The sequence below is a fragment of the Patella vulgata genome, chromosome 8 (genome assembly GCF_932274485.2).
Source record: "Patella vulgata chromosome 8, xgPatVulg1.2, whole genome shotgun sequence".
NCBI lineage: Eukaryota > Metazoa > Mollusca > Gastropoda > Patellidae > Patella > Patella vulgata.
The window spans coordinates 24,529,787-24,601,875 of NC_065886.2; the positions used below are offsets into that span (position 1 = coordinate 24,529,787).

General features: G+C 34.2%; 1 protein-coding gene and 1 long non-coding RNA gene across 3 annotated transcripts; both read left to right on the forward strand.

Moving 5' to 3' along the window:
* The first annotated feature begins 25,665 nt into the window (after positions 1-25,665).
* On the forward strand, positions 25,666-49,789 carry LOC126829664 (inhibitory POU protein-like). Of its 2 annotated transcripts, none has more exons than XM_050559680.2 (2): positions 25,666-25,784; positions 46,795-49,789. In XM_050559680.2, the coding sequence occupies exons 1-2, from the start codon at positions 25,740-25,742 to the stop codon at positions 47,689-47,691; spliced, it is 942 nt and encodes a 313-aa protein (XP_050415637.1). In that variant the 5' UTR covers positions 25,666-25,739; the 3' UTR covers positions 47,692-49,789. The 2 variants fall into 2 exon arrangements, 1 of the variants encoding a protein (XP_050415637.1); XR_007683487.1 differs by lacking the exon at positions 25,666-25,784 and adding an exon at positions 36,821-36,890 and having other exon boundaries at positions 46,795-46,922.
* Positions 49,790-52,752: 2,963 nt separating this feature from the next.
* LOC126830013 (uncharacterized) lies at positions 52,753-58,697 on the forward strand. Its single transcript, XR_007683657.2, has 3 exons — positions 52,753-54,102; positions 57,051-57,183; positions 57,884-58,697. It is a non-coding gene; the product is annotated as an uncharacterized LOC126830013 (long non-coding RNA).
* The last annotated feature ends 13,392 nt before the right edge of the window (positions 58,698-72,089 follow it).

Genomic DNA, 72,089 nt, shown 5'->3' on the forward strand with positions numbered 1-72,089 from the left:
AGAATTGTTTAACCAAATGGAATTGTAATGTTGAAAGTTTCGATAACATATAATATATAATTTGATCTGCAAGTATAAATTATATGATCTTCTAAGAACAATGAGGGGAACGTAGGACAAACGTTTCGTAAATGCAGGAAATAATGCTATAAAGTTGTGTGTTATCATTTCACGAAATTTTAATTTCTCAAACGAATTGGGAAGTAACGGCGGTTCAGTGAGTGAGACTCTGATTCGCTAACTTTCCGGAGATCTCCGGTTCGCTTCCGGTGTTGGCCGAGAAAGTTCCTCGGGGTTTTCCGGCGTGGCGCAGGACGAAGGGTTTGACAAGGAACATTGTCTAGTCGTTCAAATGGTGCGAAAAACCGAGGTCCCGTGTACACATTGGCGTGCACATAAAAGAACGTTTGAAAAAATTCGAAATAAAAGTAGGGCGTTAAACCCCATTTCATTTCATTTTTTCAAACGAATCAATGTCAAAGTTAATTAGAACAGCCTATATTAGTGTGATTACGGAAACATCTAGGAACATCCATTTGAAATAAAAAAAACATCAAATATTGATATTCATTAGTACTATTGTGATGACAGTTCGAATAGTTTATGTGGAATTGTACTTTGAAGAGAAAAGAGCATCACTGATTGGGTATAGCAAAGTACGCCATATTGACTACATTTTAAATACAGAATTATACATGAAACGTCGAGTTATGCAGCCATGGAGATTAAATCTCTAGAACTATACGTGAAATAGCTTGTCATCAGAAATTTAAATTCAATACTAAGACTGTCATACTTATATGTATATATAAAACGGTGGCAAAGCGTAAAATAATCATAACCCATATTATGTAAACTATCTACACCATTTCAAAAAAAAAATTTAAAAGAAAAAATATGTAACGCATATTTTAACTCGCAAAATATTTTACCGAAAAATATATAAAACAAAATTAACACAAAATATGGTAAAACCCCCCCAAAAACATTTTCTGAGGCAAAAAAAAAATTAAATAATTAGTAGCGAAAGACACGCAAAAACAAAACATTTAAAGCGGTAATAGGTCTATGCAATCCAGAATAACATAATATTGTCTTTAATAAGCCTCATACTAATTGTTAAATTTAGAATTTAAGCTCTGGTACTTGCAATAATATTCTGGAAATTACCGTTGTGGATCTCTCCATAACGTCACTTATTTAGCCACGGTTGTTCCCGAATGACCAGGAACACAAACCGATGTAAATTGTGTTGATTCTACAATTTCATTTTTGTTTAGTCTACTGTTATTGACAGTGTTTCTACGGTGGATTTACGAACATTTGCGGTATTTGTACGAATCGTTACGTATATGCGGCCGATTCATCTCGACTTACTACCACAGTATACTGCTTCACTAATGTACGTCCGTAACGGTTAGTGTCAATTGTGTACAGTGGTATAAGGAACGATTATTCCACGGTGGTAAGAGACGATTACTCTAAAGAAAGCCAAGAATACGTTTCCCTTTCGACTGTTCTAAGATTAACGAAGATAATCACGATGGACATAAGAACACCCAAATTCAACAAATTCTCTATGCCAAACCGTGTCTCCGATGTGATAAGGACTTCGACAAGATATGTCCATGCTCCATGTTACACAATAAATGCAATCTTTCTTTTTTTCACATTTTTTTTGTATAAGAAAGCTAAAGTTCCTCGACCGAAAAACACATATCCTATACTGCCACAAAGTTCAAAGAAATATATAATTGACAATTAATATTAAAGTTACGTCTAAAAACTCTTTTATGTGTGTAGAAGAAATATTGTGCGTATTTATAGAAATTTTTAGAGCGTGTATTATTTGGGAAGACGTTAATAAATAGCTATAAAATATTTATAAGCTAAAACAATGGCGTCGGTTTGATGAGCATGACTACATTGAGCGTTATTAGGCTCATTTTTCATATGTTTCGACGACACTGGAAGCAAATTTTGAAATGAATATTTTATGTGTAAAGGGTTGACTAAAAACAATTTTGTCATTTTAAGAACTTTTAGAAAGTTGGTATATTCCCATACTACTAATGAAAATGTTTTGTATCTATACATCGATTTAACACGAATAATAGTTTTATTGTATGGTTGATTAGCACCCACTAATGGGTTTGTTTGTGAAACATTTTCTTGTTTTTATTTGCCATACGAGATTGGTCTGCAAACACTGTCAGGGCACTCTGAGTTCACCAGAACCCTGTCGAGAACTTTGAAATATTAAAGATTTTCAAAATCAAGATATTCAATGATGTAACATAGAGTTGAAGACTACGCAGTATCAAAAATAGTTTTATTGAAAGACATGTTGGCCCAGAAACTATTGCAATCGACCAATTCCAACTTAAAGAACTAAATCTGCCTATGGCGGGTCTTTATGTGGGTTTCAAATGTTATATAAATTATTATTTAGACATTTATTAACATGACGTCCAGAATCAACACTCTGGGAGATTTAAATGGATTAGAACGCCATGTGATTTTAAAATATAATGATAAAATGAACCTTACGATACGTGCTAACCATTCGGCCATCCACCACCACCCCCACCCCTCCCCCGTCTGGTGTTGGGTAATAATCACGATCGCAACCAAAATCCAAATAAGAATGGGTGGTAGCGAATGGTTAACGCGTGTGCGTTGTAACAGAAGTTCTGTCATTGAGTAGAGTGGCGTGGTACGCGACAAGGAGTAGGGTCGTCTGTCCAACCTCGTGGGTTTTCTCCGGGTCCTCCGGTTTCCCCCGCAGCTAAAGACCTATAAAATTGAACCATATATTATTCCAGAAATGACCTAGTTTGTGTCAAGTTGACGTTAAACCCCCATCTCTCTCTCTCTCTCTCTCTCTCTCTCTCTCCACAAATAAGAATAAAGGCACAAATCGTGCAAATGGAGCTCTATTATTCAATATATTGCATTGTCGGTGACTGACCGCTTTGGTCTAAAAAAAAGTATTTGGTATCAGTAGAAAAAGGTTTGATGCGATTGAATTGGATCAGTTTTATTAAATTTTCACAACAATGATTAGGGTGTTTTATTTTAAAGACTCTCTTAAATAAATAAAGATCTAATTTCAAGGGGAGGGGGTATTTTGCAATAAAATTTAGACGACTGTTGACAAATCAGTAGAAAATATTAACTCGTTTGTGTTAGTTTGCTCACTGAAAAAGTGAACAGCCATTTAGCAATTATTGTTCATTTGCTTGATTCTTTGTACTATATTTACAAAGAAAAAGGTACAGTGATATTGAAGTAGTATTTGTAGCTGCTAATACTACAGACAATAGCCAGGAATCGATTCCAAGACAACTTCTGTCTCTGACATGATTTGCTGCCGATCGATGCAAGCTTCTGAAATCTACACTGTATCTTGGTGAACATTAATTATTTACACCTGTACGATTGATCTTTACCGAAAACGGGTCAAGACACCAAGGTAAATTGCTTTTCGGCAGGTGAAAATTTCCCCGGGGACTTGCTGATGGGTACCGAAGACCATTGAGGGTAATAACATGACTAAAATCCATCAAACTCCTCCAGAGCTCCCCTAATTGGAGAGAGAAATTAGAAAAATAGGAATTAAAAATCTCAAGATTAAGGCTATGCTCGCCACTCCGGTAATAACACGTACACGGTTTTAAGAAGGTTGTATTATAAAAAAAAATATTGGTAGATGATGCACGGAACGTTAACAACATGCTAGCTTTAATTAAAGAGAAGATAAAACACGTCAGTGTAGATTTCATCATGGATCAGATAGATTTCTTATATAATTACAGTTGACAAAGTAAATAAAGTTATATTTAGTTACTGATATATACGGGATTATATGGGTCTATACGCCAGGGAAATGGCTTCGGTGAACGTTCTATCGACTGGAGCATATTCCTTTTTTTAACATAGCCAGCTATTTGATTGAAAAAAGGAGAATTTTTGCAGGACAGCAGGCGTTATTCCTACTATTTTTCAAAGCGTAATTTGCATTCATTTATTATATGAGTTATCCTCTCTATCTTCAAGCTTAAAGCAGCAGTCTCAAATCTAATAAATTTTAATTTTCTTGGTGTTCCAAAAGCCCATAAAGAGTGCACTTGTACTGAATCTTTATTAACAATGTTATGTATATTCGAATCAATAAAGCCACAAGTAATATCTCAAAAACATTGGAGGTTTGTAAATCCAAAACCAAAACCAAAACAAAATTTTTAAGACATTTGCATAATGCGTTAATATTATTTTGTCAGTTGCAAGCATAAATTATAAAATAAATCTCCGAAGCGATAGTATGTTATAATTGACAATTAACTGCTCATTAAAACGAATAATTTTTAACCAAAATTTGGAAGCACATGGGCAGCCGTTAATCTTCCACCATTGTCGCATGTCTCACCATTAGGACCCAGCTTGCAAATCAGACGCTAATATGCTTTTTTATGCGGACCTATACAGAAACAATATCAACTAATATCATTATTCAAAAATATAAAGCTATATTTCAACAACAATTCCACAGTTCGCTGTTTATATTTTTCACTTTGAAACGTTCGCGTGTATAAGTTCCATTTGTAAAATGATTACTTCTAATTTTGCATATGTAGATTTGCACTGCATAAAAACAACACGAGAAGGAAAATTATAACACCATAATTATGTTAACATGATTTTCATCATGGACGTGATTCTTTCTGTTCAGTTGGAATAACAATGAAGAAAAAGATAGCATCTTTTCAATCATACATTTTTAGAATCCTAACGATGTCCTTATCTGATGTAATAGAATTTTATTGCGTGCGATTTGAACTCATTATCGCTGTTCATTAACTTTTATTGGCCACTAACTCTTAAAACATAATTAGTCCTTTTCTCCAATTTTTCCAAAAATAAAATGACACTGCGGAAATTGATGCTACATCCCAAAGACTGCTCAGCATCTGGAATTGTATACTGATAATTGAATCCAACCGTTAACTTCAAAACAAGAACATGAAATCTGTCAAAGACTTATATCAATAGAACCGATGTTAAGATAAGGCTATCAATTGGAAGCTGGGCACCTGATATTTGTCAATGAAATAAATAGTATTGTAATCTTTAATCTTCGTAACCTGTATGAATCTACATGAAAGAGTCATATCAAACTTTGTCTAGTATTCGTGTAAATATCTTTTTGAACAAATTGGTTCTCTTTTTTTATTAATACACGCTCATGTTTATTCATGTATTTTACGCTTAGGTTATTATGACTGCGATTTAGAATGATTAAATGAAATTGTGCTATGAGAGAAAAGAGAGAGTGAAATGGGGTTTAACGTCCACTCGACACAAACTAGGTCATTTCGGGACTAACAGATGGTTTAATTTTATTTCAATAATTGGCTTGCGTTTATGGGTCTTTAGCAGTGGAAGGAAATCGGAGGACCCGGAGAAAACCCACGAGGTTGGACAGGCGACCCTACTCCTTGTCACGTACAACCGGGGATTCGAAACCACGCCAGTTGACTCAATGACAGGCTTTATGATACAGCGCGCACGTGCTAACCATTCAGCCATCCACCCCCCCCACCCCCCACCCCCCACCCCCCCCCCCCCCCGCTATAAGAGAAATTTAGCCCGGACTGCCATGGTTATTTTACTTGCACGCCAAGATTTCCACGGGACCGAACGATTAGAAGCTGTTTCTTGCATGACCATCCGTCCTAAACAAATGATAATGGGAAACCACACCGGAAAATCCCGAGGAACTTTGTCGACCAACGCCGGGAACAAAATAATAAAAGTATTTATATTACCATAATGCCATGTGCCGATGGGCTCAAAGTTGAAGACAATTATCATACGGGTTCCTTCACAGCTAGAGAAACGAACGCGTGTGTGGTAAATTCTTTGGACTGACATGTTAAATAATCTAACTTATTTTGTATTTAAAATTCCAAGGGGTGCTTTTAATTATCTATGCCAGAACAAGTCTCCAACCCGTTTGGAACAATCATGTCCCTCCACGTTACCGAGTCAGCGTCTTATTCTCTGAGCCACCGAAGACAAGTACACCCCAGGGGCACAGTCAACCACTCCCTTTACAACGGTTTGTAATAGAACATACATTTCTCATATTCATGAGAATAACTGTAAAAATATTTGGGATTTGGATAACTTATTATATAGTAACGGTTCAGTTTATTTATTTATTTATATTATCATTTGTAGTGTAATGTTTTCAGGCTGTCGATATCGCCTAAATTATAGCAAAAAGTGACCGATATGATATCCAAAATATAAATAACTTCATTCAAAATATTAATAAAATTATGGAAAAGTGAAATTGACAAAGAAACTTTTTTAATCTTCTATGAAATCTGTTGAATATTGGCTATCTTTTCTTCTGGATCACGTGGCTAAGTGGGTAAGACGCTGGCTCGCTAGCCTGGAGGTCGGGTGTTCGATCCCTGCATTGGCCGAGAAAGTTCATTCAGATTTTCCGGCGTGGTTCTCCCTTGTCAGTGTTGCAGGGCGGAAGGCCTAACAAGGACAGCTGCCTAGTCGTTCGGATGGGACGAAAAACCGAGGTCCCGTGTACACATTGGCGTCTTCATTAGCCCAGTTTAGGAGCAGAACAGTAGGACGTTAAACCCCATTTCATTTCATTTGCAATACTTGACAAAAGAAACGCTCTTGTCAGTGATTAGCAAGACTGGATTTTTATTTAACCAATCTTACTACTACAAAGTCGTAACGATTAATGCACCAGAATCAGTCGAATTTAGCAGTAACACTCTTTTGAGTTCAACCGTCCAAGTGCATGTTTAGCTTTTATTTAAAAAGACAAACGTTCTAATTAACCTTCGTGCTTAAATAAAAGTGACGAGTTGTGATTTGAAATCAATGGACAGGAAGGTGATTATCATCTCTCAGTCGGGTTAAATTCATCGTCTGCCATTAAAACGTTCCACAGTGCGAGACGAATAAGTTCGCATGCGTCATTGACTTTACACTTTGATCACGGAATCTATTTTTTTTTTTTTTTTTTAAATAAGAAATAGAAATTCACCCTTAAATTATTTCATTTTAGAATAACAGTTCATGAGATTTTATTTAAAGCCTGTAACGTCAATGTGCATCGTTATTTTATCACAATTAAATATGATATTGTTGCACCAACACTGGGAAGACCAATACCTTTGTTGAAAAATCCCTTATAAAGGCTTGAACACCTTTAAAAATCCCCTTATATAGGCTTGAACACCTTTAAAAAATTTACAAAATAGTCTGGTTATTATTTCTGACTCAAATTTAAAGTTGAATGAAAGTGCAATTCCGTAATTTAATTGGGTTGCTGCAAAACGAAATAGAAATGTGTTCTTCGGTTTCATAACACTTTAATAATGTTACAAAAAGTAAATGTTTCAAAAACGCAAAAGAAAAGACTTACACCCAGTAACCTGTAATATTTCTCAATTGATTGTCTTATTTTTATAAATTAAAAATCATAATGTCATTCATTTATGCAAACACATAATTTCACCAGGCTTTGTAAATCAGCACTGATTACAGAACCCCAGAAAGCGTCTCACCGGGAGAACCACAAACTGTGGAAATATGAGAATGCGCAGAACAGGTTGTTTATGCGTATATATCTGTCAAATATAGGGTTATCATTTTAAATTATGTGTTCTTATCGGAAAACATAATACACCTTTAAGTCCTTGTATTTTCATAAAGCGTTTATCGTTTATTCTAACGGTACATTTAGAGTCATTTGAACAGTAGGATACCTGTTAATTAATATAAATCTCCCGCCCTCAACACTTAACGATCATGTGGCCTCTCCACCAGCTGTTTATTTACTACAATAGACTCTACCTGGACATAACAATAAGACACAGATCCATTTACATTATGTTAATTGTGTAAAGTGACTAAACAAGTATTTATGCAGATTGTTTTTGACTCAGAAAATAAAAGCAATGTAGACATTCTTTTTAATGGAGCCGAACCTCTCTCAATAAGGCCAGTAGGTTAAACTCATGTGTTATTTCCATTATAGTTTCGAAAGATTAAGCGGATTAAGTAATTAAATATTGGCTTACTGTGTCGACCGTTGAATATAAGATAGTTTTTTTTCTCAACAATTGATTTTTTTATAGACGTAAGATTTTCAATATAGACTGATGGTCACCCCACAAATCACATAAGATTCAATGAAATCGACATTATATTATGTCCAGCCATTTTAAACTTTATTTTACCTGTAAATAGATATATCCTATCCATAATTTTCACATTGATTGATTGATTGGTTTTATGAGCTAAAATGGAGGCGGGGTGAAGGGGCAGAGGGGGGGGGGGGCTATTCTTTATGACAACGGTAAAAAAACATTTTATCCATTTTGTAGACTTACTGTTTAATCTGATTTTAAAATTTTGAAATTAAAATAAACATTCAGATTTTAAAATAATATTGTTCTATGTGTAACGTATATATAGACATATAACGAGTAGTCAGAATTTAACTATGGGAAGAAATATTTTGAATAGAAGTATTTTTCATCATGTATGGTCTTACACTCTAATTTTTACATTTACTTTGACATGTTGAGGCTTAAATATACAAACAATATTCGAAGATAATTTTTTTTTAAATTACACGATGTAAAATAAACAGATATAGTGACATCTATTTATTATTCAGTCTTTCCATTATATTTTTTTATAGATGATCTTTATAGTCTGTCACGTTTTATGATTTTATAGCTATGCGCGATACAGAATATGTTCATTGTTTCTAGAACACCAGACTGTGCCTTTTAGTCAATGGCATAGATACTTTAAATTTAAGCCGCCGTTAATTAATTGTTTGTTTCTCATGACCCACCCGCATGTCCGTTTTCATCCGTAATAATTACACACTTCCATACTGATTTGGTCAAATTTAGTGTGGTTAAAACATTTTCCTGTAAAACTATATTTGTAAGCCTTTAAATATGAATAATGAATTGACGCATTAAAATCCATTATTTATCGATAAACATGACACCGTGTGTGATAAGTAAAGTAGGCTAGAATATGAAAAAATATACTGAGTCAATCAGTAAGCCGTATCATATCTGTCATTCAAACCAAGGAATGCTAGCTACAACATTCACCAAAGTCCATGCATACTTACATACTCTATCAGGCACTTGTCATTTGTAATAAAATTCACAGAAACATATAAATGTCCTTTTAATTCCTGCTAAATTATTTTATTTACTTGACCAATCTGTTTAAAATGCAGATCTATATTTCGTTTCGTTTTTTTATAGTTTCGATGACCTACACTACATGAAGATATGACCAGTTGTAGTGGAAGGTCGCGTCAGGTATCATACGAGCGGCTTTTGACCTTATGACGTCAGATATTGATTAATCAATCTGCGTTGGGGTTTCTAGTGGTTTACCCAAAGTTCCGTGCACCTCAACCCAAAAAAACCCTCGCCGTAACAGATCGTTAATTGGTTAATCCCCAACACCATCCAGATCGCGGGTAGTAAAGACAAGTAAAACGAGATTTTGAACTATAAAAAACGAAACGAAATGGGATCTGTGTTTTAATCAGATTGTTACGTGACTAGCACTCGGTGACCCACGGTCCCAAAACTGCGGCCATAAGATAGCCTCGATCATGATGTACCGACTGGTTGACACTGCTTCACAGTATTATATTAACAATGACACTATATAAAGGAGACAAAAGGACACAAAGATACAAATAAATGTAAACAGTTTGATGAAGATAGACAAAATAATAAAATCATTTATATTATCATGATGCCATGTGCCGATGGGTTCAACGACAATTAACATACGAGTTATTGGTACTATTGGTACTATCTTCCTTCATGGCTAGAGAAACCAACGTGTGTGTAGTAAATTCTTTGGTATGACATGTTAAATAATCTAACTTATTTTGTATTTAAAAATCCAAAGGTATGCTTTTAATTATCTATGTCAGAACAAATCATCAACCCGTTTGGAACAAGTCATTTCGTAACCTGTCAAAGTAGAGAAAGATGAAGAAATGAAATGCCAAGAATGAATGAATAATAATTAACATTTATTAACATGACAAGACCAAACCCAACTCTTGGTACCATCGGGTGGTTCTGGTGTTAAGTAGATTAGAACGTTTCACCCATTTAATGATTATTTAAATGTGGAGAAGCGAGGGAAAGACTCGGATAACCAGTATGGTGGTTACGATCAATGCAGACATCTTGTCAAAACTACAACTGATAACTTCGCTCAAAATAAAGTCATTTGAATGAAAATTTTAAATATATTCATTTTATATTATCTATTTTTGAAATATTATTACGAGAACGATCAGATCTTTATCCAAATCTTACATAATGACCCTTTAATTTTTATAAGTAATTATGTTTTAGGCTTCCATATACATTTCGAATTACCATTCGAGACAAAATGGTCTCTATAATCTAAAATAATATTTGTTATTGAAAACTGACTTGAAATGGACGTCGAAGTCCATAACTAAAACTTCAAAATATTTAAAGATTGTGTACATTTATTGCCTTTACAGAAATTTAAGAAATAATATCATTAATTTTATCATGTAATTTTCCCACGGTCAATTATGATCAGTTTTTAAGGCCCCTTATAAAATCTTTAGAATATTTCTTTAGAATATTTCTTAGAAATTAACAAAACGCATTAATATTTTTCTGTGTAAACCGTAAAAATAAAATGATACAAAAAGTGACATTCTTATCTTACAATAAGCTATTGTTTAAAATATACCATTTTTATGATAATATCATAAAGGCATTATAATAACCGTTGTTTATTCAGCCATGATAAACAGGTAGTCAATAGGCCTATCAAATTATAACAGACTTTCTTTTCTTTATTCGGTTATCTATTTATATTTTCTTCGGCATTTTTTTTTTCATAATATCACAAAATCATTATCTGCTAAATCCATTTTATCGGTGTAGCGAAAATTATATAGTTGAATTTGTTATAGTTGTTGATACTATGACATGCATTGTTTTGGCGTTTGGCTTGTTTTTAGTCATAAGGACAACAAAACAATTGAGTCATTCTGTATTATGGTCGTGTCACTTTTCAACAAAAAGATAATAATCCGACCCTTGTTTCGTCTACGAGATCATTTTAAGCGGTAAACGTAATGAATACTATCATTGATTGTGAGGACCTGGCTTAATCAATAAAAATGATATCGTATACTTCGTTATTAAAAATTTATAATAGACAAGGACTTTGTAATAATCAAAAATGAATTTGGTGCACAGGAATAAAGCACACAATATAATATTTATTGAAATTCTTAAAGCCGATGATCGGCATTTGCTTTTTTCGGAAAATATCTATTTTTTCCATATTTAATCCTTGCTAAAATGTATTCAATTTGATTATTTAGTTAATCTGTCGGCAAAGATTTGGTCGGATTAAAAGAGACCCATCAAAGATTTTCGCAAAGATTATAAATGGCCTTCGCTTGACAGATTTTTAATTCATCACATCTTTGTAAATTCATCTTTGGGTTGATATTTCTGATATCCAATTTACACAATAGTTCAGGGATGTTTAAAAACATCACCCAAATTAATAACGTTCCGAGACTTTAAAAAACACTTTCGTATATCTTTATTTTTGGCAGGGCAGAATTCGTAAAAACTTGAAAACTTTTTTAAGAATGTTCACACTTCTTCGATAGTGGACAGGGTCTATTTCTTATGCTTATGTCAATACTACTCTTGCCCGGACAACGGCGTTTCTGCCTACTCTTCATCTAATCCCAACTGTTTATGCGTGTTATACGTTCACGAAAATGTGTACACGCGGCCTAGGTTTTTGTACCATCCGAACGACTAGAAACCGTTCCTTGCCAGGCCCTCCATCTTGCGCATCACTGATAATCAGAAACCACGCTGGAAAATACCGATGAACTTTCACGGTGAACACCATGATAGATCTGGTCAGTGAACCGACGCCTTACAATAAATGGATAGCCTTTTTTAAAAATGTTGTCATAGATGTAGTACTTTGACATTTATACGAGGTTTCGAAAATATCTTCATTTCTTCATGAAAAAAAAAATGACATGCGTCAAACATCAGAAAAAAATAAAGAATTGTTAATAACTAGTACAGCTGGGTCAATCTTTGAAAATAGATATTTTAAAAAACAAAAAAAATATTGGCATTAACATGGTGGCTATTGCTGAAAGATATTTTTTATCTCAAGACATAACGGGTTAGTTATGGTCTAGTTATGTTGTGGCAAAATGTCAATACAGTTCTTTTGTTATTATTGAATATAATAACTACCATTGCTACACTATTATTGTTATTATAACTGTCCCTTATTTAGTCATATTATAAGACGGCCTTCCATTGTGTTTCGCAAAAGTCACGTTTAGTTTTTTTAGTTGATCATCATCGTGTCACACCGATCAAATGTCCATTTATTATGCCATTCAATGCGTGTAGATCAATTGATACCTAATTGCTCAATAAAAAAATATTGGATTATAGATCTTCCTCGTTTCTGTTATGTAGTAAACTCAATTCTTGAGGTGATGGCTTTACAATAACTGAACATCTCAGTAAAAAGTCTGAGGACCCATATAGGTTCGACGCACATAGACCGAGTAAAACTATTACTTATTTCAATTCTTGAATACATGTAACTATTATTTTTGACTAAAATACAAAATATTTAATGCGAAATGCATGTTTCAACTGTGTTGATGTAAATGGTGAAAAAGAAAATACGGATTATATTTTGAACTACATACTTTACCGTGAACGCCAGTACGTGTGTCTGAAATTTTAGTAAAACTTTAGTTAAGAAACAGCTCATGGTTCAATTCGATGATATGTTACTTTCTTATATTAAACAGCTACATCACGGTGGATTAAGCCAAATCTTTGCTTTATAATTTATTGTTCTAAATAATGAAAACTATTTGGCATCAAGCGTTTACCTAATTTGTGTTGATCAAGATCAGTTGTTGGTAATAGATATGATTTATCTGTGCCGAATAATCAAATTCTTAACACAAAACTGATAATTTTTAATGTATGCTGTTTATGAACAGTTCCATAGATAATTAGATAAGCTTTAATACAATATTTATGCTTAAAAAATTCCCCACCAGATTGGCGATTTTGTTTTATGCCTGATTGTAATTGACAGCTAATCAGATGTCTATATAAGGTGTTGAAAATATTACGCGGGAGTCTCCATGTTATTCGATATGTTATTGACCGTTTGATGTATTCTACCAAATTTTGATAGGTTGATGATCATTTGGGATAGAGAGACTATCAGATGATCAGTGAACAAAGCCTATTAAAACTTTCAAACCGACTTTATAACGGTCCATATGATATTGGTTATAAGGCAGTCAGCCATTCCAGATTTCACAGGTGCATTCTTTGATCCCGGCCGACACTGCCTTTGTGGGGGTTAATTGCAATCGCGGAGTTATGATGCTAGTTCTATACGATGAGCATAGGATTAATGAGGCATTAATTATTGCATTCTAATTATGTTCGAAAAATCAGTTAATGCTGAGAAAAGGCAATCTGTTAGTGATGTGTCGTCTATCTTCGTAGTCTGTTGTTACCTGACTTCAGCGACCACACGAATATCCAACCAAGCAGATCGGTTTTAATCTCGTTTTCTAATCTCGGACCTCACGTTATATCTATAGAGCCATTTGGTTGATCATTTTTGCAAAAACTAAAGAGAATGGGGAAATTCACGGGAGGCATTATTCGGGAAAAGCAAACATATGATAAATTTTAAATTATGATAGCCTGGGGTGCTAACTAAAATTAAAGCGATATAAAATTCATATTATTACTACAAATTAATATCGTTAATCTTTCGCTAAGAATTCATTTGATAGTGTCTAAAGATATAAATGATGATATTGTAATTGGCGTACTAGTTTGGAGGTTTCTGTGTCGTTTTTAAATCATACGACAAAAAATACTAACAAACATAATAATATATGGCGTGAACATTTCGAGTGTATGCAGTACTCGTTCTCAGTGATAGAGAACCGCTCGGGAACCGTCTTGATATAACTACATGTATGTTTAACTCATTTGCAGGGGATAAAGTTCGTCGGATTTTCTGTCTCTAAACTTGTGATCGAATTTCTTCATTTCATTTGCAGAAAAATAGTTATATAAATTTCTCAGGGAAAGGCAAGCGCTTGTTAATTTTATGTAAATCATTTGAAGAAATAACTATGAGTATGATCACGGGGGAGATATGATTGAGAACACCCCAAGGAAATAGGTATTACTCCATTGCTTCTTTAGGTTGACTCCAAATTTTATAGGGTATATAATTTTGTTCTTGCCTTTATTTGTTTTATGGTACTGTATTTTATTGTTTTGTAGGTGGGGGATCATGTGGCTAAGTGGGAAAGACGCTGGCCCACTGACCTGGAGGTCGTTGTTCGATCCCTGCATTGGCCGAGAAAGTTCATCCAGATTTTCCGGCGTAGTTTCCCCTTGTCAGTGATGCAGGACCGAGGGCCTGACAAGGACAGCTGCCTAGTCGTTCGGATTGGACGAAAAACCGAGGTCCCGTGTACATATTGGCGTGCACTTAAAAGATCCCTTGGCAGTTGGAATTCGATATAAGAGTAGGCCGTAGCGCCGCTGCCCGGGAAAAATTTCCCTCATAGCACACTTTATGGCGTATGCCTGTCTTCATTAGCCCAGTTTAGGAGCAGAACAGTAGGACGTTAAACCCCATTTCATTTGTTTTGTAGTTGTAATATTCTGTCGTTTTTTAATGCAGATTCTTTCTACGTATGCAAATAGACGTGATAAAGTAGTCTAACGCGTTTATCTAATATTGCCATTTATGATAATATCTAAATCTATAAGTATCTCTACTTACACCCAACCTCATGGCTTCTCGGTCAGAAGTCAGTTTTCTTTCAATTTATTTTTGATGTCGTTCTCCATTGTTTTGCAAGAAAAAGAGAACTTATAATCGAAGCCTGGTCTCACGTGTATATCAAAGGGAAACCAATGGTGCGTCAAGTCATTGTGCTTGAAAACTGAAAAACATATGTTTTAATTAGCCATGTAATCAGTTTTATTCCAATTACAATAGTCGTCCTTCACACACTAGTTTTGGTGCGGTCAATCTGTTTACAAACTCGGACTTCGGGTGTCGAGTCAAGTGACTAAAGTTGGAGACGTGAAGATTGGGCCATATTGTCGAGTTGATTATGGACCTTTGATAAGTAGTTAATTCACCTAATATTAACGGTGATCAACACCCTAACTGTTGCTAGAAATGATAGCCCATGGCTAAACCCCGGCACTGTATTTATAGCGGTAAATACCGCTTAACCCTAAGCGTCGGGTATTTTTCTAGTGGATGCGGCAATTACCTACGTATTGTCTGTACACGTGCTTTACGGTAGTTACTCGCGTGTTAGTCGTGTGCTGTTTATGGAACACAGTTTCCAACCGGTGCTTCGGTGCCTTGTGGAATATTCGATTTTGGTCTGCCATACGTCTGCTCATTAACCTTCTGCCTTTAAACATAAAACTATTATTGCAATTCACCATGACGGTTACTCGTACCTTATGTAATTATTTTCTGGTGGTTTATGAAATGTTATGTAAATACGGGCCAAGACGCTTATGTGTGTGATACAGAGACATGGAGAAAATTACTCATTCAAATTCATCTTCTGAAAAGGAGATGAAAAAATGCAGAGCATTTTCAGATCTTTATACGAAACTACGGAAGCATGACGTAGCTGACAAAATATATTAAGATAAGGATATAGGGGGTATTATAATCTTGCATGTAAATAATTATCATTTAAAAAAAATAATGATATGAGGGATGTGTTATTTTAGTACAATTGAACTAAAAGTGATAAAAAGCTATTCACCATGGAGATTTTCGATTTCCACTTTTCGTTGAAAACTAAGAATCACCACGTCACCTTAATCAGAGGGTAATAGTATCATTCTAGACAATAAAGGGTTAACATTATAACATTTTATATCCACTTTACCTCCCATCGTGTTGCATCAATGACCTTCTGTATAAAACACACATCATTGTTGCCATTTCTCACCTTTCTTTAAATACACAAACCCAAAGTAGCTTTGAACGGTGCAGAAAAAGATATGATGTCATAGTGCCATTTTTAGTTCAACAACTTCATAAAAGATATCCCTTATCACAAAACTACAGCCAAAGTTTTATTATTTTCTTCCGTGTCTTGGACAAATATGAATAAGCTAGTAAAACTTAGTTTAAAGAATGTAATCGAATGTGAAATAGTCTTTGATATTTGTAAATGTGTTTCTTTAAGATATGATGGATCTCGAATTAAAGTTTCTGAAAGCCGGGGCAGTGACACCTATATGTTATGCATGAGAAGTTTTTGAGAAACGTTAGGGATATTACCTGTCAAAAATTATCTCAAATATCTCTTTATTGGCATATAGATAATGTGAATTTGAATAAAGTTTATTAAAAATTCACGAGCGTGCTTCGATTGTTTGTCAGACAATGCGGGGAAACTCCACAACTAAACAGTGTTACAAAAACATGAGAACTCAGAAAAACATAGAAACATGACAAGGCAACAATTGCTAATATTAAATAAACTAAGCAATGACTACACGAGTAACGAAATGGAATTTCTTCTTTTCCTAAAATTTAAGTTTAAGGGACTGCGAAAATATTTGAATACTTGAAATTTATTTCTTTTGTGTCTTGAAAGAGCCACAAATGGATTAATTGGCAGATTTTTGCTAAAGTTTTACAGTATGGTTTACTCGAACTTTGCTATCTCCTGATCCTTGAAGTTCGATATAATGAGGTTTAACTGTATCAAACTTTACTGACTAGTAAAAGTTTAACGTCGGCTTCCAAACTTTCACCGAAGTTGTCATTTACGTGAACGCACTACAGGGCACCTTACCCCAATCGCGATTACAAATCGTTACGGATGTTCCCGAAAATTGCATGACACCCATCATTACTAAAAGCGAAACGAGGCTAAAACTACCCAGGCCAAGGGTCAACCAAAATATCTGAGGTGGTATCTGATTGATGATTCAGAGAGAGTAAGTCTATTCTTGTGTAAAATGTACCGTGAAGATGACACCTTAGTGTTTTAAACGTGTGTGGTGCTTCACTTCTATGTTGCAGTCCACTTCGTCAGTATTAGACTTCATCCGAAAATCCGAAACTTTCCAATCCAGAAAAGGAGTCACAGACCGTCTGTCTTTCTTTGATTCTTCTCTATTATTCAAAATGTTGGCATAGTATACAGGATAAAGGGCCACAGTTTCAATATTCAGAAATATATGTCCAATGATATAATTTCATGGATGGCGCTAGGCTTGATGCTTGGCTTAAATGGGGTTGGTAATAACTATATTCACATAGAATTATTAATAACCTTTGAAGAATCAGACAAAGGTACGAGCGTACTTTGGAGTTACATTTGACGAGCTTCGTCGACCTGAAAACATTACGTTTCATATCTTTTCTCCTTTTTCAAATTGGCATTTGATAATAAGTAACCCATAAATTTAAATTGTAATACGGTGTCCACGTGTTTTTACTTTATATTATATACTTTTATTCCATATTATATGCTTCTACTTTGTATTATATACACTTATTTTATATTATATACTTCTATACTTTATATTATGTACTTCTACTTTGTATTATATGGTTTTACTTTATATTATATACTTTTACTTCATATTATATATACCTTTACTTTACATTATATATCTTTACTATATATTATATACCTTTACTTTATCTTATATTATATACCTTTACTTTATATTATATATCTTTACTATATATTATATACTTTTAGTCCATGTTATATACTTTTAGTCCATATTACATACCTGATCTTTGAGGGCCGTGTGGTCTAACTCATACGCAGTAGATCGCAAGGTCTGTTATGGGTTTGATCCAGTCTTGCACGTTACAAGAAATACATATGGTTACCTATCTCCATACGTGGGATTCCCAACACTTCTAAAAGACCCCTGTACTCAAGTGTCTGGCCTTTCTTTGCCCCCCCCCCCCCCACACACACACACACGTTAAAACCCTGTTAATCTATAAGGGTATCTGGAAAGACCAGAACATAATATTAACCTAAGAGTGAAGGTTTTTATTGCTTTATTTTATGTGGCTCATTTAGTAAGGCACTGGCTCAATAAGCGGGCGGTTAAAGGTTCGATCTCGGTGTTGAACGAGAAACTTCCTTTTGATTTTCCATCTTGTTTCCCCTTGACGGTGTCTAAATGTAGTTTTTATATCGCGTAAAAGAACCCTTGAAAGCGGAAACGCTGCCGTATGGAAAAATATCACTCGTAACACACTGCATTTAGGACGTTAAACCCCATTTCATTTCTTTATGTTGACATATTCTACCTGATCTGTTATAGGGGAGGTTTTGATTATTCTAACGGTAAATAAAGAAAGCCATTGTGATACAGGACACCAACAGTTATGTGTAACTTTAGCACAGTTTGCAGATCATTTAGTTTGCTGATATGCCGCCCTCTTTCTTTTACTTGTGATTTAAATTGACACTCAAGATTAAACAGACAGTGGAAGAACAGAGTGTTATGTTAAGACAAAAAAAATCAGTAGCCATTGAATTTACTTGATTGATTGATTTGTTCGCTCTGAATTTTCTTTTTCCGTGTTTTGACCGCCCCGAGGTTTGATTAGCTTTCGCACGAGCAGAAACTTAATCAAGTGAAAAGGAGCGGCAAGTTGGGAAGCCCTAGGGGGTACGTAATCAACACATAAAGATGAGGAGATGAAAACGCTTGCACGTGAGGTCGTGCCAACCACGCGATACCTTGTTGGCACGCGACCCGCGTTAGACAAGATACGTGTGGATGAAGTACAGTAAGTCCCATTAGTCGTATACTGTACTCTACAAGACATCTTCGATTTCTTCTACCTTACTTCCAGGAACGATGCCATTTGGCTGTAGCCATGAAAGAATCTTAAGTAACTGTTATAAATAATGTATATTCCTATTTTATCGCTACTTGTTCGTCTTAGTTCACTCACTTAAACGATGTGTAAAAATTCATTTATAATACATCGTACTTCCCGTTTATGTGCAAATCAGTTTGACTTCATTAAAAAACAATGCTAGATAATATCAAAACACAGAATACATGTAAATACAGATAAATAAATAAAAAAAATACAACAAACGTTAGCACTGTAAACTTCCAAATGCTATAAGTTGTTCGGGGATCACGTGGCTAAGTGGGTAAGAAGCTGGCTCGCTAGCTTGGAGGTCGGGTGTTCGATCCCTGCATTGGCCGAGAAAGTTCATCCAGATTTTCCGGCGTGGTTTCCCCTTGTCAGTGATGCAGTACGGAGGGCCTGACAAGGACAGCTGTCTAGTCGTTCGGATGGGACGAAAATCCGCGGTCCCGTGTATATATTGGCGCGCACGTAAAAGATCCCTTGGCAGTTGGAATTCGATATAAGAGTAGGCCGTAGCGCCGCTGCCCGGGCAAAATTTCCCTCATAGCACACTGTATGGCGTATGCCCGTCTTCATTAGCCCAGTTTAGGAGCAGAAAAGTAGGACGTTAAACCCCATTTCATTTCATTTCATATAAGTTGTTCGCAAAAGAGTACACAATATCCTACATCGTGCAACGTATTCGTCACTACTTAATTGATGCGAAGCAATGGTGTTTGGAAAATACACTAACAATGTATCTGAATTAAAAGGAAAATGATAACATATTTGATTATAAAGTAGAATGATAATATCTGACTAAAAATACATAAGAATTGTTCATTTGACAGGAAAGCACAATGATAATCTCTCTGAATACAGAAATACAAGGTATCTGAATGAAAATATGATAACCTATTTAAACAATATAAATACAACCAATTTGAATATGAAAAATTATAATAGTTAATTATGCGATGACAATATTTTTGGATGCATATATAAATCGTTGATAATTAAGGTAAAGTAAACTATGTGCTATGATGACAATATAATTAAAAAAAATATTTTTGGATGCATATAAATCGTTGATAATTAAGGTAAAGTAAACTATGTGCTATGATGACAATATAATTAAAAAAAAAACCTAGAGCAAATACAGTATTTATAATGTACATTTTCCATTTAAAGTGATATCTATACGAATATGTTAGTCATGTAAAGTATGAAAGCTATGTGATATTGTAACTAAATATAATTAAATACAAATTGCCCAATAATGCGTTGATGCATATCTTTTTTCTTCAATTCAAAAATACAGAATGAATGAGTGTATTTTTCTTTGATGTAAAGATGATTTATTAAGATGTATATTTTACAGACAATCCAACAAACAATTTTTTTTAAAAAAAAATTATTTGGATAACTTTGCTAATTATCAAATTATATTTCTCGAAACTAAAAAAAATAAACGTTGGTAGCTCCGTGGTACCTATTTCCTCGCTACAGTGACGTATTTGCGGGTTTCAATTTTTTATGTGGGGGATATCCAACAAATGAAAGAGTTTTCAATACGTTTATTTGGCAAAACAATAAACCGAAAGATATTTCCATGTCCTTAGTTTCAATTTTCCCGCCACGATGCGGGTTGCTTGAAAATATCAAAAGGATGACTGGCACGGGTATATATAAAATGTTTACATGCATGATGTGTTATATAGACTAATATAATAAATCAATTATCTGCCTCTAGAGGTCAGTCTGCTGTCAATATGGTCAGTTTTGAAACAAGTCAGGTGGTCAGCGGTCAGTTCATCCAACTAAGTGATCAACAGAAAAAATAGTTTCGAATGCTTCATTGCTTCCGTATTAAAAAATCTACTAACCATTATGACCCTTGACATGGTCCTTTTTATGGGTATTAAGATAATTTTACTGACTGACCACTGGTCCTTTAAGTCCTAGCACGTGCAGTCTAATTTATTAATTATATATATATATATGATAACTTTGACAGCTCAAAAAATGAAATGTTTTTTAACGTCCTACGTTTGGAAACACTAGGTGGGATTATTAAGGCATAAGTCCCAGGCACTTTAACATATATCCGAACGACTTGTGCCATTTACAAGGGAAAATGAAATGAAATGGGGTTTTACGTCCTACTGTTCTGCTTTGATCGGGCTGATGAAGACGGGCATCCGCTATGAGGGAAATTTTGCCCGGACAAAAGGGATCTTTTACGTGCACGCCAATCTGTATACGGGACCTCGGTTTTTCGTCCCATCCAAACGACTAGACAGCTGTCCTTGCGAGGCCCCCCGTCATGCACCACTGACAGGGGGAAACCACGCCGGAAAATCCCTATGAATTTTATCTGCCAACACCGGGATCGAACCATCGACCTCCAGGCTAGTGAACCAGCGTCATACTCACTTAGCCACCGTGGCTCCCCCATTTACAAGTTCAAAGAGCCCGAGGACGTTTCTCGGCCAACGTTGTCTCCAAGACCGAAAGGGAATTAAAAATACAAAGAGCGGTTTCAACTTCCGTAAGTATCCGATGCATATGTCAGAAAATCCCTCTTGTTTATGTATTCAAGTTCTTGAAGACTGTGAACATTTATTTTTTTATACCGCCCGCTTTACAATTCATAGCGGAAAATGATTATACAAAAACTAGATTTCGAAGATAAAAATATACAAACCAATGCCTTCGGGAAAAACACAAATATTTCTTTTGAGGACAATTATTTCATCATTGAAATCGTACATCACTATATCAAACTAACAAGCTTTTAAACTCCTTATATTACTACCAAAACGACACCACGTTATTATAACATTTTATATATATATATTATATTACGCATTGTGGCATTGGCAGGGACATCGTCTTAAGAATATCTACTGTAATAACCTATCTGTATGTGATTTGTATATTCTTTTCAAGGAATCTTACCTTTCGCAGCCTCTAATCTATGAATATATCCTGTCGTCAAACACTTCAGTGATCAATGTCTATGGAAGCGATTTTACATAAGCAGCAATGCTTTCATATAGTATGTAAAGTAAATATAGCACTGACTCATTAAACTTGCATTATGTAAGATTAGATAAAGAGCTGACAATGCACGCTATAGTAGTTAAATATATATATAATAAAAAGGGAATATGTTGAAAATTTCAGCCAAATTACTTCATTCTGAGCGGAGTTTTGGCCGTTTGAAGAACAATGAAGTCTCGGTTGTCATTGCTACCGTTGTTACGACAATAAACAAAGTCTCGATTATCCATATTTTAATTATATTATCAACGTGCAATCAGGTTTAAATCCCTTGAAAATCAAACCCATCCGATGGTCTAGAGAGTTGATTACAGACTTGGCATGTGAATAAATGTCTAATGAAGGATTAATATATATCATTTGAGGTCAAGCGGAAGATCTGCATTAGGCAGATTTAGCTGTTAAATAATACATTGTTTAATTCAAAAATAACCAGTTACCTAAAAGTCGCTGAGCGTTATTTTTAATTTTTCACAGCTGGGTCCAATCTCCAATGTATACTAAAACTGATTATGTTAAGAAAGCGAAATAAAATATCAACGTTTTTTATTCTCCCAACTTAGATTTAGTCGGGTTAAAGTTACAATTTCATATTTTCTAAGAAAGTCAAAAACTAATTATTTTTATGTCTTTTGCTCAATAGGTTGTCAACTCACTATTATACGATCTTTCTCACACTTAAAAATCTTCACACCGGAAATAATAACACAATTACCTCCGAGAAACCTACCTTGTTTTCTATTCCCCAACATGGAATAGCTATCTTCAAACGTTTGAATTTGAAGTTGAAAATGATATTTTTGCCAATTTCTCAACTGGCAATAGTGAATTATAGGATTAATAGGATTATTCTTTAACAAGGTAGGACTGTTTATAGATACCATCTAATTTAGGGCTTTATTTTAATACATTTTAAAAATATAACTTAAAAATATGAAATTGTAACTTTAAAATGAGGTCCATCAAAGATTTTTGCGAATATTGTAGGTGGTGCTGGCTTGCATGGATGTCAAATGTTGAAATATATTCAATTCGTCATATCTTTGTAAATACTAAAAGGATTTGAATCATTTTCGTTTAGAGGGTGACTTTTCACAATAATGTAGTTTACAAGTGATTAAACATCCACCAAATGACGATCAGTGACAGTTTAGGGCAGACAGACAAACTTTTTTATTACACACTTACGCAATAGTAACAATAGTCTAGCGCAAGTAGAAGTTGGCTCGATGAATAAAGGAGCTGGCTCGGTGAATAAAAGCGCCGGCTCGCTAACCAGGGGCCTATTTCACGAAATTTTAACTAAGATAAAATCCAGATTTTGGTAATTTGATTGGATAATATTAGATTGATTTTAGTGCTTAGCCAATCAAAATTGAAGTATCTACTAAAATTTGGATTTTATCTTTGGTTAAGATTTCGAGAAACAGGGCCCAGGTCTTGGAATTTTCCGGTGTGGTTTCCCTTTTCAGTGGCGCAAGACGGAGGGCCTGGCTAGGACCAGCGTCTAGTAGCTCGGATGGGACGAAAACCCGATGCCCCGTGTACTTCTTGGCATGCAAGTAAAAGAACCGTTGACAGTTGGAATTCGCAATAGGAGTATGCGTAAATAAAAAACCAGAAGACAAATCAACCGACAAGACTCGAAACACATTTGCTGTAATATTGGAAAAATATGTTTAGACTTTTATAAATGCATTTTGTTCATCCTTGACAATCTTTTCGGAAACCATTTCCTGAAATTGAAAGTAAATAAGTAAATAAACAATAACAATTACGAACCGTAATTAAATTTCAAATCTCTGGCATGCTTTAAAGCCAAACTTTCAAGGAGTCAAGTCGCTAAGTCCACAGTATTCGACATTGCAAACACGACTTATTGGTTAATTTAAATCATCATTGATGTTGTTATTGTATCGTGAAAAGATGGCCTTCTGATATCCAATATTTGACACAAAATGAGTATTTAAAAAGTGGCACAAGATTCGGCTGCCATTTGTAATGAAGCGACTCGATGAACGAGGCTAAACATACCCCACGGGGGAATACTACCGGTGTAGACTGTAATAACCAGACGCCAAAGGTTGCCATTCAATTGAGACTCTTCGCGCATTTCGCCTAACATAACTGATTCGAAATTAAAAACAGAAACGATTGAATGTAAATCAGTTTATATACATTCATGATACATTATTATATGCGTTGGCACCCATATATGTCCATCTCTAGGTGCCAAAGAAAAGTGATTTAGTTTCTTTAAGCTGTCATATTTTAAATAAAAAGTGTAGTACGAAACAAAGAGGCGGTAAAATAAGAATATACACGCTTACAAAGTCTCACTATTTATTTATTTTGATTCAGACGATGAGTTGTTCCGGTAATGCACTTAATGTTATAACTATTATATATTTATTAAAAGGGGAAACATTACAAACTTATAAGTGTTTTATTGTTCCGGAACGCATCTCGTTTATAATAATAGAATATAGAAATTCATCAACCTTTTCTTACACACGTGTCTAAAGTCATTCAAGAATAATGAGAAACGTGTTATATTATTTTCTCTTAAAATATTGAAATAAACGCGTTTTTTGGTTATTTATTAATTGGTCTGAACATTATTTGTGTTACAAGAAAACTGGGTACACTGGTATCCAATACACTTCCGTGTGTTAAACAAACGACAAACACGTGCATCCACGTGTCAGTATCGTTTTACGTTAACGTGCACGTTGATGGTTGAGTCTTTTTAATTGACTGACATCAACATCGACGTTCTTCGAGGGGAATCTATGATGCACCTGTGTGTTTAGTTCTCGACTGAAAATGGGCTTCAAAACCAATCTAGCTCGTCAGTGAAATCAGTGACAATTTAATTAAGGTACCAATTCCGCGAAATGATCCAACCTGATTAAGTGATTAACAACGTGTATACCTTAGAGATTTGAACATATGTGCCCGATCTGTTCTTATTCCTTACTAGCCAACCGTCTTCGTAACCTGAGTAGTAATTATCTCACCTTACTCTCTATACAATCATCAATCAAACCCAATAAAAATTTACCTGAGCTCGTCAAATAATTACATACATATACAAGTATATTACACCTATTGTGTTATACTTAGCTCATCAAATAACTTTTTTATGTTTTGTTTATATGAAAGACTAACAAAGGGATACTATGCAATAATGAAAGTAATTGTTGATTTTGGCTCGACATTGTTTGGACAAGGTAAACTTGTTAGTGATGGCCGCTTTCTACATCAATGATCAGCAAAACTCAGGTAGACGCATCGAAAACGAGGCTGGGGGCTTCCCATCAATGGAACGTGTGTACATTGTAATAAGGCCTAGCGTCTATAATGTCATATGGCCAAGTCTTCGCCAATCAGCGATTCGTTAAATTATAATAATATTAATGCACCTTAAAATCTTGCCTATACTCGTTCACTCATTATTTACGAAGCTAGCTTTAGTGTAAGCGAGGGGGAACTCGATAAATAGATTGAATAAGTCACATCCGTTCGAATTTATCTATATACCCCTTACTGGGAAAACACTAATCATTTATACCCGAACTATGTCTTCATACGGTTTATACCACCCTCATCAAATGCCGCACCAGGTAAGACTATTACATATATTTATTATTTATCATTATTTCATATTTTATTTATTTTAACATCCTTACTACAACAGGTTTTTCTTTCATTTTTAATCAAGACAGCCTACTTCATTGTTTATGTATGGAACTATATAAAACTTTTATAAAACTCAGTCACAGACGACAACAAAAAGATGAACCGGTGGAATTGTACTTGAGTCAATAGAAACGCGTTGAATTATTTGTATATACTTTGTTACGGACATAGTTGTTTGTTATGAATTAATAATTTTTCTGACAATTATTGCTGCTTATTTATAAGCGAGTCTTATTCACTTTCAGGGATAATTTTAAAGCGAGATTATGGGTTTTTTTTAATGTGCGTCAAAATACATTTTATATATAGAAATAAAACCGGATTTAATATATTATTATATCTTTTGCAATCAATTAAGTGGATATACTAGGAAGTTAGTTATTTTAGAGCTCAAGGTGATTTGGTAAGAACATTGTGTATCTATAATATATTTTTTTTTTATGATAAAGAAGCAATACTACTTACAATTTATTTTGTGAGTAATACGACTTACATTTTATTGTGTAAGTAATACGACTTACATTTTAGTTATTCACATTTATGCATAATTTCATTTTTGAAATCGCAATTTTTACTCCCGTAAACAGGATAATGTGTCATATTTTGTCAACTAAAAAAGTTAAAGTTCTTTAATTAAGAGAATAAATGACGGCGATTGCGATATGTGCCATAAATAATCTTCAATTCTTTATGTTTGGCACTTTTTTTAACAACAAAATTTTAAAAATAATCTAATATGCATTGTTTAATTTACGTTAAAAGAATATTATTATATAAACTTTAGACTATTTTTAACTTTGTTGATTATAGTCATGTTATGAAGATAAACTTGTCTTCGATATGACATTTTCCGTGCAATGTTTGAAAGGTAATGAAATAGTGTTGGAATTGGTTTTGTTGACTTACATCTAAATACGAATATGTTTTACACAACTTCACGCTTCTGTCGTTTAAATTCAAATGCATTTTATCTAAATTATCCCGGTTGGTACAGAAAAGTAAGATTTTAAAATCTCTTCCACTTCATTTCAAACTTACTTTCTCAATCATTAATTTTTACACAAAAAAAAAGAAATCAAATATTGTGATGGAAAATGGCGCGATGACATTTGACAATTTATCGAAATTATCTTTTTTTTTTTCATTAAATCTATACAGGGCGAGGATATGAAACTGGTCTGTTTTTTCGGGTCTTGAAGTTAACAATAACAATACAGAAATTGTAGTTTATTCTATGGTGTAAACAATATCATGGATAGAATGAATTACTACCATTTTATAAATATGGCATCATTTTAAAATAGTCGTACAATTTACTGGTGACTATAAAAGCATTAGTGATTTTCATTCGAAATTATAATTATTAAAATTATAATTATATCCACTATCCAAACAGAGGTTTATTTTCTTGCCTTTTTTTTAAATCAATGATCTTTTAAAATTGATTACTTTTTGTTATAAATTTCACGAAATCTTTCATACCATTTTTTAATATATTTCTTTTTAACGTAATGTGAACAATTTCGTCTCAAAATATGTCGCGTTTTATAATGAATATTATAAATCACTTTTTACTAATCGGATTTATTATTGTAATGGGTTTTTTTTAAAGTTTTTGTATGCATTATTATTTTCTAGAATATTTTCTTTGCGTCCTAAATGAATGGTAGCTTTTGATCTTTTTTCTTTGAGAATTCTACGCAACAACGGTATCTACACCACAAAATCTGTATGTGTATAACCTGTGAAATAGGCTGTGTAGAATCAATGCTGTATATTCTATACTAGATAAGAATCTACAGATATATATCAATGAACATTTATTATTTTCAAATAACCTTTGAGCGGGTTTTCAAATCTTAAATCTCTGTGTCACCACGCTAATTTTTCGCGTCATGTGGTATATACATAGATTCTGTTTTTTGCTGCTATTTTTTTTTCTAAGGAAAGACATAATTGGGACTGAATGTTTTATGAGTGAATTAATGTTCTGACACTTAAAGAAGTTCATAAAAATACAAACAGTTAATATTTAATAATATCGATTCATTGAACCCTGTCCACGTCTGTTTATTTACCCCTTTTTCACACTTTTCTGCACATCTGGTAAAGGCAGTCAAAAATGGCCACCTCACGTGACAGTACGGTTCTGAATAAAACGGCACGCGCCAGTCGCGAGGGTAGGGGTAAATCAGCAATGATGCGTGATTAGTTAAAATTTACACGGGGTTATAAAAAGTACACAAAAGGGTGACAATTGATGCGATGGGGGAAAGGCCAGCTGTTATATGGAGGAATTCGGGTTAGAATTCTGATACAATTTCTCCCCGACGCCTTTTGTGGCACAATACAATAATATCTATAATCATAGACGGCCATTGATAATACAGTTCAGGGCAATACAAATGATTCTATTATCCATAATCCTAAATTTACAAAATTCTGCATTACACCCCTTGAGCAAGAACAAAAACGAAATGAAAGTATACTTCTGAAGCTGTTGAAAGAAAGCCACTTGTAACTAATCCGAAACTAAGCAGCTTATAAACATGCGATACAAAGAAAAACATCGAAGAAGAAGGTATTAATATGTTAGCGCCTACCACAGGTGATTTTCGGAGGTACCTAAACTTCCAAGATTAGAAAAGATGAACACAATACATCTTGTACAAAAACAAAGTAAGACATGTGTTTTTCGTGTCTGTGTTTTTCTAAACAATATAATCGGTCAGTAATTATTAATTAATCACTTCCAACCAGTCGTGTTGATTTCTGTACAGATGTTTTCCGCGAACGTCGTACACCTTTAGAAATTCGCCATTTTTTTAAAAGCATAAATAATGGCAATATGATATCAAATTTCAAACAATGAATATCTTTTTATTTTCTGAGATCAAATTGAAACTGTGTGTTTTTGTATAAAAATAGATCAAAAAATTTTAAGATTGAATTACCGCACCCAAATAAAATACAAAAGTATTTAAATCAAATTTTAAAGAGTCCCATATCAGATCTACAGAAATGATTTACATTCTTATTTGAATAATATTAAAATCTTTAATAAACTGTTTAACTGGTAATCAAAACAGTTTAAGATTTTCTGAATATATTTTTGTTTAATACAATGAGACTAGACATGACGAGAAACTATAAAAGGTCTTACTCGACAGACAAACCACGGAAGCAAATAATATTAAAATCTGTAATAAACTAGTTAACTGATAATCATAGCATTTTAGGATTTTCTAAATATTTTGATATGACATTAGCGAAAACTAGACTAAATTAGACTAGAAACTAAAAAGCTTTTTACTCGACAGACAAAACACGGAAGCAAAATCTCTGCATATAAATTTAGATGGAACTTGTTGATTTTCACAATCTTGATTTATCCAACATGTTCCTGGAGTTAAAATAAAGCCTACATATCGGTAATACAAAGAGACTGTTTTTAATTGCCGTGTTTTTATTTTTATAATGCTATCAAGTGTTCGCCTGTCATATGACTCTATACCCTTTTTGTGCAACACAGCACCATGATTTAATATTTTGCGGTAACGAAAACGAAGAGCCATTTATTTATCTCTACGTCGGTCTTTCTAATTATTATTTATGAAGCTCGGTGGTTAAACATGCGGTTAATACAGTCTTAAAACAAAAAACAACGGGGGAGAAGGCAGGGATATTTATTACACGTTCGTCTATTGTGTTTTTTATGGGTTCGCTTTTTGAAATAAAATTGTTGCCACCTTTTGATTAAAGACAAAATAAATCATAAAGAGCTCGGGTGAAACGTAAAAAAAAAAGGAAATTTACAGCTAGGAGTTGAGAGGGGAGACAATTACCATGAATGAATCTGATTTAATGATAAGAATTGAGTTTAACCTTGACGGTAATACAAAGTGTAAATGAATATGGATATGGTTAATTAACAACATCTTTTATTATAACCATATGGAAAACGTTGTTATAAAATTGGTCATATATTTTTAGTAGGATAAACGGATGTAATGACGTAATACGGAAAAAGTTACTTAGGCCTATTACGTTTACCGACGAATAAAATTTACAGTGATAACTAAGTACCTCGCTTTTTTGCAAAGTTGGAACTGTGGTCTCATTATGTAGAAGAGGGGTAAAAGGTAAATTGGATCCAAGTTCAGTCTTCTAAAAAGGATTAGGGTTAGGGTTAGGCTTAGTATTCCCCAAAATATTTATTTATATAAAGCAGGGGTAATGAGTTTATTACCTTATACTAGATTGGGGGGCGAGGGGGTGGCCGGATGGTTAGGTCTTAAGGTCTGTCATTGAGTCAACTGGCGTGGTTTCGATTTCCCGGTTGTACGTGACAAGGAGTAGGGTCGCCTGTCCAACCTCGTGGGTTTTCTCCGGGTCCTCTGGATTCCTCCCACTGTTAAAGACCCCTACGCGCAAGCGAATTATTGAAATAATATTGAACGATGTGTTAGTCCCGAAATGACCTAGTTTGTGTCGAGTGAACGTTAAACCCAATCTCTCTCTCTCGATCTCTCGATCTCCGGAAATTCCCCAACCTCCCCAACCAGCCCACAATTATCATCTCCCAATGGAGTTAGAGGCGTCGGCTTACTATCTAAATACGTGGTTGTGGGAAGCGTCGGTAGCTCACTAACCACAAGTTTTGGGATTTTCAACATGGTTTTAGGACGGAAGGGCTGGCAAGGAACAGTGTCTAGTAGTTCAGGTTGAAAGAAAACCCAAGGTCCAGTGTACACCTTTGACAATTGGGATTTGACGAATGCTCATCTTCATTAATCCCACGTGATATCTTTGTTGTCCAATAAAATATGGGTTGGCGCTTCAAGTTTTAAGATCAAAAAGCCTAGGTCAGGGTCGGGTCTTGACATACGGAATGAATGTGCAATGATATTACATTGAATTAAACTAATATTGGGATATCAATCTGTTTGAGATCGGATTAGAGGTATAACCAAGGATTAATACCTTTTAGGATAACTTATTCTAAATTAGTTCAAGAATATCTTTAAGGATTTAGCATCAAGAGCTACTTTGTTTGGAAAAGAACCGTTTTAACCAATAACATTCACATTTAAATATAGATTTAATTTCATTTAGATTGCTCTTAAATTTTCGTCCATGAGGTACATATATATCAATAACAAGCTTGGTTTTTTTTCTACATCCATGCGTTTTCGAATACGAGTCTTTGATGACTGTAAACCTATATATTTTACTTATTAATTATACACGTACAGCGGATCAAATTATATTATATACACACTTGATTAAAAGCACATAGTATTATCGTTAATATCACCATATGTTTAATCGGGGTCAATGGTAAACGAATGATATATCCTTTTACATTTCAAATGCATATTTGAAGCACATATTGTTGGGTGTGGGATGGGGAAGGCGGAAGTGTGTGTGTGTGGGGGGGGGGGGTAATATCAGTTTTAGTGTTTCACTTTAATGGGCTAGTTCATTTCACAAACTTACTAGTCCTAACCCATTATAGCGTCGTAATGTCAACAAAAATGTATCGTGTGCTCCGAAAATACGGTCCGTGCAACTCATAGTCTTGGTGCAAGCTTTAAAGCGGAACTTTGTTGATATTTTATCTTGTCATATTGTAATAGAGATAATAAAATATTTAAAGAAACCTACATGTTATTACTGTGGTAAATTCCCTCTGCGGATAATATCTGCGATACCACGCATGTGGAGCGGACGTTAAGCTACACGAACGAACAATTCTGTGCATATCGAAAGTTGAATTATCAATTATAAAGATCGTCGTCAACCAAAAACAAAATGGTAAATTGTGAGTTTAACAGGGGCCTGGTATAATAATAGACTGTCTATTTAATCACTGCCATTCTTCTTACCCTTGCAGGGTCACTACGTGAAAGAAGGCGTTCAACCATCAGCCCACTACTATTGCCTTCATTAGCCCAGTTGGTGCAGAACAGTGGGACGTTAAACCCCATTTCATTCATCCCTTGCCGTCGAAATCACCCAGTAAAAGCGGACGTTAAATAAATATATCACACATTCTTGCTTTCGATATAACTTTATTGGGGAAGCTTATTTCACACACTAGAACATATTTTTCAGTCTTGCCATCTCTTCAATACAATATGTTTAAAATTTCTGGGAATTAAAATCTAAAGATGGTCAATGTCAATATCAATCTTCCATTTTAAACCCGTTTTTTCAAAATATAATTGAATACAGGATAACCAATGTCCTGGAAGTCTAAGTAAATCTCACTTTCGCGGGAATTCATTTCAATTTCTATATATTCTTAAGAATTGATATTAATTGATAAGGAAAATAATAATACTCGATTGTTTTTCAACATGTTCACAATGAACTATTTTCTTTATTTAAATCTATTTTTATATTATGGAGAATGACACGATAACAATATTGTCAACCATGATATTTTTTTTTTTCTTGAAAGAGATCATAAAAAAACGACGAATTTTTATTATTTTAACAAAAGTTAATAACAATTACTCTATCATAATTATGATATTGAAGTGTAACACGTGCAGAGAGGCCTTACAAACAATCAGTCCCTATCTAGTGATGAGTGATTAAGAAATGAGGTTGGATGTATTAAAGGGTGTTTTTAAGTAATTATCTAATTTAACATCAGGTAAGTGATATTACTGACACGTGGCTATGTCAATCATTATTGTAAACAATTAGGTCTCGAGAGGTTGTAGATTTCACAGGTAATCCATTTCACCACTTTGATATTTCTTGTTAGATTGACATCAAACAAATTACCAAAGTGATCACCCAGCCTTTTATGACTCTGTAATCGAGGTAGGAAACCATTCATCGAATGTCATTTGGTATTTGATGTTAAATTTCCAAAAGAGTTGTTATAATATTTCTGATAGCCGTTTAAAGGTATTGGTATATAGGTGCATTAGTACATACGCTTGATTATTTATCTTTATTTATATAGGGTGTAATGAGTAAACAGGAGGAAAAAAATATGAGGGGGCAATTTGAATAACTTCCAAATCGCAAACTAAAAACCTGATTTCGATCATTTTGTTTCCTTAAAGGTGATCGCGACATTTTGTTAAAAATCTGGATTTATAAATGAATTATAGATTTAACAAATATCTCACAGGTTTTACAAGATTTACTTTAAAATAGCAATATGGAGATAAACACTAGAAACTGTATGTGTTGATATCGGCAGATGTATTTTTGTGTGAAATGTATCCTAAGATCATTTGTACAGAAGTCAATTTTCGTGAAAACGGTTTGCTAATATCCGTCCATAGGCTACAGTAAATCGGTCAATATTTTTGGGTTTTACAGTCTGGCATACAATAAGTAAAGTACACCAAAATATTGTCACCTATTTGAGCTCTCCAATTTTATTGATAAGTGGTATCTGGTGTTTTAGAAACAGCAAGCACACCATTTAAGTTAACACCGAATAATGGATACCTTCTAGATTCCCAAGTTGATCACAACATAGGATTTGATAAAGATGTGTTTTAACCAGTAGAAACTATTTTCTTGTCTCATCTTAGTAAACCATTTTCTTGACTGCAATTTTCTAGAAAAAAAACCATAATTATCGGTTCTTTTTCTTTTCTCTCTCAAGAGATGTTCTTGTAGGCTATTAATAATATTTCTTTATCATGCCATACTATCTCGTGTATGGATTTTAATTTACATTGTAGCTAACAGTAAGAAAAATTATTGGAACAAGTCACGAAATCGCACTGATTTAAGATCTGCTCTTATTTTTTTTTTCAATTAATGTTTTGTTTTTCTATATATTTTTTTAACCCACAATCGTATTAACAGGAATTCTCTAATTAAGGTTTAAGTAGTGACCTGTGTCGTGCACGCGGTAGACAGACGTCTCCTATTTTTTCTCCTTTTGATACATTTTGATACATACGCACATTGTATTCAAAATATTATGTTAATTAATAAATTGTATAACAGGAATTTAATGTCAAAAAATGAATTTCAAGGTCGATACATCAATCATGCGACTCCCTTGGGGGCAAAATAAATATGCCCGATGTGAATAAGACCCCAATATAAGCCCAAAATAAGGTGGCGGCGGACGGCTATAAGATCCATTTGCGGTGTGGACGTAAAACAAACGATGTTGTAGTTATCTCCCCTTTATCGTTATTCATTGCAGTTCTAGAGCACACCCGTGTGTTAATCAATATTTTCCACCACAATCAGGTTCTCCACAGTTATTGGACACGTTAAGTATTCACTGAACCGACATAACAGCCGATAGCAAACCTTAAATGAAATAACTGCTGTAGTTGGATTCTGGCATTACCTCCCTTGAACTGTTTATGCGCAATTATTGATTTTTTTGACACGAGTGAAGAACAAATGAATGATGGTACATTTGTTATGTTCAATACCAGTAGGCTGCTGTGGACACTGCCCAGTTGCAACTATTAACATCCGACTATATTTTTTTTTCTAAACTTGATTTAATAATTCTGTTTAATATGCATCATTTCATGTTCAATGGGCGATGATTCGAAGAAATGAGTTCTGGTAGAATTTGCTGGCTTGTACAAAAAGATAGCAGTAGTATGATTACTTTATTTGTCTTAGACATATTAATGGCGTGGGAAATAAATAGAAAGCAATGTAAACTTTAATAGCCCTAACTTAAATTAGTTAGAATTGATCAATGTGCATAATTTTGTAAAAGCAGCCTACTTTTGACTGTGTATCGAATGAATCTCCATTGTTAACCTTTATTCTGTAATGTTGGAACTTTACGTCATTTAGGAGGGTTGCAAAGTGATTTTATCTGTTAGACAAAACATGCCTTAGTTTAAATTGTCGTATTTTGGCATTATAGAATTACACTGTGACTGGGAAAACAAAAATTATTCGACGATGTCCCTTATGTTTCTATTAATAAACGGAGTTAATCAATGTAGCATCAATAATAATATTAACTAGATTTTATAGTTAAAGAGAATTTCATTACATTCCACGCAACAGCTGTTTTACAAAACAAAATTATTTTTCCATTCGTCAAATCATCATACAAGTAAAATGTTCTATCAAAATTAGGAATATTATAATTAAAGAAAACCAGAGTTATAGAAACAAGAACAAGGAGACTCGGTCATCAACATTCCAAAAAGTATGTCAAATTTATTTTCATGGAAATATTAAATTCGAGAAATTTCTAATTAAAGATGCATTATGTAAGAGCTAAATCTGCTTAATCCAAAATCAACTCTCTAATCCATTGGGTGGTTTTGATTTTGTACGGATTTAAATACGATTGCCAGTTAATAAATTTAAAAAATTGATAGTCGAAACTTTGTTTTCATCATAACAACGGTAGCAATGACAACCGAGACTATATTGTTCTTCAAACAGTCATAACTCCTCTCAGAATGAAGTAATTTGATTAAAATTTTCAACATATTCCCTTTTCATTATCTATTGTTTAACTATTATTGCGAGAACTATCAGCTCTTTGTCTAAATCGTACATAATGCAATTTTAACTAAAGGCACAACTACTATGAGATGATATGTGTACAAAGTTGCATAAAGATATCTTGAAAGATTTTTTAGATATGCTCCGGAAACAAAATCGGGACGGACAGGCCCATTTCAATATCTCTAATTCGTCGAGGTATAAAAAAAACAGAAGAGAAAGTATACCATTTTTGAAAAAAGAAAATTAAATTCCGTCTAAAAATACACATTTTAAAAAAAAGTCAATATAAGTAAATAAATCATTATCTTGGGGTTTTTTTTTTTTAGAAAAATGTATAATACGTTTTAAAACTTAAAACAAAAACGGTAAAGCTCGATTTTCAAAAAAATTATAAACTCCCAAAAAAAACAAATTTTAAAATTACTTGGGAAAAGCACATCGGTTAAACAATAATTACACACAATCGAAATGCAAATGATTACAAATGTGTGAAATTCGTTTACGTCACATAAAAAGATCATTATTTGCAATCGAAGGTAATAAGCACTTTACCCATTTTTCACGAGAAAGTTTTGACATTTTTGTCCTATTAAATCAGTATATTGGTTGTGAAAATGTCTGGCGGCATCGCCCTATGTCAACCAACAAACTAAATTAACTGTTTTTGTTATGTTTTGGAGTAAGCTATAATTAAATAGTTAATAAGAAGATCAAACCGCTGAAACTGTCAGAAATCCATTAAAAGCTAAAATAATTATGAAATATGAGATATGTTAATGCGAAGGTAGATGGCATTTTGATAACTGCCACGTCAATATGTCTGTCGACCATAACGCGCTTGTAATCTGCGCTCCGAAAAGATGAGCCGAAGTCGTCAGATTTTCTTCACATCAGAAATCGGGCGGCCTCCAACAGAGAACCCTCAGAAGCATGGGATGGCAATGATACGATGTTCGCTTCTTATATAGTTGCCAGTTGAAGCTGTATCCCGACAGAAGCTGTAAAATGTAATCAAGTAGGACAAGCGAAAATTACAATCCCGTAGAGCTTGATTGTATTAAACAACGGTCTAACGGCTTTAGGAACAATGCTACATGCAAGCTGAACAGACGTCACCGAGCACTATGCCATATTATATCCTCGAGTCAGTCAATTCCCCAATCTATCATACTACCACCAGTGCTATACATTTCTTTCTTTTCTGCGTCTACCATTGTCGTTCTAGAAATACGATTGTTAAAAACCGAAAAAAATGTTAATAAATTAACCCTTGGAAAGCTTACCACCATATTGTTAATGCTATAGAGCCTGGTCATGTACAAAAGCTATGACATCACGTCACGAGCAATTTAGCTCGGGTGTCTCGAAACCTAGGTGATATGTTCTATTATTTATGAAATTCTGCTAAAATATTGATGCGATAAGAATGCAGATTGTATAAAGGGGCATTTTCCTCTCGAGCTAAAACACACTAGCACAAGTAATGTCGGAGAGCTTAGATAAGCGGCTTGTTTTACGAAATCAACGGATTTCTTCGTTCTCATGAGGTAAGACTGCATTTTTTGATAACGGAAGAATCAGATAAAAACGTCTCTCTAGCTGTGTTCGTCTTAAAAGCCTACATTGACACCTAGGTTTGGCCTTGTCAGGTCTTTCAATCGACTACTTGTTCACAAAGCGGTGGAAAGAGAACAAAATTCAATAAGTTAAAGCAGTATGTGGAACGCTTGTCACAACTTGCTTGTAATCAGCTGTGATATCTTTGAGTAAGGATCTCGCCAGCTTGTCGAGGTGACAACGAAAGGCTAGAGTGAAAATTGGCATCACACCTTTTCAGAGAGTCTGCCGAATAATTTTACCTAAAGCGGTCGAACGCGGGCACGAGCTATTTGGTTATTTCTTAGCTAACGCTTTATAGGGCGAACCATTAGCTAGTGAAGCGACATGTTGAGAGATTAATTCAATCTGGGGAAATAAACGTAAATCCCTAGACTCCAGTCAACACCATTCCACCCTTCAATCATTAGACTAGTCGAATTTTCCCCTGCGCAGAATTGTCTTTATGATATGGGATTCGACAAAGTATAGCCGGGCAACTTGACCATATTTGATCATAAACACGTAGATATGTAATTTTGAATTTCATGACTGTATTAGCTGAAATGAAATTACATTTCCTAGATGAATATTTCTAAAATGTTAGGGGGGTTGTATAGCTGAATGGTTAGCGTGCGCGGGCTGTATTGTAAAGTCTGTCATTGAGTCGACTGGCGTGGTTTCGAATCCCCGGTTGTACGTGACAAGGAGTAGGGTCGCCTGTCCAACCCCGTGGGTTTTCTCCGGGTCCTCCAGTTTCCTCCCACTGCTAAAGACCCCTACGGCGCAAGCGAATTATTGAAATAAAATTAAACCATATGTTAGTCCCGAAATGACCTAGTTTGAGTCGAGTGGACGTTAAACCCCATTTCTCTCTCCCCCCTCTCTCTCTCTCTCTCTCTCTCTCTCACTCTCTCTAAAATGTTAAGTTGAACTTCTTAAATTATTGCCAGAACATGTATTCAAATTTTATGCAATCTACTGAATATTTCTGAAGTCGAATATATCAGTGCCCTTTTGGGAGACCACATTTATGTAACAATATAAATAGTAAATGCAGGAGCACCGCACTAAAAACAAAACGAAACAGACAAAACAAACCCGCGGACAAGACAAACTACATAGACATGTTATATTTACTAAAACAGCGTCTGTAATGCATTACTCGAAACCTTAGAATATCATTCAATTGCCATTATTTCCTAGAACAATAATTACTAGAATAATTGTGTAACATTGTAATTACTAGAGGGATGAGCATGGATATATAAATCCATGTACATACACATTGTATATATGTTCATGATATATATAATATTTACTAAACAATTTTGTGTGTACATATGTATATATTTACGAGATATTTGATATTTACTGGAACAAAGTGCATGTTTATATACAAGAACATGTTACTGGAACAGGGCTGTATAATAATTTCTAGTAGAACATGGGACTATAAATTAACTAGAGGATTGTGTAATAATTCCTAGTAGAACATGGGACTATAAATTAACTAGAGGATTGTATAATAATTCCCCACATTGGATTATATGTAAACTATAGATTAACTAGTAGATTATGTTATAAATCCTAGTACATGTAGAACATAAATTAAAATCCTTAAACTATCAGCAAAGAATAACTTTATTTCTCGTAATGAAAACTGAAACTGTCTATTTTATTTAAATACTCATGTATATAGAGAATCTCCTACCAGTCTTTTTTGATATCAAAAAAGACGAGTAGGAGATTTTATTTATCACCCAATCCCTTCTTACATGCACAAATAGATAAATATAATTATTTGCTGTAGATTTTTCTTTTACTGAACATTACGGCGTAGTGATACATCATTTTTTGACAGCAATTCAACCATTGCAAAGTCCTTTATATTGACCCAGTGTTTCCATCAAGGTCAATTAAATAACAATAGTTCATTTTTAATAAAAAAAAAGATACTTTTAATAAGAAATGAACTGTTCTTTGAAAATAAAAAAAGTAGTTCCTTTGCAACTGACCAATCAAATTCATGGAAAGCGATATCTCCTAAGGAGATATCGCAGTAGATTATGAAATATATCACACAAGCGATATCTACTGTAGAATGTATTATTGGGTGATAAACTAAAATATGATCAAGTTTACTTGCTGATCTAGATAATTTTACTTATTGGATAAATTTATTAATTAGACAATTGTACACACATTTTAATTTGTCGCATCAATGGAGGTACTGGTGGCCATGCTATGATACATACCAAAACAACAATTGTTGCATAATCCCAATTTTAAACCTTATTTACTAGTTTATTTTTCATTTTCACCATTGTTATTTAGGTTATTCATTGTACTGTGTAATCGATATTTTTATTAATAGATTGATGTTTGCATAATTTCGTTTTCTCGTGGATCGAATTTTCATTTCGAATTGTTTTTTGGTTTGCATGGGATTTTTCTTTTGCATGTATGTATGGGGGAGGTAGGGGTAGTTCACGTATACAACAAACATTTTATTTGGCATAAACCGTACAATAAATTGGTAATTGTTTTTTATTTAGAAATAATAAGCCTATGAAAGAGCTACTGGGATAATTAACAATGGAATATAATAGTTAACAAATATTATAGTAAGCTGTTAAATACAAATTTGCTCAGTATCATAAGGTGCGATTTTACTCACAGAACTAGGTAAATAATATCGTTGTCTTGGTTGTAGTGTAGTGTAAACTGTAGCGAGGCTATACTTAGACTAAAAACCTAGCACATGCGTCGTCTATTCACGGGGCACAAGGCAGGTTCCCAGGGGTCAAGTATCGAAGGTGTGTATTTACTTCTTGACGATTCTATTGAATATCTAGAGTATCGTGTTGTAATATAACAGCGATTATTGACTGTAAATTGTCAAGCATCCCGAGAAGACATCCAGGTGAATGGATTCAATAGAGAAACACAACCTTGGATGTTAAACGGTTGCGTTCAAATTACAGGTGGCATTTTTCCCGCGAATATGTATTTTTTAAATCGACATTTGCTGTTCGATTCCATCTCAGATATTGTCGTGAAAATAATCCGGTCTTTATTTTTTATTTACCACAATTTTACCATGACGCGATATTTAAACGGAAGAAAATATATAATATTGAATATTCTTTACAACGTAAGTATTGAAATAGAAAAATTGAAGAAAAACACGCGGTGATCAATGATGGTTTTTTGTTACGGTAAATATTGAGTATTTTGGTAAATACAGTGGAAAGAGACGCGTGATATTTTGATAAGAGTTGCGATAGGAAAGTGTCGTGTGTATTCAGACAGTTGTTACGTTTATTCATTCAAAATTCTCGTTTTATTTTATTTGAAGATTATCAGTTAAAACAATCCATTTGTTTATATTCGTTTACCGATTTCGATTGCTAATCGATAATGTGATCGATTACTTATCATTTTACATTTAAAGATCGAGCCAGAATTCATATTGAGTGCACGTGTTGTCTGCCGTTGTTTTCTTTATCAGTATTTTATTCGATTTCAGTACAACATACGTACATTTGTAATGTTTTACAGTTCATATTAATTACCTATATTTAGAATCTGATGTGATATTAGATATCCGATGATAGAGACACTTTAAATATGTGCAGGAAATCTATCTGTTTCTCCGAAAATATTTCAATTGTTTTTGTTTTTTTGCGCTCTTATCCTTATGTTTTAATTTTTTTTCTTTTACACATTTTTTAAAATTCACATTTGTTTCTTTTTTCGACATTACTTTGTTGTTGTTTTTTTCTTTTCTCGGTTTGTTAATATCATCTTCTTTAATTATATTTCTGTATCTTGGTTATTATTATTTCGCCATTTGTTTACCTCATTCTCATTCCCTTACATAGATTTGGAATATTTGTAACGATTATCTGAAATCTCTGTTTTTTCGGAATGTCTCGGTTTCTCTCCTGCATGGTTATACGTTTCCATAGCAACAAGTCCTCGTGGACGTGTTTTACCTTCAGGTTTTTTAATTAGTGTTATACCAGTAGATTATAAAGTGCAGTACTTAATTAGAAAACGAGAAACAATTACCCCACTCTATTAAAATACATCATTGTTATGATTAATATTGTTTTAAAACACAATCATCAAAGCCATAATAGCAAAATATTGACGCTTTATTTTAGCGCATCGACTGCCCTTTACTGGCAGTCTACCTTGTGACTAATTATTTTTGTCGTGGTAAGGAGTGACATTTCCATGAGCTTCGTTTCGCTCTGTGAATCCATTACCAAAATTAGAAGAAACCGACTTTATTGCTTGGCATTTGAAGGCAATCGATAAAGCCGACCATATTTCATCGTTCATTCAAATTGTCGGAAAATTAAAATACCATTATGTTCTTCTCGCTCTTTCTATAATATGCTGATATCTAAATAATTATTCCTCATGTCTAATTAATAAAATTACTTTTTAAAAGAAATGAAACGAATTATAACAAAACCATTCATGTGATGCCATTCTATGTGATAAAACGGAAGGAAACGGGGATATGATATAATGTCGGTTCATTGACTACCGAAGAGGCGATAAAACATATGGTGAAGCTATTCGCTTCGTCTGTAAGCGTATTTGCAATTACATTTTCTTTTTTAAGCTGACGTGTACGTCGGTATTATAGGCACGTGCATGCAACAATCAGCACGTGCTGGATGTCGTCTGCGTTAAGGCCAATCGACGTTTCACCATAATGTTTTTATCTTACCTTATGTCAAGGGACTATTCACCCCCAAATTAAAATGCCTCGGGTAAGAAGGTCTTAAGAGGGTCACGTGTCTAGATACACGTGCGCGATTACCTGCTTATTATCACAATGCACAAGGTAATATAAATAATTAGTCAATTGTATATAAATATTGATAAGAAGATCATTGATGAACCAAAAAAAAACATCTTCAATTGAAATTGAAAACGCCAAAAACACGAACAATAGCTGAAAAGAACTTTTTTTTTTTTAAATGATACAAAAAATAAAACACCCCTATTAGTTCATTTAATTGAAACAATAACGATGACGTGATACATTTTATATTCACTAATTATCTGTGTATTAATTGTATAAATTTCATACATGTTGCAAATGTAAAAAGAAACAATAAACAAATGCTAAAAATAAAAGCATTGTTATTCTCATTTTAAACTAATTCTATAGTAAATATGACACGAAAAAATAATATCATATCGGAAAGCACAATTTGTTTTTACCTATATTAGATAATCTCACTTTAAAAAAAAACCCTATATAAATATTAATCGATTTTTATATTTAAAGAAAATTCAATTATTTTGTTTTTTGGAAATATTAGCTGAATCGTTCAAATTATATATTAGCATCGTCTATGTTTGCTCTATTAAACAGCGTCAGATACAATGATAGAGAACCTGAGTGGTCTTTTCTTTGCGCCAGACATTTATAAATTATGTATTACTTATCTCGATAGTACACTCAATATAGACTACTAGCGTCAAATATTTACTAGTATTGTATCCAATAAACTGTCATGTACACAATAGAGATTATTGCTGAAATCTTTAAAGGGGAATTGTAAAGTGTCAACATCAAATACGTATACTATACATGCATGTGCACGAATCGGTGTGCGCATAAGCTTTGCAGATACTATTTAATTGGCAGTTTACCCAGCTAACATATACCCCAAAAAACTGAAAGTAGACACCAGATAACTGGTTTTGGGTATTTAAAACAGTTATCTAACAAATACAGCTATCTATTGGCATTGACATTACCCAATTGTTTTTTGACCTTGACAAGGGGAAACTACACTGGACTATTTGAGGTCAACGCCGGGATCGAACCCGAACCGTCTCGATTAGCGATCCAGCACCTTACACACTGAGCTACCGTAGTTGCTTTAGAAAATGGACGTTAAGCTCTATATTTCTTCTGGTTAACTATACAACAAACTGCTTAAATATTTAGGAGTAACATTTAATGCAACAAAAATATAGTTATGCATAGAATAATAATCCAGATAATATTAATTAATGCAGTTGATAAAGATAAAACAATGAGATAAAATTCTGCGGTGCCCTTTAACGGGACATTAAGAGTTTTCAACGAGAAATATGAATATATTAATTATATGTAACATATTCAAAATAACTTTTGGTCCAAACTGTATTCAAATCATTGGTCATTTAAAGTTTGCATTGGTTTCCATTATTTCCACACCGCCATATTTATTTCTTAGTTAATAACGTAATAATTTTTTTTTTCATTTGGATGAAAATGGATCATGGAACAGGTATAGCTCCTCATACACAGCATATAAAATATATTGTAAACAGATCTGCTATGTACATAATGGGAAACAAATACAATCATATAAAGAAAGTCAATTGTATACACTATTTATAAAAATAATAATTCTACTTTCTTTTTCTCACTGTAGCCAATCAGACTTCTTTTACATGGATGTACTTAGTAACATAACAACTGTCTTTATATTCATATAGGGTGGGGGCGAATGGTTAACGCGTGCGCGTTGCATCAAAGGTCTATCATTGAGTCAAGTGGCGTGGTTTCGAGTCCTCGCTTGTACGTGACAAGGAGTAGAGTCGCCTGTCCAACCTGGTGACTTTCCTCCCACTGCTAAAGACCCCTACTCGCATGCAAATTATTGATATAAAATTGAATCATATCCCGAAATGACCTAGTTTTGTGGAGTGCACGTTAAATCCCATTTCTCCCCCTCTCTCTTTACATTCATAATATATATGAAAAAAATAGAACTCAAGTATTCAATTTTACATGTAAGCCTACACTAAAAATAACACAATCTATATTTTTGAATAATTGCGTAAAATTTATTTTACTTTGTTTTATCGTTAATTCGAATCGTCTTTCGACATAAAATTTGCTATTTAAACAATTGGCTTAAATGGTTTACTCCTAACATCACATTCTATTATATATATGTATATATATTTTATATTATTTGAAAAGTTTATCCTTATTCCCCGGAATATCTGGACTTATATAATCTCAGCAAATAACACGGTCCACAGACAGCAACTTATATTTCATCATTTGTCTGATAGAATTATTATTTTTTCGTTTTTCAAAGGACCCCAAAAAGCCACAATATATAATAGCAATAACGGTCCCAGTTTCTGACTATGCTTACACAGGCATGACGCAAGTTGGAAATCGTGCAGCTGAACCATTCGTTGCTTTTCCCATGATACCATCATCAAAACAGAACACAACAGCCATAATCCATAAGACAAATTTTACTCAAAGTTTTAAGAGATATTTAACTAGAAGAAATCTATAGAACGATGTTCCAGGTAGTGTTAGGTCGATATACAATAACGCATTCTCCCCGATCATTTTTAAGGTGAAAAAATATTTACGGTTTCCTAAATCAATTTCCTGTATAATCATAAAAAAAAATGTGGAATTCAAGACTAAAAATAGGTTATAAATCTGTAAGCTTCTCCATATGTATACAAATTCCTTTTTTTTTTTTTGTGAAAATTATAACGGTGATATTGTTGATTGTAGCCTACGAGCCGCAAAGATAGGCGATGACATTGTAGAGAAATATCAGTCCACTATACGTCCATCTAACTTATTATTTATTCTAACGGTATTTTTAAAAAAATGTATACCAGGACAATTCGTGTTTATTCCGTTTAATTACCTACTGAGCATGCGTGGTGAATGTAGCCCACGTGACTCGGCGCGCTTCAAACAGGTGCAGTGGTATTCATGGCATCACAATACAAAGCAATATTCATTTCTTGAAGCTTGTCAGTTTCCCATACTTGGGTGACGCGATACGCAACTTAACATCGGCCCAGTATTGAACAGACTTGTGGTACGGACACTGCTGATGTGGAAACTTAAGCGGCATTAGAGACTTGTTTTATCGTTGAACGAACATGAAACAACAAACTTTGATGGGGTTGTCGCCTATCTCAGGTGGCGGGAACCTACCGGGTCGGTATTCCCCGGCATACCGACCACCAGAACGAATGCGCTGTATGACAAGTAGTTCGGTATGTTTGGGATTATTTTATTATTAATAAGCTTCATGTTGGCTTTTCATTTGGAAGTTCATTAGCTATTCTGGCGGCCGTGTATCCTATATGTCTAACACTTTCGCTCTTGGCTCGTCCATTATTTGCTGTGTTTCATATTTTATGAAGTTGGCAGCGAGTGAGTAAGATTCGTGACCGATGTATTTAAGTAAGCATGGATTATAAGGTATAGAGTGTTTTCGGATATTATTGACGACTGCTACAAGCAACATTGATTTTACTTCAAGATTGGCTCATTAACACTTCTCTATACACTACTTAACTCATTATCAGAATTTTTTATTCATAGTAAAATGGATATTCTTTTGTTCTGGATTCTAAGAAATATAGAATTTAATTCTGATGGATTTTAAAATTTACCGGATATCTTTTATAATTTAGAGTGTTTCTTTTTAATTTCTGAACATTTGTGTTTTTAATGATTTGTGGTTTTTTTGAATTTTCAGTTATAAACTTGTTAGGATTTTTTGTGTTTGTTTTTTCATTTATTTTATAGAAATGTTCTTGTTTCTGCGATTGAAAGATGACATACACGTGTGCACAAATCATAATTAAAAATTCATGTTTGGGGATTATAAATTTTCAGTTTATTTTCATTATTATTAAGGAATAGAAATAAAGACAGTCGTTTGTATTTTGCTACGTTTTGTGTCTTGTTAATTTTTTTGTTTGTTTTTGTTGAATTTTTAATTTGATAAATTAGTATTAGACAAGCCATGATGAAATATTTATGGGGTTCTGACATAAATGTTTTATTTACATTTTCGGTTATCTTATTATTAAGTTAGCTTTATCGTTCAGTCTTCTCATTGTTTCGTGTTTGTTTTAAGAAAATAGGGATGTTAGCTAAATAGTAATATTTAATTCTATCATTTTCTTTTTGCAATTGCATAATTTTGACGGGAAAACCATTTCAGATGAAAATGTGAACCCATTTCTACGGTTGGATCTTTATAACTATATATTAAACATATTTTAAAACCCTTTTCACCAGATCTTTGAAATGATAATCGTGAATACCGTAATTATTAATAAAATCCCGTTAAATTAACTATTTAATTTCTATGTTTTCTGCGTGTACGATAATTTGACCAAAACTCTAAGAAACGTATATATCCTTGTGTGACATTCCCAAGGTCCTGTTGAATATTTAATAAGTATTGTGTATACATTGATAAATAAAGGTCATATACTTGTATGTAAATACTATAACATGAATAAATTATGAACGGAGCTTACGGAGCAAATAACAGCATTTTCTTTACAATATTTTCTCATTTAGGATGATTGAATGAATTTCTGTAAAGTGTAAATTGTGTTTTCTTCAATTTCAGACATTTAATTCGTAGTGACAGAAAAAAAATATCAATTTATTTGAAATAATTCATTTGTAATATATGTATTTATGTTTGCTAGTAACTGTGAACCGTAAGGACGGGATGAGTTATTAGAATTGATACATTCAGGTTCTTTCCCACGCGATGCGATGTTTTCCATGTACTGGCAAATTTCAATTAAGTAATTGCATTTTTTATTTTTAATGGAACGAATTAAAGAGAAAGGGACCTGGATATACACGCATTATTAAAACCAGGATTGTCAATTTTAGTACAGCACATTTTTACAAGATGGTTTAGGATTCTTTTCTTCAGATACTGGACGAGTACACGCTTTCTCGTCTTTTGATATGTTTAACGCTATAGATTGTTTTAATGTTAATGAATCCCGTTTTTGTCTTTTCAGGGCAATTTCTTTGGAGGCTTCGATGATGGAATCTTGGCGCGAGCGGAAGCACTGGCTGCCGTGGACATCTCCAAACCCTCCAGCATGAAACCAGAGGGTCTTTACGGCCACACTCCCGAATTCACCGGACATAATATGCATATGTCTCGTTCAAACATGGGCATGCACAGTCATCCGAGTTCCTTTGGACCTTCAGACAGTATGCTAGATCAGCTAACGGGAAGTCCCACAAGCATGTCTCTCGGACCGGTCACCAGCATGTCCGATCATCATAACCAGATGAGTCACCATCACCAGATGTACAACTCAATGTACAGCCATCCCAATACCATCAACAACCACCCGGGCTTTCCACCTCATCCCGCCTCCATGCACCACCCGGTACACGATACAGATTGTGATCCGCGGGAACTGGAAGCCTTTGCAGAACGGTTCAAACAACGAAGAATAAAGCTGGGAGTAACGCAGGCCGATGTGGGCAACGCGCTGGCCAATCTGAAAATCCCCGGTGTCGGGTCGTTGAGTCAAAGTACGATATGCAGATTTGAATCACTAACTCTTAGTCACAATAACATGATAGCTCTGAAGCCCATTTTACAAACTTGGCTGGAGGATGCCGAGAAGGAGGCACGAGAGAGAAAGATGGAAGGAGAAGCAAACATGATGGGCGGACCCCTGGATAAAAAACGGAAACGCACTTCTATAGCAGCACCAGAAAAACGCTCACTCGAGGCTTATTTTGCTGTTCAGCCTCGACCCTCGGGGGAGAAAATCGCTCAAATCGCTGAAAAACTCGAACTCAAGAAAAACGTAGTGCGTGTCTGGTTTTGCAATCAAAGACAAAAACAAAAACGTATGAAGTTTTCGGCTACCACGGCGGGCATGGTTCATCATTAATTACTTCATTGGTCGTGTTATATGTTATTTTAAAAAGTGTGCTAAATATTATATTAACGACAAAATAGAAGTCGTGACAGTAATTTATTATAATAAAAATAAAGCAATTGTCTATAAGACGTGTGCTAACTGAAAATGTGCAATTGTGTTTCCAGATGCATTCTGGCCTCTCAACCAGGTTACCTAAATTAGTGTGTGATACGTCAATTTTATTATTATTATTATTTCTATTATTATGGAATGTTTTATTTTGACAGAACTTTGACATTAGTGATTCTATACGTATATATATAGATATATACAGTGTGAGTATTATTAAAAATATCAGAACTATTTGCATCATCATTTCAAGCTAAAGGAATTCTTTTGGATTCTTTCATCTTCAATTCATGGTATATTGAGCATCACCGTACTAATTACCATTACCACAACAAATCTTCATTATCATTACTCCCGTTGTTACAAATTAAATGCATTCACTCTTAATACGGATTCACTTTGCTCAATGTTATTTATTTTTTGTTAATTTTTCATTGTGATGTTATTTGTAAATATTAATAGAATTTCTGAGTGTATATAATTAATATACTTATAGTCATATACAGCTAGGTTTTAAGCTTTATCGTCAGTCTTTTGTAGTTAAAAGCCCCTTTTAATCAATACATTGAATGTTTTTAAGAGATGTCATTGGTGTGTAAAAGAGCATTATGGCTCTTGTTTCTGCGTTTAAGCATGGTAAGCCGGTTGTAAAAAACGAGATTAGTCTGTCAATGTTGCAAGACAAATCCTCTTTAGTGAGACGGAGCTTACCGAGTGAAGTATTTAAGTATTTAATAATGCCTTGAGTGGTATTCCCTGCAATTAACTTTGAAGACTGTTTAAATGAATTTTACTCTCTGATTCATCCCAATTTTCATTTTAATAAACCGTTAAGCAAATTCGCATAGCTCGCGAAAACGTATCATCTTATCCAATAAGGACTATAATAACTATGTAATTTTAGGGTAAGACGGTTATGCTCCCATTTCACTGTTCCCATATCGAGCATTAAAATACAAGGGAGTCGTATATAGAGACGCTTTCACTTTATCACCTCCGGGGTTACAGTTAATAAAGGCTGACCCCTGTTCATTTCACACTTAGAACATCTGCCGTTTTGTAAAGGAAATTTGTTTAAGGTCGGTAGAAAATTGAAGCACCCTTAGATAATTCATCGCTTCTCTCTCTCCCTTAAATAAGACTTCACACGGCATCGCTAAGACATATTGATTACCTTTGTAAGATGCTAAAAAAGTAAAGAAGGGCATATTTGTTACTTTGAATAGTATAGGAAGAAATTCCCATTCAACGCTATTATATTATAATCATTAACAAAAACACATCCTTTCATCCTGTTACTAATATAAGTTGGTCAAAATTATTATTGTAAACATCAAACTATTAGAGATCTTTAGATCTCAATGAAAGGTGTTATTTATTGTTTAGTTCGCCTTTACGAAATATGAATCCTGTTCCATATAACAATATCAGTTTTCATAATTGCTTGGTAAAGCGAGTTAAAAAAATATCATGCAAATGATACTTGCATTCACGTCTGAATATTATGAGTTCTAGAAAACCGACAAAGCCAATTTAAAACACCTCGTTGTGAAATATATTTGCCATATTTTTATTTATGTTTATTTAACTCATTATTTATTTAATCTTTTTTTTTAAATAAATAATATTCAATATTTATTTTAAATCCACACTCAATGATCTCTCAAGTCTTTTGTCTGTATTCATGTCGTGTGTTTATTATGTGATTTTGTGCATTTGTATTTTTTAGAAAAAAAACCTCATTAACAAGAAGCCCGCGGCCTCGGCAAATTACTTAATTAAATATTTATGACTATTCTGAGTCAAGGAATGTCATTGTATCTGTTGTGCACATATATCTAAGATGACTTATTATCTTTTATGTTTATTATGTTTACGCTTTATTCCAATTTGTACGTTTTGTGTACGTCTTGTTTTCACTCGTTTTTTTATGTTTTATTTTTATTTACTATGTGGTTTTTTTTCATCGAACAGTTACCATTCCGCATGTAGGTCGAATAATTGTGATATTCGATTATTATTATGTCTAAAAGAACAAAATCTTCAATTATTCTACAAAAAAAAAATATATCAAATTCAATTTTTTTATACACCTTTTATTTTGAATTATTTTTTGTTAAAGGTTTTACATTGTTGTGATATATATCATTATATATTTTTTATTTTGATTGGTTTTTTTTTTTTTTTTTTTGTTTGTTAATTATTTTTAATTTTTAAAGTTATTTATTTGGAATTATTGTCTCAATGAAATCCTCGTTTCGTATCTTTACGACGATTAACTTCAATTGGTGACGTCATACCAGTTACTGTTTTTCATAATACTGCATTACAACTAAATTGTCTGTAATATTAACCGGTGTAAATGGATAATACATTAAACAAAACATTTTACAATAGTAGCCTAAATAAACGATTTTTAAAGGGAGTCATGTTTACAATACCGGCTTCATTACTTTTTGGTTATTGTTAGACGAAATGGGCCATAGGAAATTTAAACCCTTGACTTATATGAATTATTCAGTGTCATTTGAAAAGAACTTGATCATATGTAGTTATTTAAAATCATAAAATTTAAAAAGAAAAACACTAACAATTTCCCTTTAACTTTTTAAAAAAAAAAAAATTATATAATTACGATATTGATCGGTTATATATTCATATGCATAGGCTACCTCTTTTATAATCGTATTTAAATGATATTTTATGCATTTCGTTTTTCGTGAAATGTGAAGAATTTTGTAATCAAAAATATATTCTTACATGTACTTAAATGCAAATGTCTTAATGAATGTTGTTTATCCTTTATACAAATCAAAATATAAATAATTTATGTTTAATGATGCTCTTGTTTTTAATGCAATATGTAATAATATAAGTAATACTCTAAATGTTATTTATATACATTTTGATGATGTATATAATATGATGTATACCCAACACGAGAATCTGATTGTATATAATGTGTAATATAATAAAACATTTTTATAAACAAAACAACATTTTTTTTTATTTATTTCTTTTCTCGTAGTTTGTTTGCCATTGGTGTTATGCACGTCTTTACAGAGATTGGGGTGTAGTTACTTGACATGGGAAAATTGGAGGTCCGAATGGCAGGTTGTCGTGGTTTGACATCTTTTACTTATTTATAAAGTCTGGGGGTTTAGTTGCTTGGAATATCAAAACCTCATTCCGATATGTGTTGATGTATAGTTACCTATATTAGACATCAATAGAGAATTTATGGCCGTTCATTAGTTAAAAAGACAAGTCTGTGATTGTAGTATCTACTTCCAGCATGATTAATAAATTCATGTAAACAGGTGATGGGCGCATAATTGTTTGAAATTTCCCAAATATCTGCACGGATCTACTGCACCAGAAGACCAATGGTCAGGGGTGTAAAGGGTTATTTGATAGTGATTTAAAGATTAAAATGAAAAATAAACAAGGCTAGCTATCATATTAAACGGCATGTCCATGGGCAGAAACGAATTATCCTTCAGGTGAGGTGACAATAAAGATGACGTAGTGAAATCTATAGAAAGTAAGGTGGGTTGGTGCAGGTACGTATAAAACAATTTATTATTACATCCCTGGTTAGTTTTAAAAACCTTTCTCTCCCAAATGACTTATTTCGCCTTTCTACTTATGAACCAATGAATCTCCAAGGTTAGAATACTAGGATCTGAACATCCTATATCGAAATGACCTTGACATAATGTGGCCAGGAAGACATTTTACATCCACCAAATTATCGTAAACTTTAGATCGTTGTAACTTACGTTATGGTGTATTAAGATTGATATATCTTTGTTCATTCTACTTTTTTCTGCTGTTAAGACTATAATCGTTACTACGGAATATTGCGGATTTCAAAAATATGTTATAATTGTCAATCTATAGATCGATTATAATTTGCATGTCCGAGAGTATATTTATGAAAAGATTATTGCCATAAAATAATAAGCAAATAAATAACTAAACACACCAGTAAATTTCAGAGTACAGTGCAATTTCTATATCCGCATATTCCTTTGACGTGTATTGTAAAAAGCTCTATAGTCATATATAGATTACCCTAGAATATCTATAGAAAATATAAAAAAAAAACTGTGAGTAAAATCGAATATCTTTATACCCAACATTAATGTCATCTCGTGGTCGATGCAGAATAGTGTTAATTCTTAGATATGTCTTTATTTGTTTCTGCCTGGTGATATTTTGCTATTAATTAAATGGTCTAAACAAGAACTACGTGGCGAGTGCATATCAGTCGCTTATTTTTACTAATTATGAAGTGAACTGAACCATATATAGAAATAATTAATCACTTCTACATCCAGATATAATTCCGTCCCTGGAGAAATAGATAGCGTTTATTTTTTTTTTTTTAAAATCTAGTAGCTGTCCACACAGTAGCACCACCATATATAGAAAAAAAGGGAAGTGACGTACGCGATGAAAGAATCCACCTAGAAGCAAAAATGAATAAATTAAGCCGATTAATTTCAAACTTATCCCTTATCAGCTAGAAAAACTCTTTGTAAATTATTATTTCTGATTTCTTTCACTGCATGCGTCACTTCCGTTTTTTTATGCCAAATAGCTTGAGTAGTTGAAACCACAATCAATTCTTATGGTATACATACTATACCAACACAATTATTTTGTGTGTTGAAGATACGTTAAAATGTTAGTATATATGTTAATCTTGTAACTTCCGTTTTATTTCTATCACTCAAATCATGAAATAATTTTGTCCTGGTATTGTTTATATAGAATTTTTGTAGCACATAATTTAAGTGTCGACCTACACTGAAAAAACACTTGTGTTGGATCTCAACACAAGTACTTGTGTTAAAACTAATCTACACAAGTTATGTGTTGTTTTGCATTGCATTAACACAAACTTGTGTCGATTTATAAAATCTTGTGTGTTTTTTCATATCATTTACACAAGTAATGTGTACCTTCCACGATTTGTTTTCTTTTTAAGAAAAAAACTCCATACAAAGTCTGAATTCGGGAGTCGTCAAGTTTTAAGAAAAGTAATAAAGGGCTTAATTCACATCTCGAAAATCACTGGAAGGGAGTGAGTACCAATTAATCAGACAATTGCCAGACAGACTTGAATGTTAATTGGTGTTAAGTTGTCTGTATAGTTAAAATGTCTGTCTTTTTTTATTGACCCAATAAACTGATAGACCAAATGAATATATAGTGTACATGTGATTTTCAGCACCCTGGTGTTTTCGAAAATTGATTCAATGTGCAATGAACAAAAAAAATGAGTAAAACTCTTAATAATGTAATTGGTTGATGTAATCGAAATTGGACAGTATTGGTTAACTGAAAAGTAACCAATCAAATTTAATTGATCATCCACGTGTATCTCATAATCGACTTATTGATATAATGGTTCTCCAAGTTATCTATACTTTTTGTCTGCGATATCACTTCGGTGGAAGCGGGCGTAAAATACAACTAACTAAGAAGAAGTATCTATACTTTAGTCATTGCGACAAATTCTTTCTTTGATATTATATCAGCGACATTCAGTTAGATGTAGTGACGTTAGCATCAACAGAGTGCTTTAGCCGTGATATTTTTAAAAAAAAAATTATAATGGTCACATAGAATACCAGACCGCAGGTTTGTAAATTTTTACAAAAAATAAAACCGTGTATTTAATTTAGCATGTATATATTGCTTCTATGTATATAATAATTCGTTTCGTTTAAAACAGTCAGATTTAGAACCACTGCCACTGACTGCACCGAAATTCTATTTATATAATGGCGCCACAAAGAAATTTTTTTTGATGTGTTCTAAAAGTGTTCCGCTAATTCAGCAATCTAATGAATCTGTCTTAATTTTTCTGAAATCGTGCTTAATTATTATTAGCTAATCGGCGCTACACCGTTGTTCAAATACTTATAATTGCAAGAAACCCCCGACTAGGACCAGCAGGTAAGAATCTGTCTTGATTTTATAGTAATGCCCGGTTGCAATTATTGGCCGCCATCTTTGATTTTTATAGACGTTCGGGCCAAAAAAAAGGAGAAATGTATATCCAGACATGGACTATAGCTAGATACTAACTTTTGTGTTAGTTGTTTATTTGAAATGTAATCTTAATATTTCTGTAAAAGAAAAAAACAACAACAAACAAATCAGCCTTTTTTTTATATCAATGTCATCAATGTGTAGGCCTAATAATTAGACTTTCAATGATTCAGAAGTTTCTCTACAGTTTCGTTATTTTTTTTCCAGTCATTGATGTTAGCATATGTACTACACAAAGAAAAACAGGTAACAGAATTTCATTTCCTTTTAATATATTTTTTAAATAATGGCCAATAATTGTTATTGTATGTAACAGGAAAAGTATTTATCTCTGTAGAGAGAGGGCGAGTAAATGGGGTTTAAAATTCACTAAATTCACTTGACACAAACTATGCCATTCATTTCCTTGTATTAAATTGGTCGAATCAATGATGGGTTAGTTGTATTTTACGTCCGCTTCCACCGAGGTGATATCGCAGACAAGGTCGAATCAAGTAGGCCCATGCTTTATGTCCTAGAATCAAGTAGGACGGGTAGTCTTCTTCCGTTTCCGCCCTTTTCCTGAACACTGTCTCATTCTATTGCCATCTGTGTATGTTGTGTTATATTAATTCTGCATAAACCTAGAGTTGTTGTTAGTGTTTGTCGGATAGATCCTTTATACTTACTGGCGCTAGGTAATTTTGAGGCTAATATTGTTCAATTTTATTTGAATGATTTGCTTGCGCGTACCGTAGGAGTGTATTAGAAACAGTGTTCGCGCAGGTTCGAGAACGGCTGAAGAACATGAAAACACTTTCATGAGTCTCGAACATGAGAGAACGGTATCCATGGTAACAAGATGAATTAAATTTATACAATCTGTTACGATAACTTGTTTGGTATTGACTTCGCTATTAGGCATACTTATGATAAATTATGACTCCATTTTACTCCTTTTCAATTCTTTGGATGACGATTACATCACCTTTTGATACGCCCACATGGAAATGTGGTCGCATATTGTCATCGCCCTCGTCCGTAGGTTTGTCCGTCGTCTACAGACCTGATTATTTTGAAATTGATATGTTGTTTATTTTAATGAGATGAATCCTATTTAATTTCAATAATTTCCGTTAGTTTCTTCTGGAGTTATGGCCCTTGTTTCACTTTGTGAAATTCATTTGCATCTTTTAAATTAGTAAAACGAAGACGTCTATTAAATTTCTGCGATTTCCGTGAATTATGTCTAGAGTTGTGGCCCTTGTTTCACTTTTTCGAACCTTGTGAATGCGCGAACAACAAAATTATCATCCGATTTGTATGCATTATTTAAATTAGTAAAACACAAAACAAAAAAATCTGTCAAATTTCAACAATTAAGGCCCTTGTTTCAGTTTGTAGAACCTTTGTAAACCCACAAACGACAAAAATTATAATCTTTTCTTGTAAATGCCCACATTACCTACAAAAGAATGAATATGCGACAATCCCTGTTGACTGAGCAAACGATTAAACTGCTGTGGGCATATGTTTCGTTGCCTGGCAACCTAACTTATTTGATGTTATACTGGCCACATACTACATCCAATTTTCGAACGGTATTAAACTTTTAAATTAATAAATGCACCCATGATGCTGTTTTCTCAGCAGTTATCGATGCGTCGACCATGTTTGTTCTCCCTCACACCAGCTATGAGGTAGTGTGGGATTTGAGAACGGGAACGTGTTCGTGAACGCATATGTTTCGTTGCCTGGCAACCTAACTTATTTGATGTTATACTGGCCACATACTACATCCAATTTTCGAACGGTATTAAACTTTTAAATTAATAAATGCACCCATGATGCTGTTTTCTCAGCAGTTATCGATGCGTCGACCATGTTTGTTCTCCCTCACACCAGCTATGAGGTAGTGTGGGATTTGAGAACGGGAACGTGTTCGTGAACGCATTCCAGACTGCTCAAGTCCGACAAGAACCCATTCTCCGTCCGTTCTCTGCACCGGAACACTGTTTCGAATACACCCTAGGGGTATTTAGCAAAGGGAGGAAACCGGAGGACCCGGAGAAAACCCACAAGGCTGGACAGGCGACCTTATTCCTAGTCACATTCAAGTGGGGAATCACATAATAATGGCCTATTTCAAATAAGATATTTGCATATAAAGAAAGTAGGCCTACAGCCTCTTTCAAAAAATGTGATATTTGCATATAAAGAAAGTACAAACTTAAATCGTCAGTACTGGATAAACTAGCCAAAGGATTCGGCTGAATCAATTGGCGCTAAACTTCACCTAGTTTATCCACTGACATACGCCCGAATCAAACATGTTTAATATATTTGGTCGAATTGTATTTGAGTGGTGTGTCCTGCTGTCCGCTTCGCCGAAGCATTCGTCTGATTTTAGAATTCATTAGCCAATCACCACTCATTTATATCGAGTGGGTATCACAAACTAGCAGTCGAACTGTGACACGGGTGCTACAGCCAACAAATTCCAACTACCATACTATCGGCTTAAATGCACGCCAATTGGACCTCAGGTTTTGTGTTCCATTGAAACTACTAGAAATGAAATGGGGTTTAACGTCCTACTATTTTGCTCCGAACTGGGCTAATGAAGACAGGCATACACCACACAGTGTGCTATGAGGGAAATTTTGCCCGGACAGCGGCACTGCGGTCTATCGAATTCCAACTGTCAAGGGATCTTTTACGTGGACGCCAACGTGTACACGGGACCTCGTTTTTTCGTATCATCCGAATGACTAGACAACTGTCCTTGTCAGGCCCTCCATCCTGCATCACTGACAAGGGGGAACCACGCCGGAAAATCTGGGTGAACTTTCTCGGCCAATGCAGGGATCGAACACCCTACCTCCAGGCTAGCGAGCCAGCGTCTTACCCACTTAGTCACCATGACGACTAGACAGGGAATCCATGCTAAAAAATCCAAATGAGCTTTCTCGGTCAACACTGGGAGCAAACCTACAAACTCCCGGGTAGCAAGCCAGTGCCTTACACACTAAGCCACATGGCTCTCTTCTAATTACTGTGACAGTCCAGTCACATGACAAACAAGGGTTATTAAAACAGATTTTCACGGCTTCGGTAAGATCTTCGGGATTCAAATGGTTTTAGATATCACACAGTTTGTATATGGTAAGGTATCTTAAACAGTTAATTACATGTCACATATTTATATTTTTCAGTTTCCATATTAGATGCCATAGCAAATCAAAGATCATATAATAAAATAAGTCAAAAAACCCAAATATGGGAAAAAAAAGAGCTGAAGAAATGGTGATTTGAGCACCTATGATTTCTCATAGTTGTTTTTTGAGGGTGAGTGTTCAATTCTAATAGAAAAGATTGTTGTTGTGGTATTTTAGAATCTCACCATAATGTGTTTGGCACAATATAGCCCGGTTGGAGCTGATGTGACATAAACCTTAATTTCATTTTATTATTTGGAATTTAAAATTCAGTTTAGTATAGTAAAACTGTGAAGTACATGTATGTGCACAGACAGAATCTTACTTATGTCCAGATACATGTAGATATGACTATCTCATCTGTGGGGACCTACGGTGACCAAGTGGGTTAGACACTGGTTCGCATATTTTAAGGTCGCGGGTTTGCAGTAAGACAATGCAGAACGGAGGGCCTTACAAGGACAGCTGTCTAGTCGTTCAGATTGAACAAAAAAACGTGGTCCCGTGTACACATTGGCGTGCATGTAAAATAGCCCCTGGCAGTTAGAATTTGATACAAGAGTAGGCCTTAGGGTCACGGTACCCGGCAAAATTTCTCTCATAGCACACTGTATGGCATATGCCCAACCTCATTAGCCCAGTCGGAGCTGAACAGTAGGACGCCGAACCCCATTCCATTTCATTTTTTTCATTTTGTCTCATCTGTGACAAAGCAAACCAACACATTACAATACAATGTAATTAAATTAAAACTTTCATCTTTTAACTGTCGAGTCGATTTAAGTCAACTAATACATAGTATGTTTTTTTTTCTCCGTTAACTACATCAGAAAGATCAAGACAGTTGAAAATGGCTATTCATATTATGGAAACTTTTTCTCACAGAGCTTGATAATCAGGTAAAATGTAAGTAACATACATATTTGTATTTTTAATCATCAACTAGTTCTATACACTTGCTTGGTAATCTAGTTATTCTTCTTGGGGCAATGCCTAGGACTCAGCTATTTCAAGTACTTGGCATGCTTGATTTTTGCCAATCACATCCATTACAGTAAATAGCAGTAAAATAATGATGGACAATATTTTACTTTTCAAATAGATTTCAATAGATTTTAAAGGGTAATATCCAATTTGTTGTCAATGGAAATAAAATAAGAATGGGTCCAAAAATAATTAGACATTGCCAAGTAAATAGGTGCTGCCAATGATATAGTAGGGAATCTGGATTTGCAGACAATACATGTATGAACCGGGTGAATAGTTGACCTATTATGAGACTTCAGTCCCAAATCTCAAGACTTTTTTCTGACTTGGCCTGACAATGACAGCTGTCTAGTCCTTCCGATGAGACGAATATTGGAATGCACGTAAAAGATCCCCTGGCAGTTGGAATTCGATATAAGAATAGATGATAGTGCCGCTGCCCGGGCAAAAATTCCCTCATAGCACACTGTGTGGCATATGCCCGTCATTATTAGCCCAGTATAGGAGCAGAACAGTAGGACGTTAAACCCCATTTCATTTCATTTTTCTGACTTTTAACCCATTTGATTTGAGCATAATAATCTGCCTGGGTCTTTAAGTGGACAAGACACAATAAGCGTTACGCAAAGTTGAAACCAAATAGAGACTCAGTCTCGATGTGGCAAAATAAATTGTTTATTTAAACATTGTATTCTTATTGCCTACTTTTTATTTTTTAGGTTGGAACACCCTTGAAAGAGTATTTGGTGTATGATAACAACAAGAGAACCCAAGCATCAATTTATTTTATACTTCTGGGAAAGAATGCATTTGACCCAATTTTTAAATATTTATTTTTTGTTATTAATGTTAAATTTTCTTCCAAAACACAATTAGATTTTAATTCTCTTCAAATATGTATGTATAATATAGCAAGTAAACTGACATATAAATCACTTAGAATTTGGTCGGAAATCATAAAGTATTTAATAGGCATTACTAGAAACCAAATGTAGATCAAATACACCCAGAATTACAAAAAACCTTGACCTACATTAAGGTGACTTTCCCTTGCTTATGAAATGAAATACGTTTTAATATCCTGCTTTTCTGTGTTCTTAGAGTGATTCTACCCTACCCTTATATCAAATATTTCAACTGTCAAGGGTTCTTTAAAGGGTACCCAGGGGGGCCGAATGGTTAACACGCACACATTTGATCAGAAGGTCTGTCATTGATTCAAATAATTCAATTTTCAAGGGTTCTTCAAAGTGTACGCAGTTGGGTTGGTTTCAATTCTGGGGGGTGGGGGTGGATGGCCGAATGTTTAGCACGTGCATGCTGTATCATACGGCCTCCTGTCATTGAGTCAACTGGCATGGTTTCGAATCCCCGGTTGTAGACAAGGAGTAGGGTCGCCTGTCCAATCTTGTGGGTTTTCTCCGGGACCTCCGGTTTCCTCCCACTGCTAAAGACCCCTACACGCTAGCGAATTATTGAAATAAAATTAAACCATATGTTAATCCCAAAATGATCTAGTTTGTGTCGAGTAGATGTTAAACCCCATTTCTCTCTGTCTCTCTCTCTTTTGATTCTGGGCTTGTACCCAATTATCCCTTGCCATATCCAACACTGAAAAGTGGGAACTATGCCGGAAAATCCAGTTGAAATTTCGCGGCCAACGCCTTATGCTCACTGAACCACTGTGGCTTATGACTTGTGATTGTATATAAATCTTTTGTACATATGATATTTTTTTATTTCAATCCTGTAATCTTGATGCTTTGCTTCTTTTATTTATAAAATATTCATTTTGTTTGGGGTTTTTTTAATGAGGAAAAGGCTATACATCATTTTATTACTCCTGCAAAATAGAGCAATTTTCTTTTGTTAGTTTTCTGTGTATGCTAGTTATTTCTAGATGCCTCACAAATCACTTGTAGTGTGATTTTGTAGCATTTTTCAGTTTTTGAAATTGTTTCAATTTAGTGCATAATTAATCTTATTAGTGCTTAGTTTGGATGTTATTAAATTTAGATATATTTGAATTATATATTTTGGGGTATGGGGTAGGGATACTGTGTACATATCTTTATATTCTCAGTTCTTGTTTTGGGGTAAAGAACAATTTAAATAGCTATTTTATATTTTGTGATGGGTAAAGTGGGGGGGGGGGGGAGGGTCATTATATATAACACAACATAATTTGTATTAGAATTGAAGTCTCTGTTTTTCTGTTAACATTTCAAATATCTATTTAGTTTTGATGTATTAATTTACTTTTTCCTATGATTTTATGAATAAATAATAATCTTACAAAATTTTTTTTTGTTTCCTTCTTTTATCAAACTTTACAGGTCTAACAGAGCAAAGAGAGGGGTCCTGCATAGAAAGGTTGCTATGCTGGATATAAATTGGGGAAAAATACAACACAAGTTTTTGATGATGGTTATACACAAGTTTGTATGAAACCACACAAGTTTCAGAAATTTCAACACAAGTTTCAGAAATTTTAACACAAGTTTCAGAAATTTCAACACAAGTTTCAACACAAGTATTGTGTAGATTTCACACAAGTTTCAACACAAGTTTTGTGTTGTTTGATACATTTTAACACAAGTTTTGTGTTGTTTGATACATTTTAACACAAGTTTTGTGTTGTTTCAACATTTAACACAAGTTTTGTGTTGTTTTAACACAAGTTTGTGTTGTTAAATAGAGACACCTAACTTGTGTTGAATTTAACACAAGTTTGTGTTCTTTCAACACAAGTTTTTTTTCAGTGTACGATACTGGTCGATTATGGGAGTAATACAATTATATTCAACTACGCCTATATCACAAACCCCTAATCAAAACATTCGATCTGGATTCATTAATGCAACAGCTTTATCTATATTATCTATAAAATGTTTGAAGCGACTCAGAACTGCTATTTTAGGTTTAAATTTGCTCTTTCGTGATAGAAAAAGACAGAAGTTATTAAATTATTCATAGTGATTAATATCATAAGATTGTGTTTATTAGTTATAATAATCATGTTGATTAAAAAGTAGGAAATTCAAGCAGACACCGGAAATTGTACTTGAGAGGATTGTCTTTTGGGGCGGGAAATTTCACCTGCTAGCTCTCGCTATTTCCTTTACAGAAACTATTCACTTCCGGGTCAGACCGATGACTACGATCTGTACAAGGCGATATTACATGTGTCTAATAAGGATTGGGATACGCGATAAAATCCACTTGATAAACTATTTTATATTGACAAACGGAAATATTTTAAGATTGTCTGGATTAACACAACTATCAATTTACGAAATAATGATATCTACAAATAAATCCGTCCGAAACACGCACAAATATTAATCTGCTATCTATATGGAGATATATGGAGCCATTGTCTTTTCTAGAGAGAGAGCCGAGAGAAATCGCCCGTTTAAAAGCTTTAATATTTTATACACAAAAATATAATAAATTATCTCGTGAAGAAGTAATTCCCTAATTTTAAAATAACGCTAGTTACATCGGGACTCTCGCAAAAGACATTATCAGGTTAGTAGACGAAGTCGCTGTCCCAATTATTGGGAGAACCGAAAATTATTAAATCAATTTCACGTCAATCGACGCCGGATTTTTAAGTGTGGGTATCGCTTCTCAGGAGGATGGGACGAAAACCCAAGATTTCGTGTGCACCTTGACACTTGGAATTCGATGATAATTGTATGCCCGTTTTCATTTGATATTTGTTGTTTATTGCTTGCAATGCTGTGTAGTTTGTGTCTTGTCCGTGGGTTTGTTTTATCGGTTGTGTTTGCGCGTAATACGGTCATCCTGCACTGATTATATCGTGTTCAGACCAGCTTTGATGTGGTGGCTGATTGGATCATGTCGTGATGTTGCTCTTCATGATTCCTCTTTAACATGGGTGTAGGAAGAAGGACCTGGCAAGAGATAACGTATAGTCGTTTGGATGGGACGAAAAACCGACATCCCATGTACATATTGGCGTGCACGTAAAAGATCCTCTGAAAGTTGGAATTCAATAGAAGGGTAGGCCGTAGCGCCGCTATCCGGGCAAAGTTTCCCTCACAGCGCAAGCTTGTCTTCATTAGCCCAGTCTGAGCAGAACAGTATGACGTTAGGCCCATTTCATTTCATTTTCCTACTTTTCTGCACCAATTGGACTGTCATATTATGATAGTGTTTCCTGCGTTAAATCTATTTATGATGTCATTCCATTGGAGATTTCAGCAACTATTTATACTCCCGGGATTTTTTTTTTTACAATTCGTTCACACATACATATTTGAAGTTAGCTGCGGATTGACAATGATTGCAACATATTCTTGTCTTCGTTCGTATATAAATTTACAAATATATGACGATGATCGCTGACACAGGCGTGCCACCAATCAATTTCTTGTCTTACCCATAGTGTTTTAATCGGTAATATTTATTCGGGCAGAAATACTGGCAATATATCATCAACGCCAGGCCTTTCCGATTCTAAAGTGTAGGCACTGATAAAAATTTTATGAATTTACCGAATGATAGAATGATGAACAACACTGAATGATATGTACAATCCAACTTAAAAGCCAAAGAGCCTTGCGTATTGCTAATATGTTATTCTCTATCGTTTAACATTGTTCAAATATACTGCACTTTACAATATCCATCATTATACCACCACTTTTCGAAAACTGCAAGTGAAATCTATCACAATTTATCATAAATTATAGTCATACTATTTTCATGCGTTACAATATGATATTTCGACATTATCCTAGTAATGACAACTAAGATTTTAATAGAGTATAGTGATGCTGTTATGGGGACATAACTTGAGTGCAACGTGAGTAATTCGTGATTTTTGGCAGTGGAGGGTATTCCATAATTAAAAATCCATGCTTTTAGGTGTGGTAATTCCATATTTTAAGTGTGCAGTTAAGTTTTTCACATAGCCAAGTATATGTAAAATAGAGCCTTTGAATACAGATTTAAGGTAAGGCACATGGTTAAGTGGAAGGAAAAATAAAGTATTTTTACTTAAAGTTAAGAAAACCTCTGAATACGGACCCATTTTTGTGAATCAACGAAAAATAAACATAATGCTTTTACTGAGTGTCATTAAAAGCCAATAAATAACTTCATATCTAATATAACATCTTAGTGCAGGTTTAGTTATTTTTTACTTCCTTAAATGTCAGACCACCAAATGAAACATTTGTAAAAACAGTGATTACTCAACAACGTTCTAAAATGAGTTTTGATGGACATGGTAATTTCCTCTGATAATCAACAATCGTTTGTTATCGGAGAACTGATAATATTTTAGTGTCCATTAAGATATATTCTTGGAAAGTTTCCTTACATGCCCCTTAAAGCGACATTTAAGAAATATGTAATGAGTTGGCCTAAATTGCCAGTCTAACGGCATCTGAATGAAGGAGATATAAATAGGGCCTAAATTAATTTCGTGAAAAATCGAGCCAGGCGACTCTTGTCAAGTAACCTCTCTTCGGGTTAAAAAATAAAATTGTCGATTTAATTTGGGAGTTGACCATCAAACACATACGAAACTTACGCCATCTATCTCCAATAAGATCCGCTTGGGAAAAGACACGAAGCTTGTTGGTCGACATTTTAATACCTAAATGGACGATTTTAGCCGAAAACACCAAGTGTACTATTAAGAAGTATATTTATTCTGCATACATTTAATAAAATTTACAATGTATATGTTGTCTTTGTGTGTATCAAATAAGTAAAACGGATTAAAACAGTATTACAAAAAAGTATACTTATTTTTCAATATGGCGACCATTCAGGGCAGACATCTATTCTCATAGTAGATAGTTATCTGTGTAAAGAATTTAATCGTATAGTGCTTGTCCTATTACTAACCTACATAACAAATCAGATCAAATAAATTCAGAACTTTATGCTGTTCTAAACCAAAGATAGTCAACAGCTTTAATGGTTATTTACAATCTGTGTTTATGTTAAACGCCTACCGGTAATATACGTTTCCTTGCGAGGTCCCCCCTGAAATAAAAGAATATTTAAATTTTAACATTTTAAACCACACACGTCTCTTTAAATATGACATTTAATGCAATATTAACGATGCCTAAACCTGAATGCAAAGAATCGCAAAATATACTTATCATTGCTCTGGAAACTCAGAATTCAATTAAGATTGTTGATTAAAGTCATTCTTGAACCAATTTTCGACATACCAATCAATACGTGGGGAATTCCGCTGTTGGATGAGCCGTGCAATGGTCGGAAAAATAATGGAGTTTTATTCTCTTTTTGCGCCATCTGTCTGGATTGAAAGACTGGAGGTATACGTCGTCAGCTGACATTTAAATTGCAAACAATTGAAATGTCAAATGATAATTTCTGTTCAAATGACATTTACAAACTGACAGTACGCCATTCGTTTTCCATTGGTTCAATCCATCATGACTATGGCCCATGGTTGATAAGCATCGTCTAAAACGTAATGAGCAATAGAAAATAGAGTACTTCATTCGTGTAGGAAACACGAGGATTTTTTGCAGAGAATAACACAGTCATGAAGATGATCAAAATCTTGGAAGCATAAAGAGCAACCAAAGATAAGGTGTGCTATCAAAATTGCCTTTCTAAATGGGTTTGCTTTGTTTCAGAAAAATGGTTCTGGGAATTGTAGTGTTTTATCACAGAAAAATCCCTGAAAATAGAAGCAGGATTTGGCATAATAAACACGACCTTATAAAGTGCCCTGAAAATAATCACCGAATATTGTTATTTTAATTATGAAAACCCAAAATATGCTGGTCTACAACGTTATTGAATCTTACAAACCTCGACATATCTCAAATACAACGTTGGAAAATTCTTCATTCTTAAATTTGTAGGCTACCAGTAAATGACTTTATAGAGAGGTGAACAATCAGCATTATTCAAGAATATTGCAAGTTCTGTAGCTCGATCTGTTAGAATTTATAAATTAATATTTCAAATACAAATAATACGGTCTTCAGCAAACATAACCTAATGTTCCCGTGTAAGAAATGAAAAAAAGAAAAAAAAATATCAACATCATCTTGCAATAGAAATGAAATGGTTTCCGTATGAGGGTACCGCCAACAAAACATTGGAAACAATTTTGTAGCAAGTAGCCCAAGATAGAAGAGAAGGGGCACTAACTGTGTATCCATGTTAATAAATGGTCTGATCATACACTACTTCAATAACCAATGTTTACAGCAGCTACTGGGTGTTTGGAGACAGCAAATGATAGTATAAAGGAATTGAGATTATTCATCTATTTCATATATATTACAATAAAGATGAGGAACTGAAGAAACAATAAGCACATTCTGCTTGGTCATCATACCCATCACTAACTGGTGAAATATTTGTACAACTGAATTCTGTGACGAGAGCTATTTGACATAAATAGTGTCAACATAATTGCCACCAATCAAGTAACAGTCAAGTAATGTAAACATTGTTTCGTTTGAAAGGTTCGTATAGCTAATCAGTTTTTATTGTACAAAATAATATTAGAGCATTGAAAACAGCGGATTTCGAGGTAGACATAGATGACACCTGTATTCAGAAACCTATAGGAATGGAGTTTTATTAGTCATTTAAAGTTTTTATTAGTAATTTATCAAAGCTAAAATCATAAGACAATATAAAACAAAACCGCTAATGGAAAAACTAATCAACTTAATTCCAGACCCTTTGCAATTTTTTATTTCAATAGAAGCTGAACATTACACTATGTTATAGTAACGTTGTCGTAACCAATATGCGATTGTAGTGACGCACTGAAGTTTTGATTCCCCGTGAGATTACTCTATTGTTTCTGCACTTTGGTTCTTCCTACCCTCAAAACAATTAATTAAATTGACACGTAATTCACATCCATTTCAGCTTTTATAGCATAGACATAAGATATACAAGAGACAGGAAGTCTCTGACAACTATAAACCTCAGTTGTTTTGGTCAATCTGGTTAAAGGAATACTCAAGGTTATGTCCAAAATTCGAAATTCAAAAACCGAATTAGATTTAAATTTTTTTCTAATTCAATAAATATACAGTTATATACAGTTGTAGTTATTTTACTCTGAAAATATGACCTCCTGATATCCACGCGCCATTATGAATGATAAGACATTGGATGAACAATTCAAACTGGAAACAAAGCATTCCAAAGATTATTGTGTTGAAAGTTTGAGTTATCAAAAATGGATAATCAACTGGTAACGACTTAGTCGAATAATCGAAATTTCTGGGCTCCTCGGCGAAAAAAAAAAGAGAAAATACGACAAGCAATGCGTTGATGTAGATAAAAGACCAGCCCAGTCACAAAGCTTTTCCCATCCATTTTGGTTAATTTTATTATTAAAGACATGTCTATAGTTTGATGTTTTGTACTTAATATAGTAAGTGCAGAAGGACCGCACTACACGTAAAACAAAAATCAACAAGATAAACCCGCGGACAAGACAGAAATAGACATTGCACCAAATAAACAAATATCAAATTAAGTGAATGGATCCGGGAGCCAGCCGTAAGCGTCCACTGCGCTGTACAGTCCCGGGCCTGTAGTGACACAGACTTCACTCAAATTTGAAAACAATCAGGAATACAAAAAAGACGTAACAGAAATAATGCGACCGATCTTGACAGTGGTCGTCTCATCAATGACGATAGTCTGCCAGTTGACGTCATGAGTTAGAACGTCAAACAATTTTAACAATAAGGGCGATAATCCGGAATGGTGGAGGGCTGGGGAGGTGGGCACATCATGAACCATGCAGGTACAATTTGACGAAATGTCTTCGACAGTATATATATTTTACAACATCTTCCAGAATAGTGGGTACAACAGCGTCTTTTTTTAAGGAAGTGGGTGGGAGCACTAGTTCGCCAAAACAATATTTAATCCAGACACATCGACACCTGACTTAGTCAACTCATATTTATTAATGTCGTTATAAAACTATGTGGGTCCCGTGTGAGATTTAAGGTCCGCTTATCAATGCACTTTACCATTAAGCGAAATAGTCACTGAATCATAATCGTCGGATCCAGCTTTCGGTACATGGTGAAATGTGTGTGGGGGGTGGGGGGGAGGAGAGGCGACAGTCGATTGGTGCTTAGTGTACCTTGATCTTCCGATTTCTACTATTTTTTCCCAGGAAAAAAAGACGCGCTGTAAAATCTGCAATATTATTTCAAACTCTTTCGTTTCGTGTGCTGGCTGCCTCCTTTTCAGTTCCAGAAATTTTTACGAGTATCATATTCGAGCACAACCGAAACTAAATCCATATTTAGAAGTTTTTTTTATTTTGGTACTGAATTCAGTTAATCGGATGTGTTATTTTGGTTAGCTCTCGGCACGATTAGATCTTTTGTGTCGATAAAACTGGTGTTATATTACGAAATGGGTTCAATTGACTTAAAATGTTGCACATTTTTAACAAATCAACAAAGTTCATTCCAATCTGCATTTTTTTTTTTTTTTTTTTACCAAAGTCAAAAGAGGACTTAAACTTTTAAAATAGCGCTCCCAACCACCAATAGTTCTCGTAATGCAGTGAATAGAAAAATGACAAAGGCCATCCAATAATGGCTACCTAATTACTTTTCACAAATCTTCCAATTTAAACTTAATAGAGGAAGGATACAATTCTTGATAGATAATTAGCCTTCTACGGGGAATAATGGTTTTTACGACAGTCGCACGTGGGTGAGAGGTTTACAAACTGTGTGTGAAATCTGATCGGGTTAATCCCCACCAAGTCAGAAACAAAGTCGTGTGGCGGACGAAAGCGAGACAATCTCAGGGGAAGGGGGTCCAAGACGAGTTATTACGTGTTATTAACTTGTAGCATTTCTCCTGTTACTATTTAAGTAGCAATTGTCAGACACTTGTCAAAGTTGTCAAGTCACAAAAAGACTCTAGCGACGACCTTATCTATCATTGGGGAATATTACAATATCGTTAACATCAACAACAATTCTAACAACTCCAGTACAAGATACGTGTGTAATGTATTAACACATTACGAAAAGTTCCTTCTTTCCACTTAAAGGAGCTAAATCGCTAACATTTGGGACCTAGAAATTGACACAAGTGGGTCGGAACTCATATAATACTGTAATATGAATGTATATAAACTGATATACATTCAATCGTTTCCGTTTTTATTCTAATTTCAAATCAGTTATGTTCCGCGAAATAAGCCAGCAGTCTCAATCGAATGCAAATTTCTAGCGCCTGGTTATTCCAGTCTACATACGCCGTTTGGTTTGGTGCAATATGTCTAGCCTCGTTCCTCGAGTCTCTTGCTAGAACTGGGGCTGAAACGCATTATGGTACACGATTCGTGTACCAATGGTAAAATGTTTATTTTGTCTTAAATATTGGATATCAGAAGCCCATCTTTTTCCGGTACGATCACAGCATCAATGTTGATTTAAATTGACAAATAATTTGTGTTTTCAATGTTGAAGATTTTGGATGATATTGAGTTAGAGACTTAGCTACTTTAAACTATAGCAGTTGTGGAAGCGGCTGCGATTTGACGTGATGAGATTATGCAGTTCAATTTGATGGTGTACTAAATTTGAGACATATTGGCTAACCCATTTCTTAATATTCAAATCCTAATTATTAATGGGCGTTCAAAGAGTTCATTAATCCTCGTGCAAACTGCAAGTATATCTCTGCTTATACTACAACTACGTCATCTGATTTCCCTTTGCAACAACCTCTCACGTGTCCCCCGCGCTGTATTTGGCATCAATCCTCCACCCATTGTTTGTTGGAGAGAGAGAGAGAGAGAGAGAGATAGAGAATGGGGTTTAACGTCCACTCGACACAAACTATGTCATTTCGGGACTAACACATGGTTCAATTTTATTTCTATAATTCGCTTGCGCGTAGGGGTATTTAGCAGTGGGCGGACCCGGAGAAAACCCATGAGGTTGGACGGGCGACCCTACTCCTTGTCACGTACAACCGGGGATTCGAAACCACGCCAGTTGACTCAATGACAGACCTTATGATACAGCACGCACGTGCTATACACTCGATCATCCAACCCCACTTGTTGATTGGATGAATAATGCAAGCAGCCATATTTGTTGGTGTTTACATTCCATTGTAATTATAACAAATGTCTATCGTAACTACCTATATCTGTCTATCTGTTAGTGGTTTAACGTCTGTTTCCACAGTAGACAATCCATTGCCATTGTAGTCTGACAATTATATTCCAAATCGTTACAGAATATCTTTCAGATTGACATACTGCGGCAAAACGCATACTATTGCTGAATTTTACAGGTAAACAAGTTGATGTAAAGTACATAACAGCTTTAAAGAATATTAAAAACAGGTGTTATTAGAGTACATATGACTTTAAGCATGGGTGTGGGGGGGGGGGGGGGTATAAACGCACATAAATACAACTTTTCTCTTTCAAAAGGGCTTGACCACAATAACTGGTTCATTAAAATGTTTCCATTTTGAATGATTTTATATAATCATAGCATCATTGGTATGATATAAAAAAAATTAACTTAAAAAATCGTACAAATTGTTTCAAACCGGTCCAGTCTAAGTAGGTCAGTGCTTAGATTTTCCTTTATTCGTAGTCTTGGGTTATTTTGAATATGTTAATGTTCAATATTGATTACATGGGTTTTCTTAGCGAGATGATAATACCCATTTAAGAGAAGAAAATGGGATCCACCTGCCCACCATCTCACCGCATTGTATCCGAGTTGAACTACTCTGGGAGCAAATAATACACCTTCTGACCTTCCGGCTTACTTCACCTATGTGGGTAGAGTCTACATTAAAGTCGCGATTATAAAAACATAACCAACGACAGGGAAATATATCCAAACTACCGGAAGAATATAGTGTTTATTATAAAGAAAAAATATTAATGTTATATCCATATTTAAGTAACTGCCTTCTCCCATGCACTACTGGAATAAAACGCTCTTGATCGCAGACGAATATAGTAATAGCCATCTCCCAAGCAAGAAAAGTTACAGCCCTATTCAAGACTAGCATAGTTACTGAAATCTCTCAGTCGAGCAAAGTTACATTCATATTCAAGGTGAACTTAGTTAATGCCAGCTCCCAGTCGAGCAAAGTTACATTTATATTTAAAGGATCTAGTTAGAATTAGAATTCAATTTTGAACCATTTCAATCAATATTCATGTTGTTAGCTATCCGTGAAAATATGGGATCCTATTATTAACTATTTAAAGATACCTTATGGAAGATTCTGTAACGAGTTGGCAGTTCTCGACATAATAGTTAAAAGCTAGATAATGTAAAGGCAATTTGCTGAAAATTTCATTCAAATTGATCCACTATGAACCGAGAACAAAGCGATTGAATTTCCGCCTAGCCTTGATCATCATTACTAAAGTCAGTACGATAAACAGCATAGACTCGATTATCCATTTAATCGTTAAATCGTGAAGGAAAGTTATGCAGTAAATAGGCTCACAATCCACTAAAGATCGCAGAGTTGATTATGGTCTGGATAGGTTAATTAATGTCTAATTAATAATTTAGATAACATTTCAGGCTTAAAGAAAGGCCTGCAATAGATAGATTTAGCTCTTGCATAATGTATGTTTAAGACACAGTGGACACTTAAAAATCAGTAGATAACGAATAAAAAGTCTTCGAGTGCCATTTGTAATGAACAAAGGAAAATATCCCAGAAGACAATGCGGAAGTAATTAAAATGACAAAACGACAAAATAATAATTGTAAAATACCCCGTGTAAAATGGACAAAGCGGGCCTTAACGACTGTTCGCGTATTTCACTGAACATAATTGATTGAAAATTACAATTATCATTTATTTTTTTATTTTTTAAAAAATGAATATAAATCACTTTATAGTACATTCAGACTATAATATATTAATATATGCTGTTTGACTCATTTTCGTCTATTTTAAGGCGAGCATAGTTACTGTCATCTCCTAGACCTATTTCAGACGAAGATAGTTATAGGTATCTCCCAAAGGAGCAAAGTTACAGCCATGTTCAAGTTACAGCCATCTTACAAACGGGCAAAGTAACATTCCTATTCTAAACGAACTTACCAACTGCCATCTCGTAAATGAGTACAGTTACATTAGAGTGTTCTTCAGGTCATAGGAATTTTTGGTATGGATTTAAAATGGGGACTTTATCATCGACTAACAATGCAAGATTTTTCAGTGAATTTTAGTGCATAACTGTTTTAAATAGAAAACACCCTCTCAGCCCTAACATCTTATCAACTGGTACGTGCATAGCTATTTTAAATAGAAAATATCCTCTCATCCCTAATACCTTAGCAACTGGTACGTAGTGTTTTTCTGGTAACAATTTGGGGCTGTTATCATCTTAATGTTCTTAAACTGATTAAATTATAATCGAGTACTCTTAAGGACACGTGTTAATGTTTGTCATCAAGTCATTGACGTGGTCCTTTAGCTTTCTTTGTTGTTGCCGAGTGGGGGCCCATTCATACAATAAACATTGGTTGTCGAGGCCATCCAGGGAAATTCTGAACTATTTGACCCATTACACGCCACCTCCATCATAAAGAGTTATTTTGTTCCAACGGTCGCGTGCACAGTGAGAGAATTACGGGAACATATGGTTAGTGTTTTGCCTCAATAGTTCCATTGCTTTGCGCCGCGAATTAATACAGGTAAAACTCAGTTCGACTAAAGCCGAGGGGTGGCCGAGTCGACGCTTCATTGGACGACGACAGGCGGTGAGGATAACATCAAACGGCGCTCTACGGAGTATGGCGAAATTATGGTCAATGAAAGTAGAATTAATTCCTCCTTAATTTTCGGTGTTTTTGACTAGGTGATAAAATCAAAAGCCATTTTGTCAAATTATAATCTATGAGGTTATTGTTATTTGACAATGTTATTGTGTTTTCAGGATCAATCATCGAATTTAACCTTTGTAAGTTAATTTTCCACGATAATATATTTAACAGTCCAAATATGTTTTCATCA

Coding starts and splice junctions, on each gene's coding strand:
- LOC126829664 (XM_050559680.2), top strand. CDS start 25,740: ATGTCTTCATACGGTTTATACCACCCTCATCAAATGCCGCACCAG. Junction 25,785..46,794: donor CTCATCAAATGCCGCACCAG/GTAAGACTATTA, acceptor TTGTCTTTTCAG/GGCAATTTCTTTGGAGGCTT.